At 41.5% G+C, this 72,089-nt stretch overlaps 2 protein-coding genes and 1 pseudogene across 5 annotated transcripts; 2 read left to right on the top strand and 1 right to left on the bottom strand.

Annotated features, from left to right (window-relative positions):
* The first annotated feature begins 16,380 nt into the window (after positions 1 to 16,380).
* On the top strand, positions 16,381 to 17,315 carry LOC140600505 (olfactory receptor 6C4-like; annotated as a pseudogene).
* A 21,025-nt stretch (positions 17,316 to 38,340) lies between these two features.
* KRR1 (KRR1 small subunit processome component homolog) lies at positions 38,341 to 53,491 on the top strand. The gene is given in 9 exon segments (XM_072843322.1): positions 38,341 to 38,599; positions 42,039 to 42,208; positions 43,854 to 43,985; positions 44,845 to 44,923; positions 46,158 to 46,214; positions 50,489 to 50,539; positions 50,542 to 50,568; positions 50,661 to 50,754; positions 52,897 to 53,491. Coding segments are annotated over 6 exon segments (423 nt in total). The 5' UTR covers positions 38,341 to 38,599; positions 42,039 to 42,208; positions 43,854 to 43,985; positions 44,845 to 44,869; the 3' UTR covers positions 53,037 to 53,491.
* A 356-nt stretch (positions 53,492 to 53,847) lies between these two features.
* GLIPR1 (GLI pathogenesis related 1) lies at positions 53,848 to 71,650 on the bottom strand. 4 transcript variants are annotated; one of them, XM_072843319.1, is made up of 6 exons: positions 71,473 to 71,650; positions 70,013 to 70,255; positions 63,240 to 63,349; positions 56,764 to 56,846; positions 54,299 to 54,325; positions 53,848 to 54,196 (listed from the first exon to the last, which is right to left on the bottom strand). In XM_072843319.1, exons 1-6 carry the CDS (start codon positions 71,644 to 71,646, stop codon positions 54,042 to 54,044), a joined length of 792 nt encoding a protein of 263 aa, XP_072699420.1. In that variant the 5' UTR covers positions 71,647 to 71,650; the 3' UTR covers positions 53,848 to 54,041. The 4 variants fall into 4 exon arrangements, 3 of the variants coding, with proteins under 3 accessions (XP_072699420.1, XP_072699421.1, XP_072699422.1); XM_072843320.1 differs by having other exon boundaries at positions 71,506 to 71,650; XR_012039007.1 differs by having other exon boundaries at positions 54,071 to 54,196; positions 56,764 to 60,159.
* Between the last annotated feature and the right edge of the window lie 439 nt (positions 71,651 to 72,089).

Genomic DNA, 72,089 nt, shown 5'->3' with positions numbered 1-72,089 from the left:
AGCAGGGTCCCGGGAGCAGCTCCGACAGTGGTTCCAGCAAAGGCTCCATGCCGAGGGGGCAACGCGGCCCCAGGAGCGCGATTCCTGGGGCACAGGGCCCGGACCCCATGGCGCTGGGGGACAAAGCTCAAGATCCAGCGCTTCCTGGGACAGGTAGAGGCCGGGAGGGCACAGGACAGGGAGGATGTTCCTGCTGCCGGGTGGCCCCGAGCTGTGCAGGTAGGCGCCCCCCGCCCATGGAGCATCCAGGCCCAGCACTCTGAGAGCTGCAGAAGGTACTGTGGGAGCTGACTCAAGGACTAGACAGCTGGCCACCGCAACTGTTGTTGTTCCTCCTGATCTCACCTTGTACCTGAGACTGAGGAGGGGCCTCACAGAATAAACAACTCCCACTGAGCAGTGCACCTGGCAGGGGGCTGGGCAGCTCCCCCAGGTGCGCACACCTGAGAACCAGTACAGCAGACCCCTCACCCAGAAGACCAGCTAGAAGGACAGGGGAAAAGCAAGTTATTGACCAAGCAGTGCTGGAGAGCTCCAGGGGAAGTCGATGGATTTATAGTATGTAGAATAAGAGGATACGCTCCCTAGCTTTTTGTTTTCTGTTTGTTCCCCCCCTTTTTTTTCTTTTTTTCTTCTTTTTGTTTCTCTCTTTATCTCTGTTTAACAGTACAAATTGTTTTGGGCCACTGCACTGAGCAAAATGGCTAGAAGGAAAAACTCACCTCAAAAGAAAGAATCAGAAACATCCTCTCTCCCACAGAGTTACAAAATTTTGATTACATTTCATTGTCAGAAAGCCAATTCAGAAGAACAATTATAAATCTACTGGTAGCTCTAGAAAAAAAAGCATAAAGATTCAAGAGAATTCAAGACTGCAGAATTTAGATATAATCAGACAGAAATAAACTAGGGGTGGTGGAAGGGGAGGAGGGCGGGGGGTGGGGGTGAATGGGTGATGGGCACTGAGGGGGACACTTGACAGGATGAGCACTGGGTGTTATTCTGTATGTTGGTAAATTGAACACCAATAAAAAATTAATATTAAAAAATATTAAATAAAATATTTCTCTGGGAAAAAAGAAAAAAGAAAAATCAATTAAATGAGATGAAATGTAAACTGGAGGTCCTAACGACGAGGGTTTACAAGGGAGAAGAATGAGGGAGTGACATAGAAGACAAGTTGATGGCAAGGAGGGAAACTGAGGAAAAAAGAGAAAAACAATTAAAAGATCATGAATATAGGCTAAGGAAAATAAATGACAGCCTCAGAAGAAAAAATCTACCTACCTATAATTGGGGTTCCAGAGGGCGCCAAAAATGACAGAGGACAATAAAGTGTATTTTAACAACTCATAGCTGAGAACTCCCCCAACCTGGGAAGGGAAACAGGCTTTCAGATCCAGGAAATAGAGAGATCCCACCCTAAAATCAATAAATACCGCTCAACACCTCCACATTTAATAGTGAAACTTGTAAATACCAAAGATAAAGAGAAGATCCTAAAAGCATAAAGAGACAAGAAATCTCTAACTTTAATGGGAGAGGTATTAGAATAACAGCAGGCCACTCCAAAGAGACATGGCAGGCCAAAAAGGGCTGGCAGGATATATTCAGGGTCCTATATGAGAAGCACATGCAACCAAGAATACTTTATCCAGCAAGGCTCTCATTCAGAATAGAAGGAGAGATAGGCAGAAAATGAAAGAATATGTGACCATCAACCTGGCTCTCTAGAAATACTAAGGAGGCTCTGTAAAAGAAAGAGGAAGTCCAAGGAAACAATCGAGGGACTGATTAGGTATCATGATGACACTAAATTCATATTTTCAATAGTAATATTTTTTATGAATTTATTTTTTATTGCTGTTCAACTTGCCAACATACAGAATAACATCCAGCACTCATCCCATTAAGTGCCCACCTCAGTGCCCATCACCCAGTCACCCCCAACACCCACCCATGTCCCCTTCCACCACCCCTAGTTCGTTTCCCAGAGTTAGGAGTCTTCCATGTTCTGTCTCCCTTTCTGATATTTCCTACCCATTTCTTCTCCCTTCCCCTCTACTCCCTTTCACTATTATTTATATTCCCCAAATGAATGAGAACATATAATGTTTGTCCTTCTCCGATTGACTGATTTCATTCAGCATAATACCCTCCAGTTCCATCCATGTTGAAGCAAATGGTGGGTATTTCTCATTTCTAATGGCTGAGTAATATTCCATTGTATACATAGACCACATCTTCTTTATCCATTCATCTTTCGATGCACACCCAGGCTCCTTCCACAGTTTGGCTATTGTGGACATTGCTGCTAGAAACATCGGGAGCAGGTGTCCTGGCGTTTCACTCCATCTGTATCTTTGGGGTAATTCACCAGCAGTGCAATTGCTGGATCAGGGCAGATCACTTCTTAACTCCACACAATTTTCCAGAGTGGCTGCACCAGTTCATATTTCCACCAACAGTGCAAGAGGGTTACTCTTTCTCCACATTCTCTCCAACATTTGTGGTTTCCTGCCTTGTTAATTTTCCCCATTCTCACTGGTGTGAGGTGGTATCTCATTGTGGTTTTGATTTGTATTTCCCTGATGGCAAGTGATGCAGAGCATTTTCTCATATGCATGTTGGCCATGTCTATGTCTTCCTCTGTGAGATTTCTGTTCATGTCTTTTGCCCATTTCATGATTGGATTGTTTGTTTCTTTGCTGTTGAGTTTAATAAGTTCTTTATAGATCTTGGAAACTAGCCCTTTATCAGATACATCATTTGCAAAAATCTTCTCCCATTCTGTAGGTTGTCTTTGAGTTTTGTTGACTGTATCCTTTGCTGTGCAAAAGCTTCTTATTTTGATGAAGTCCCAATAGTTCATTTTTGCTTTTGTTTCCTTTGCCATCCTGGATGTATCTTGCAAGAAGTTACTGTGGCCGAGTTCAAAAAGGGTGTTGCCTCTGTTCTCCTCTAGGATTTTGATGGAATCTTATCTCACATTTAGATCTTTCATCCATTTTGAGTTTATCTCTGTGCATGGTGTAAGAGAGTGGTCTAGTTTCATTCTTCTGCATGTGGATGTCCAATTTTCCCAGAACCATTTATTGAGGAGACTGTCTTTCTTCCAGTGGATAGTCTTTCCTCCTTTGTCGATTATTAGTTGACCATAAAGTTGAGGGTCCACTTCTGGATTCTCTATTCTGTTCCATTGATCTATGTGTCTGTTTTTGTGCCAGTACCACACTGTCTTGATGAGCACAGCTTTGTAGTACAACCTAAAATCTGGCATTGTGATGCCCCCAGATATGGTTTTCTTTTTTAAAATTCCCCTGGCTATTCGGGGTCTTTTCTGATTCCACACAAATCTTAAATTAAAATAATTTGTTCCAACTCTCTGAGGAAAGTCCATGGTATTTTGATAGGGATTGCAATAAACGTGTAAATTGCCCTGGGTAACATTGACATTATCACAATATTAATTCCTCCAATTCATGAGCATGGAATATTTTTCAATCTCTTTGTGTCTTCCTCAATTGCTTTCAGAAGTGTTCAAGAGTTTCTAGAGTAGAGATCCTTTACCTCTTTGGTTAGGTTTATTCCTAGGTATCTTATGCTTTTGGGTGCAATTGTAAATGGGGTTGACACCTTAATTTCTCTTTCTTGTAGGAGGGGCAAGATGGAGGAAGAGTAGGGTGCCCAAATCACCTGTCCCCACCAAATTACCTAGATAACCTTCAAATCATCCTGAAAATCTACGAATTCGGCCTGAGGTTTAAAGAAAGAACAGTTGAAAGGCTACAGTGAGAAGAGTTTGGGCTTCTATCAAGGTAGGAAGACGGGGAAAAAGAAATAAGGAAACAAAAGGCATCCAAGGGGAAGGGACCCTGCAAGGAGCCGGGCTGAGGCCGGGGCAAGTGTCCCCAGGACAGGAGAGCACTGTCCCGGAGAAGCAGGAGCTGCACCAACCTTCCCGGGCAGAAAGGCGCCCGCAGGGAGTTAGAGCAGGACCCCAGGAGGGGAGGATGTCCTCAGGCTCCCTGGGACACTAACAGACACCTGCGGCGCATGCAGGAGAGTGCGCCGAGCTCCCTAAGGGCTGCAGCGCGCACACATTGACCCGGGAACAGCTCAGAGGGGCTCGGCTGGCGGCACTGTGTGGAGGGGGCTGTGCGGCCCAGGAGCAGCTCGGCGGCGGTGGCTCCCGCAGAGGGAAGAGGCTCCGTGCGGAGCGGGCTGCGCAACCAGGAGTGCGAAACCAACAACGCAGGCCCGGGAGCACAGGGCACTGGGACACAGCCCAGGATCCGGCCTATCCCCGGGAAAGGCAGAGGTTGGGAGGGCCCAGGACAGCAAGGATGCTCCTGCCCCGAGCTGAGCAGATCAGTGGCCCCGCCCCGGAGCCTCCAGGCCCTGCAGGTGGAGAGCCCCGGAGTTCCTGCTGGAGCTGAATCCAGGGCTCCAGAGCTGGCCGCCACCACTGTGGTTTTCCTCCTGGGGCCTCAAGGGGTAAACAACCCCCACTGAGCCCTGGACCAGGCAGGGGGCAGAGCAGCTCCCCCAAGTGCTAACACCTGAGAATCAGCACAGCAGACCCCTCCCCCGAAGACCAGCTAGACAGACAAGTTCCAGCGGAAGTCAAGGGACTTAAAGTATACAGAATCAGAAGATACTCCCCCGTGTTTTTTGGTTTTTTTTGTTTGTTTGTTTGTTTGTTTTTTGATTTCTGATTGCTTCCCCCACCACTTTTTTTCCCTTTCTTTCTTTTCTTTCTCTTTTTCTTCTCTTTTTTCCTTTCTTTCTTCCTTTTCTCTTTTTTCTTTTTCTCTTTTCTTTCCTTCTTTCTCTCCTCTCTTTTGCTCCTTTTCCCAATACAACTTGTTTTTGGCCACGCTGCACTAAGCAAAATGACTAGAAGGAAAACCTCACCTCAAAAGAAAGAATCAGAAATAGTCCTCTCTCCCACAGAGTTACAAAATCTGGATTACAATTCAATGTCAGAAAGCCAATTCAGAAGCACTATTATACAGCTACTGGTGGCTCTAGAAAAAAAGCATAAAGGACTCAAGAGACTTCATGACTGCAGAATTTAGATCCAATCAGGTGGAAATTAAAAATCAATTGAATGAGATGTAATCCATACTAGAAGTCCTAACGACGAGGGTTAACAAGGTGAATGAATGAGTGAGTGACATAGAAGACAAGCTGATCTCAAAGAGGGACACTGAGGAAAAAAAGAGAAGGACAATTAAAAGACCATGAAGACAGATTAAGAGAAATAAACAACGGCCTGAGGAAGAAAAACTGACATTTAATTGGGGTTCCTGAGGGCGCCAAAAGGGACAGAGGGCCAGAATATGTATTTGAACAACTCATAGCTGAAAACTTTCCTAATCTGGGAATGGAAACAGGCATTCAGATCCAGGAAATAGAGAGATCCCCCGCTAAAATCTATAAAAACCATTCAACACCTCGACATTTAATAGTGAAGCTTGCAAATTCCAAAGATAAAGAGAAGATCCTTAAAGCAGCAAGAGACAAGAAATCCCTGATTTTTATGGGGAGGAATATTAGGGTAACAGCAGACCTCTCCACAGAGACCTGGCAGGCCAGAAAGGGCTGGCAGGATATATTCAGGGTCTTAAATGAGGAGAACATGCAACCAAGAATACGTTATCCAGCAAGGTTCTCATTCAGAATGGAAGGAGAGATAAAGAGCTTCCAAGACAGGCAGGAACTGAAAGAATCTGTGACCTCCAAACCAGCTCTGCAAGAAATTTTAAGGGGGACTCTTAAAATTCCCCTTTAAGAAGAAGTTCAATGGAACAATCCACAAAAATAAGGAGTGAATAGATATCATGATGACACTAGACTCATATCTGTCAATAGTAACTCTGAACATGAATGGGCTTAATGACTTCATCAAAAGGCACAGGGTTTCAGACTGGATAAGAAAGCAGGACCCATCTATTTGCTATCTACAAGAGACTCATTTTAGACAGAAGGACACCTATAGCCTGAAAATAAAAGGTTGGAGAACCATTTACCATTCAAATGGTCCTCAAAAGAAAGCAGGGGTAGCCATACTTATATTAGATAAACTAAAATTTACCCCGAAGACTGTAGTAAGAAATGAAGAGGGACACTATTTCATACTTAAAGGATCTATCCAACAAGAGGACTTAACAATCCTCAATATATATGGCCCGAATGTGGGAGCTGCCAAATATTTAAACCAATTAATAACCAAAGTGAAGAAATACTTAGATAATAATACACTTATACTTGGTGACTTCAATCTAGCTCTTTCTACCCTCGATGGGTCTTCTAAGCACAACATCTCCAAAGAAACAAGAGCTTTAAATGATACACTGGACCAGATGGATTTCACAGATATCTACAGACCTTTACATCCAAACTCAACTGAATACACATTCTTCTCAAGTGCACATGGAATTTTCTCCAGAAGAGACCACATACTGGTCACAAATCGGGTCTGAACCGATACCAAAAGATTGGGATCGTCCCCTGCATATTCTCAGACCATAATGCCTTGAGATTAGAACTAAATCACAACAAGAACTTTGGAAGGACCTCAAACACGTGCAGGTTAAGGACCATACTGCTAAAAGATGCAAGGGTCAACCAGGAAATTAAGGAAGAATTAAAAAGATTCATGGAAACTAATGAGAATGAAGATACAACCATTCAAAATCTTTGCAATGCAGCAAAAGCAGTCCTAAGGGGGAAATACATGCAATACAAGCATCCATTCAAAAACTGGAAAGAGCTCAAATACAAAACCTAACCTTACACATAAAGGAGCTAGAGAAAAAAAGGCAGATGGACCCTACGCCTAGCAGAAGAAGAGAGTTAATTAAAATTCGAGCAGAACTCAACGAAATCGAGACCAGAAGAACTGTGGAACAGATCAACAAAACCAGGAGTTGGTTCTTTGAAAGAATCAATAAGATAGATAAACCATTAGCCAACCTTATTAAAAAGAAGAGAGAGAAGACTCAAATTAATAAAATCATGAATGAGAAAGGAGAGATCACTACAAACACCAAGGAAATACAAACGATTTTAAAAACATATTATAAACAGCTATACGCCAATAAATTAGGCAATCTAGAAGAAATGGACGCATTCTTGGAAAGCCACAAACTACCAAAACTGGAACAGGAAGAAATAGAAAACCTGAACAGGCCAATAACCAGGGAGGAAATTGAAGCAGTCATCAAAAACCTCCCAAGACACAAGAGTCCAGGGCCAGATGGCTTCCCAGGGGAATTCCATCAAACATTTAAAGAAGAAATCATACCTATTCTACAAAAGCTGTTTGGAAAGATAGAAAGAGATGGAGTACTTCCAAATTCGTTCTATGAGGCCAGCATCACCTTAATTCCAAAACCAGACAAAGACCCCAGCAAAAAGGAGAATTACAGACCAATATCCCTGATGAACATGGATGCAAAAATTCTCAACAAGATACTAGCCAATAGGATCCAACAACACATTAAGAAAATTATTCACCATGACCAAGTAGGATTTATCCCCGGGACACAAGGCTGGTTCAACCCTTGTAAAACAATCAATATGATTCATCATATCAGCAAGAGAAAAACCAAGAACCATATGACCCTCTCATTAGATGTAGAGAAAGCATTTGACAAAATACAGCATCCTTTCCTGATCAAAACTCTTCAGAGTGTAGGGATAGAGGGAACTTTCCTCGACATCTTAAAAGCCATCTCGAGAAGCCCACAGCAAATATTATTCTCAATGGGGAAGCACTGGGAGCCTTTCCCCTAAGATCAGGAACAAGATAAGGATGTCCACTCTCACCACTGCTATTCAACATAGTACTGGAAGTTCTAGCCTCAGCAATCAGACAACAAAAAGACATTAAAGGCATTCAAATTGGCAAAGAAGAAGTCAAACTCTCCCTCTTTGCCGATGACATGATACTCTACATAGAAAACCCAAAAGCCTCCACCCCAAGATTGCTAGAACTCATACAGCAATTTGGCAGCGTGGCAGGATACAAAATCAATGCCCAGAAGTCATTAGCCTTTCTATACACTAACAATGAGACTGAAGAAAGAGAAATGAAGGAGTCAATTCCATTTACAATTGCACCCAAAAGCATAAGATACCTAGGAATAAACCTAACCAAAGAGGTAAAGAATCTATACCCTAAAAACTACAGAACACTTTTGAAAGAAATAGAGGAAGACACAAAGAGATGGAAGAATACTCCATGCTCATGGATTGGCAGAATTAATATTGTGAAAACGTCAATGTTGCCCACGGCATTTTACACATTTAATGCAATCCCTATCAAAATACCATGGACTTTCTTCAGAGAGTTAGGACAAATTATTTTAAAATTTGTGTGGAATCAGAAAAGACCCGAATAGTCAGGGGAATTTTTTTTTTAATAAAATAATTTTTATTGGTGTTCAATTTACCAACATACAGAATAAGCCAGGGGAATTTTAAAGAAGAAAACCATAGCTGGGGATCCCTGGGTGGCATAGCAGTTTAGCGCCTGCCTTTTTGCCCAGGGCACGATCCTGGAGACCCGGGATCGAATCCCACGTCGGGCTCCCAGTGCATGGAGCCTGCTTCTCCCTCTTCCTGTGTCTCTGCCTCTCTCTCTCTCACTGTGTGCCTATCATAAATAAAAAAATAAAATAAAATAAAATAAAATAAAATAAAATAAAATAAAATAAAATAAAATAAAATGAATAAAATAAAATAAATTAAAATAAAATAAAAAAGAAAACCATAGCTGGGGGCATCACAATGCCAGATTTCAGATTGTACTACAAAGCTGTGCTCATCAAGACAGTGTGGTACTGGCACAAAAACAGGCACATAATAGACAAACTGTGGAAGGAGCCTCGGTGTCCATCGAAAGATGAATGGATAAAGAAGATGTGGTTTATGTATACAATGGAATATTCCTCAGCCATTAGAAACGACAAATACCCACCATTTTCTTCAACATGGATGGAACTGGAGGGTATTATGCTGAGTGAAATAAGTCAATTGGAGAAGGACAAACATATGTTCTCGTTCATTTGGGGAATATAAAAAATAGTGAAAAGGAATAAAGTGGAAAGGAGAAAAAATAAGTGGGAAATATCAGAAAGGGAGACAGAACATGAAAGACTCCTATCTGGGAATGAACTAACGGTGTTGGAAGGGGAGGAGGGCGGGGGGTGCAGGTGACTGGGTGGCGGGCACCTAGGTGGGCTCTTGACGGGATGAGCACTGGGTGTTATTCTATATGTTGGCAAATTGAACACCAATAAAAATAATTTTATAAAAAATAAAGAAAGTGTTGCTATTAACCCAAGAAATTCAAACAAACAGACAAACAAATCCTTTGGGATACAGCAAAAGCAGTCCTGAGGGGGAAATACATCGCAATACAAGCAGCCATCCAAAAAATGGAAAGAACTCAAATACAAAAGCTAACCTTACACCTAAAGGTGCTAGAGAAAAGAGAGTTAATAAAGATTCGAGCAGAACTCATTGAAATCGAGACCAGAAGAACTGTGGAACAGATCAACAATGTCAGGAGTTGGTTCTTTGAAAGAATTAATAAGATAGATAAACCATTAGACAGCCTTATTGAAAAGAAGAGAGAGAAGACTCAATAAAATCATGAATGAGAAAGGAGAGATCACCACCAATACCAAGGCAATACAAACGATTTTAAAAACTTATTATGAACAGCTATACGCCAATAAATTAGTCATTCTAGAAGAAATGGACGCATTTCTGGAAAACCACAAACTACCAAAACTGGAATTGGAAGAAATAGAAAACCCGAACAGGCCAATAACCAGGGAGGAAATTGAAGCAGTCATCATTAAATATAACAAAGGCATCTTTAGCATTATGCCCAGCATATAGTAAACTTCTCAAAAAACATGCTGTTTTTTTTTTAAAAGAAAGGTTGTTTTCTATTTCCTGTTATTAATCATTATCATTACTTGGTTCCCACATGGCTTTTGTACTACACTGACAGTCTCCTGTTATCTTCCTCAGAGTCTCTTTGGATTTCTTCCCCAACTCCTTATTAGAAGTTCAATTCCAGAGTTCCCAACAAAAGAGGGTTCATTAGTGTGCTCTGAAGGTTGGCCTTCCTGGATCTTTGATTTCCTTCTTTAACTGATCATGCTGAGGCCTCTTCTGAATAGAACATTTAAAATACACTTCACTATGTTATAAAATCACAAGCCACACATACTCATCCTCAAACAAGTCAGAAGAGAAGAAATAAGACTTTGAATGAGGATGCTCTGAATATCACTACTTAAGTATGCTTAATATAAATAAATCACATCTCAAGGATGTGAGGCCAGGGTGTATTTTAAATTATGGTGGAATGAAGAAGTGGCAAATGACAGCTAAGCTGATATAAAGCAGGATGAGTAGGATTTTTCCTATTAAATTTTCATAAGTTTGGGAACTTTTGTGAATAATTAGGTCAATAAGTAGTGGTGAGAAAACCAACAATTTCAGTTTTATGCCACCATTCACTCACATCAGACTTCTAATTGTGATTCATCCCATGGACATATATGAGTAATACCCTGCAGAACTTGCCCTGAAAGTTAAGTGTAAGTATATTCTCAGTTTATAATTATACCAATGTTAACTCTTTGTGCTTATGGAGCATGAAATCATGTAACTGTTTTTTTTAAATTAAAATGTAACTTTTCCCATTCAGTAGGTTGCCTATTCATTTTGTTGATGGCTTTTGACCTACAGAATATCACGCTAAGTAAAATAAGTCAGGGAGACAAAAACAAATATCTCATGATTCACTTACATGTAAAAACAAGCAAACAGTAACAGACTCATAAATAGAGAAAAAACTGGTGGTTGCCAGAGGGGAGGGGTGATAGGATGGGTAAAATAGGTGAAGTGGATTAAAAGGTTCAAACTTCCACTTAAAAAATAAATAAATCAGGGACACCTGGGTGGCTCAGCAGTTAAGCACCTGCCAGGATCAGGGATCGAGTCCCACATTGGGCTCCCTGCATGGAGCCTGCTTCTCCCTCTGCCTATGTCTCTGCCTCTTTCTCTGTGTTTCTCTCATGAATAAATAAATAAAATATTTTTAAAAATTAAATTAAAAAGTCATGGGGTTGAAAAGCATAGCATAGGAAATATAGTCAGTAATGTTGAAATAATATTTATGGTGACAGATCGTTAACTATATTTACTGTGGTGAGCACTGGGTAATGTATAGTATTGTCAATTCAGTATTTTATATATGAAACTAATATCAAATTGTATGTCAACTATACTTCAGTTTTCAAAAGTAACTTATAGCATTTATACAATATAGACAAGTATAAAGGAAAAGAAGATAGCTCCCCATATGTCCCTCACTTCCCCCATCTAACTTCGTAAAGGCAATACTGTTCAAATTTATTGTCCCAGATCTATGTGACTATGCACATAAAAATAGTTTTATATAAGATATAAGATACGTATATATAAAAATGTCCTTTTTTACCCAGTGGGATCATAAAATATACTACAGTTCAGCAGCTTTCTTTGTTCACATAGCACCATACCAAATATATCTTCCCGAGTGAGTTCACATAAATAAATAAATAAATAAATAAATAAATAAATAAATAAATAAATAAATAAATAGATTCCAGTTAGTTGATATACAATATTTCCCACTTGCTTTTATTGGTTTGTCACATTTTGTAGTTTGGATGTGCCAAAATTATTCTGTCCTTTCCTTACTGGTGGAAATTTAGATTATTTCCAACTTTTTACAACAACAAACAATGCTACAATGATTTGTAATATTATTGAAGTAGATTTATTACAGAACTTAAGTGGAACATAAATGTGATGTCTTGTAATGATAACTAAGCTATTCATCAAAGACCAGAAACTAATAGTTAGGAAGTACAAGAGCCTAGACATTCACATCATTGGATGGCATGACCTTTTTCACACATCCTTGAGATTATGATATTCTCGGAGACAACAGCAAAAATGGCTCTCTGGTGTTCCAGATAGGCACACAGCTCAGCAGTACAGGGTTTAGGATCCCAGGGGCTTAGGATTTCTTTATTTCAGGAAACTTAGAATAGCAGAATATTAAGACACCCACAGGATTCTAGACATTCAAGGCTTTTCTTGGGAAAATCGCTGACCTTTCTGGAAAAGATTATGACCAAGTAATCTGATAGCCCTTTTCCTGGTTCTGCATTGGGGCTATACTTGTATGCCAAGAAAAGTGACTCAGCTTATCCAGGATGCTTAGAGAGATAGGATGGAGGAGTCCAGGTGCACATGAACACTTCTCTCTGAGAGTCAGTGGTAAGCATTTTAAGTAGTTCCTGAAAGCTCTCCCTTGAAATCATTTGATGTCTGAAGTTTCTCTTTCTTTCAGTGACAGACAGCTCAGTATCCTGAAAACTAAGCACTGGGAGTTCTGTGCCCAAACAAACCTTAACTCATTAAGTCATTTCAAATTTCAATTACAAATAGAAGAAATACATATTTTTATTATTTGGTGATGGAAGAGCACCAACTATGAAAAAGGAAAATCTCAAAATACAACCTTGCTGATAGAGGCCTGTGTCTCCACTCAAAATCCCAGCAGAACCAGGTAATATTCATGACTTAGTGACCATTCATCAGTGGAAAAAAGAAGGAAATGGTAACAATTTATGTATTCAAGCGACTTTACCCTAAACTGGCTCTGGAAAGTTCCTATCAGTTACTAGACCAAAACAAGGCAAGAAAAAGTATACAATATATGTGGAAAATTGCCAAAGATAAAAGGGTAAATGGAGAATAAACTAAGGGAGATAAAGAGAAAAAAAGATCAGGATCTTTTTTTCATTTTTTGTAACAACAACCTATTTTGATCATACTGTATGCTTTTGCCACTGTTGTTGGGAAATAAAAGAATACCAAAATAAATACCAAACATATACCATAAATATATTTATGATGAGCCTAGCATAAACCAATACTAGAGTCATTCAGGAAGTGTTGGTTCTTCTGTCCTTCCCCTGATCTTAAGGAATTTATAGTCTATTTTTGCAAAGGTGATATATACATGTAAAAGAGAAAATAGATAATGCCTGAATAAAAAGCATTTATTTAATTTTTATCTTAGAATTAGGCATCTCTCTACATTTATGTTGTGTCACAGATATTTATTCATTTTGTTTTTTGTTTTTTTAAGTTAATTTTCTTTTTTTAAGATTTTATTTATTTATTCATGAGAGACAAGAGAGAGAGAAAGAGAGAGAGAGAGGCAGAGACACAGGCAGAGGGAGAATCAGGCTCCATACAGGGAGTCCGACATGGGACTCGATCCCAAGTCTCCAGGATCATGCCCTGGGCTGAAGGTGACACTAAACTGCTGAGCCACCTGGGCTGCCCCAGATATTCATTTTGATGTAAAAATTCCAAATAGAATACAGCCACTATGGAAAGCAGTACATTGGTTCCTCAAAAAACTAAAAATAGAGTTACCATATGATTCAGCAAGATAGGCTGCTGGCTATATAGTCAAAAGTACTGAAAGCAAGAATTTTTTTAAAAGCAGGATCTTGAATATTTGCACACTCATTTTCATAGAAGCATTATTCACAATAACCAAAACAGAAGCAACAAAAACATTCATCGACAGATGAATGGGTAAACAAAATGTGATATGTATATGCAATGGAATATTATTCGGCCTTTAAAAAGAAGGAAATGCCTTGAGAATATTATACCAAGTCACAAAGAGACAAATATTGTATGATTTTACTTATATGAGCTAACTAAAATAGTGAGATTCATAAAAATTGAACATAGAATGGTGCTTACCAGGGGTAGGAGGGGGGGGAAGGGGAGTAGTTTAACGAGTACAGAGTTTGTTTTATGAGATAAAAAATTCTGGAGATCTGTTGCAAATCAAAGTGAATATAATTAACATTACTGAACTTAGAAATGGCTAAGATAGTAAGTTTTATGTTCCATGTTTTTTACCACAATTTTTTATAATTCCATAAAGCATCTCACGGGTACTAATTACACTCTGTCTATTCAGGTTGTGTTACTCAGATAATAGTGCTTAGCAATTGGACTCAATTTACTAATTTTCCCTCTCCTCTTGCATAAGATCTGCTGGAAGTAGAAGAAGAGATGAAGTTTCATTTCTATAGTGTCCTGACTACAGAAACAGAGAAAGACTCTGGTAGCTTGAGCCACATGTCTTTCAAGATCAATGTATGAAGTATCTTTCAATTAAAAGTTTGCCTGACAATACTAAAAATTTCCTTTGGGATGTGTATGGTTAAATATACAGGAAATTAAATATAGATCAATACTCTAGAAAGAGAACTTGTTCAACTAGCTTCTGACAGAAAACTTGGGGGTGACAAAACTAAGTTTTTATAAAATAATATTTTAAAAATAATAATTAACATAATGATGCATTCTATTCAGGAATTAACCATTTTCTACTTTATGTGTATATGACATCTTTCCAAAAATAGACTGCTTTTTAAGTACCTTAAAAGCAGGGGAAAAGCAAGAGAACCAACACTTATTAAATGACTTTTAAGAGTCAGTTTTTCAAAAGTAAATTTCTTGACATTTACCAAAAAGCCTATCAAGGAGTCTGGAATTTTAAATAGGTTTCATCATAGTGAAAAATTATGCTGAGATATATTTTATTTTCTTTTTTTTTCTTTTTTTTTCTGAGATATATTTTAAAATATTAAGTTTAATTTGAGCGGAATATGCCCAAAAGATAATGTATTATAGAGAGTTAAAAATATGGGTCTGAAAATGAAATAAGAATTCAGGCCTAGGAAAGCCATTTAAGAGGCACCATGAGATAGATGTTAGACAGGATTACTTCACTCATTTAGAAACTAAAGCTGGCAAACAACTTCTGAAAAATGTATTTAGGAGAAAGTGCAGCCAGAGACAGAGACATTAGAGCCTGGAGAAAGGAGGGGAAAACTAGTTAAGAGCCATTGCTTAAAGGCAGAAATTAAGAAAATACAAGAAAAAATCAAAGACAATGTAGAGACAAAATATAAATATACAGAAGTTTTCTAAAGAATACACAATCACTGTTTAATAAATATGTTAAAAAATAAAGGTGCAGGGATCCCTGGGTGGCGCAGCAGTTTAGCGCCTGCCTTTGGCCCAGGACGCGATCCTAGGGACCTGGGATCGAATCCCACATCGGGCTCTCGGTGCATGGAGCCTGCTTCTCCCTCTGTCTATGTCTCTGCCTCTCTCTCTCTGTGTGACTATCATAAATAAATAAATAAAAATAAAAAAATAAAGGTGCAGATCTGATCCATGTGTATTTTAGAATAGAAGAATTTGTTGGCTGTATGTATTTGGCCAAATCACTAAAACTTTCCCAACCTCAGTTTCATCATAATCACCACTATTATCCTCATAGGATCACTAATGCGCATTGTCTGATCTGTAAGATTCAGATAATAGTTGTAATTGTTCTGCCCCTGGATGAGGATGGGAAATCAGCACAACCTGGCAGTTGAGTATGCAGACTATGGATCAGGCAACAGTGGGCTAGAATTCTGCTCTACAATACACTAGCCGTGGGATTCAGAACAATTTATCAACTACTCCAAACCTCAATTTTCTCATCTGCAAGATGGAGATAGTAATAGCACCTGTCTTAAATGGGTTGTTGTGAGAATCAAATAAAATAACGATAAGGTTGGGCACCTATTAAGTCCTCAATTGATAACAGTTATTTTTTTTAGAGGAGGGAGGGGCAGAGCGAGAAGGAAAGAGACTCTTAAGCAGGCTCCATGCCCAGTGGAGAGCCCAAGGTGGAGTTCAATCTCACAACCCTGAGATCATGACCTGAGTCAAAGTCAAGAGTTGCACACCTAATGGACTAAACCACCCAGGTGCCCCACAACAGTTATTATTCATTATTATCATAGTTATAACCAAGTAAAACAATATACTAAATGTTTTTTATTGTAAAGGATAGTAAAATCAAAATGTTTGTGACTTGTTTGTATTTTCAAGAGTAAGAAAGAAATTGACCTGGAGACCCATGTGCAACTCAATCCCACGACCCTGAGATCATGACCTGAGCCAAAATCAAAGTCAGAAACTTAGCTGCCCACGCACCCTCTGCATGAGAACTTTTTAAAAATAATTCTTGTGAAAAGACACTCTCTGTGCAATAGAAACTCTCACTTGAGTCAAGTGGACAGAAAGTAGATATTTGAACCAATTCAATGAAAAGGCTTAGCTACTCCTAAATGTTCCTGATCCTCTTCCATTCTCATCACTGACTTCTTTCCTTTGTACTTTTATAGGCAGCAAATGTTAGCGATGAAAAACCAAACCCTTCTGACAGAATTCATTCTGCTGGGACTAACAGAAATCCCAGAGATCCAACTTGTAGTCTTTCTATTTCTCTTCCTCACCTACATATTCAGCATCATTGGAAACCTCACAATCATCACACTTACACTACTGGACTCACACCTCCAGACTCCCATGTATTTCTTCCTCCGGAATTTCTCCTTCCTAGAAATTTCCTTTACAACCACCTTTACTCCTAGGCTGCTGTTCAGCATCACAACTGGCAACAAGAGCATTAGCTTTGCTGGCTGCTTCACTCAGTATTTCTTTGCCACCTTCTTTGGAGCCACAGAGTTTTACCTTCTGGCTGCCATGTCCTATGACCGCTATGTGGCTATATGCAAACCCCTGCATTACATGACCATTATGAGCAACAGTCTGCATTCAGCTGGTTCTCTGCTCTTGGTTGGCTGGATTTCTAATCATCATATCCCCAATCATCCTGACCAGTCAGCTGGATTTCTGTGCCTCCAACATACTGAATCATTATTATTGTGACTACGGACCCCTGCTAGAAATATCTTGCTCAGACACAAGACTCTTAGAACTGGTTGACTTTATCTTAGCAGCTGTGACCTTGGTGGTCACCCTGGTGCTGGTGGTTCTCTCCTACACAAACATCATCTGGACCATCCTCAAGATCCCCTCGCTCAGCAAAGGAAAAAGGCCTTTTCCACATGTTCTTCCCACATGATTGTCATTGCCCTCTCTTATGGCAGTTGCATCTTCATGTATATAAAACCCTCAGCCAAAGAAGGAGTTGCCTTCAATAAGGGGGTAGCTGTGCTCAATACCTCATTGCCCCTTTATTGAACCCATTCATTTACACTTTAAGGAATAAACAAGTAAAACAGGCCTTCAAGGATGTCATCAAAAAGGTTATGAGCATTTGGCGAATGTAAAAATTTCAAACTCAATGAAAAATCTGAACAATATGAATTCCTCCCCATGAAACATAAGGAGAGCTTCTCTAACCCTCTCATTAAAGCAACACTTCAGATGAATTTATCATAAAGAGGTGTCAAATTATGTTTCAAAGTTGTGAATGAGGGGTAACTTTTCCCAAAAAACAGTTCACATATTTGTTTCTAGTTAACAGACTTTTTAGCTCTAGCTAAAGTTTGTCTACAAACTCTTCACATTATTTTGAGATTATAGTTATTTAAAATAAAAATACATTATTTGTGCTAAGAAGAAATGTGTTTATTATACTTATTTTTAAATAATATATATATTTTAAGTTATATTTTAATTTCTAATATAATTTTAAAGGACAAACATTATATGTTCTCATTCATGTGGGGAATATAAATAATAGTGAAAGGGAATATAAGGGAGGGGAGAAGAAATGTGTGGGAAATATCAGAAAGGGAGACATAACGTAAAGACTGCTAACTCTGGGAAACAAACTAGGAGTGGTAGAAGGGGAGGAGGGCGGGGGGTGGGAGTGATTGGGTGACGGGCACTGGGGGGGTTATTCTGTATGTTGGTAAATTGAACACCAATAAAAAAACTGGGAAAAAAGATATAAATATAGCCCCTTAGTAAATAAACTTTATAGGAAAGATTTGCCACTGGATAACACTGTTAGTCTGAGTATAAGAAGGGAGTATCTGAATAAAATTACTAGGATACCACAAGCCCATGTTCCTGGGCTTCTAGTAAAGTTTAGCTTTTATATGTGATGCTCTTAATTTAATCAAAGTCTTTCAGAAAATAGTCCAAAAAATCAGATATATTAGACACTTTCCCAAAGATGCCAATAATTACATCTTGCAATAAAGCTCTACTCTTGCAATAAGACCATCTTTTCTCAAGTTTCAGACAATTTTCTCACTCATTTTTATTGTTCTGACAATTCTAAAACTATCTCCTTTACACACTTAATTCAAAAAGGATTTCCAGTTGTAGGGATGATATTTCTGACTCTATCTGTCCTTCCAGTTAGGAAATTAAAGTGAAAACTATTACCAAGGATATCCCTAACAGAGTGAATATCCAATTTCCTCTTAAGGGAAGATTCAGAAGAGTAGGAATCTTGAGCCATGTTAGCTATGGTCAAAATTTTTAGGGTCCTATAGTGTGCCTTGGCTTTCGCATCATTTTGTAGATGAACCAAAGGAGGCTGAGAGTAAAAGGGATGCCTAAAAATATCTTAGAAAATAGCACCCAAAGTTTTTAAGGATTGATGTTTTAAAGGGTAAAGTGGAGAGGGAAAAGAAATATATGATGTAAAGATTTCTATATTCTATTTAAAGTGGTACATTCTTTCTTTAAATTCAGTTAGCTAACATATAGTACATCACTAGTTTCAGATGTAGTATTCAATAATTTATCAGTTGTATATAACATCCAGTGCTCATTACATCACATGTCCTCCTTAATGCCCATCACCCAATTACCCCAGCCCTCACTCCCCTCCCCTCCAGCACTTCAGTTTGTTTCCTATAGTTAAAAGTCTCTCATGGTTTTTCTCCCTCTCTGGTGACTTCCACATATAAGTAAAATCATACAATTATTGTCTTTCTGATTTACTGGGTATTGAGCTGAGTGAAATAAAGGTAAATTAAGGTAAATTAATAAAGGTAAATTCTTGACTCTAAGTAGCCTGGGAAAAGTTAAATATGTGTATTGTAATTTCTCAGAAATTGTTTTATACATTAAAGAGATACTGTCAAAATCATAATAAATAAATGAATTTAAATGGAATACCAAAAAATTTTTCAAATAACCCAAATGTAAGCATGAAAGGAGAAATGAAGGAACTAAAACAGGGGAAAGAATGAGGGAAAAATAACCAAAAGATAGATTTAAATCCAAACACATCAGTAACTACATTAAATGTAAATGATCCAAACGTGCTATTTAGGAATTTTTTTAAGATTTTATTTATTTATCCATGAGAGACACACAGAGAGAGAGAGGCAGAGACACAGGCAGAGGGAGAAGCAGGCTCCATGTAGGGAGCCTGATGTGGGACTCGATCCCAGGACTCCAAGATCATGCCCTGGGCCAAAGGCAGCATCAAACTGCTGAGCCACCCGGGCTAACCTAGAATGGATTTTTTCTAAATGACCTAATAACATGCTGCCTACAACAAACTCTTCAAATATAATGATTTAAGTAAGTTAAAAGTAAATAATAGAAAAAGACATAAACACTAATCAAAGGAAAGATGTGGGCACCTGGGTGACTTGGTTAAACATCTGACTCTTGATTTTGGCTCAGGTTATAATCTCAGGGTCCTGAGATCAAGCCCTGCACTGGGCTCCATGTTCAGTGGGAAGTCTGCTTGAGATTCTCTCTCCCTCTTCCTCTGCCCTTCCCCCACCTCCCTGTCTCTCTAAAATAAACAAATGAATATTTTCTTAAAAGAAAGAAGAATAAGGAAGGAAGGAAGGAAGGAAGGAAGGAAGGAAGGAAGGAAGGAAGGAAGGAAGGAAAGAGAAAGAAAGAAAGAAAGAAAGAAAGAAAGAAAGAAAGAAAGAAAGAAAGAAAGAAAGAAAAAAGAAAGAAAGAAAGAAAGAGTACATATTAATATCAGACAAAGTAGACTCCAGAGCAAAGAAAATCCAAGAGATAAAGAGAAATGCTTCATAATCATAATGAGGTCAATTCACTAAGAAGATATGCACTTCACATAGTTACGAGATATATAAGTAAAAACTTGTAAAATTAAAAGAAGAAAGAGAAAATCTACAATTATAATTGATAGCCTCCCATACTCATCTCAGTACTAATTAGTAGATAGAAAATAATCAAGGATATAGAAGAACTGAAAAATGTAATCAACTGGATATAATTGACATTTACAGAACACTCCACATTGTTATAGATAGAGTTGTTTTGTTTTTAATACTATTATCTTCTAACATTTATGCGAGAGATAAAAGTGACTTATCCATCATCATTATAGCATTAGGTTATTCTGAATTGGGACATATATTTGGGCTTGCCAGTGATTTTATACTTTTATATGTTTTCATATTATTACTTAGAGTCCTTTCATTTCAGCTTGAATATCTCCCTCTAACATTTCTTGTAAAAGAGATTCAGTGATGATTAATTCCCTTAGCTTCTGTAGTCAGGAAATGTCTCTCTCTTCTTCATTCTAAAGAACAATTTTACCAGTTATATTACTCTTTGTTGGTAGTCTTTTTCTTTCAACACTTTGAATATATCATCCCACTCCTTCCTGCCCTGCAAGGTTTCTGCAAAGAAACCCACTGGTAACCTTATGAGGGGGGTCTGGATATGTAATGAGTTGTATTTATCTTGTTGCCTTCAAGACCTTCTTTGTCTTTGACTTTTAATGCATTTATAATGTGCCTTGAGGTATTCTTTGAGTTGATCGTACTTGGGGTCTTTTTGTACTTCCTGTATCTGGTGTCCATGTCTCTCTAAAGATCCAAGATTTGAGAAGTTTTCAGCTATAATTTTTTTAAGATTTCATTTTAAAGTAATCTCTACACCCAACACAGGACTCAAACTCATAATCCCGATATTAAGAGTTGCAAGCTCTAGCAACTGAGCAAACCAGGCTTCACAGCTATAATTTTTTAATAAGTTTTCTTTTCCTTTCTCTCTCCTCATAGATACGCATGATAGGAATGTTATTTTGCTTGTTTGTGTCCCATAATTAGCATAAGCTTACTTCACTAATTTTCATTCTTCTTGTTTCTTTTTCTTCTCTAAATGTCCAATTTCAAATAACCTGTCTGAATTCACTGATTCTGTCTTTTGCATAAATGAGTCTTCTGATAAAGATTTCTATTGAATTTTTCAGTTCTCTCGTGTATTTTTAGCATCAATATTTCTGTGTGGTTCTATTTTTGGTGTCTATTTTTTATAATTATATGGAGAAATAGTTGATATATATCACTGTGTAAGTTTAACGTGTACATCATGATGATTTAATTATTCACATATTGTGAAATGTATGTCCCAATAGATTCAACTAAAATCCTTCGACTTATATAGATACAATATAAAGAAAAGAAACAACAAACGAAAATCACATTTTTTATATATTTATTTTTTTAGTTGATTTACATTATTTTTTTAATTATAAATTTATATTTTATTGGTGTTCAATTTGCCAACATATAAACTAACACCCAGTGCTCACCCCGTCAAGACCCGACTTCAGTGCCTGCCACCCAGGCACCCCCACCCACCGCCCACCTCCCCTTCACCACCCATAGTTCGTTTCCCAGAGTTAGGAGTCTTTATGTTCTGTCTCCCTTTCTGATATTTCCCACTCATTTTCTCTCCTTTCCCCTTTATTCCTTATCATTATTTTTTATATGCCCCCAAACAATGAGACCATATAATGTTTGTCCCTCTCCGATTGACTTATTTCACTCAGCATCATACCCTCCAGTTCTATCCATATAGAAGCAAATGGTACGTATTTGTCATTTCTAAAGCCTCAGTAATATTCCATTGTATACATAGACCACAGCTTCTCTACCCATTCATATTTCGATGAACACTGAGGCTCCTTCTACAGTTTGGCTATTGTGGACATTGCTGCTAGAAACATCGGGGAGCAGGTATCCCAGCGTTTCATTGCACCTGTATTATTGGGGTAACTCACCAGCAGTGCAATGGCTGGGTCAGGGCAGATCTATTTTTAACTCTTTGAGGAACCTCCACACACTACTCCAGAGTGGCTGCACCAGTTCACATTCACACCAACACTGCAGGAAGGTTCCCCTTTCTCCACATCCTCTCCAATATTTGTGGTTTCCTGCCTTGTTAATTTTCCCCATTCTCACTGGTGTGAGTGGTATCTCATTGTGGTTTTGATTTGTATTTCCCTGATGGCAAGTGATGCAGAGCATTTTCTCATGTGCATGTTGGCCATGTCTATGTCTTCCTCTGTGAGATTTCTGTTCATGTCTTTTGCCAATTTCATGATTGGATTGTTTGTTTCTTTGCAGTTGAGTTTAATAAATTCCTTGTAGATCTTGGAAACTAGCACTTTATCTGATCCGTCATTTGAAAATATCTTCTCCCATTCTGTAGGTTGTCTTTTAGTTTTTTTGTTTAGTTTTGTTGTATCCTTTGCTGTGCAAAAGTTTCTTATCTTGATGAAGTCCCAATAGTTCATTTTTGCTTTTGTTTCTTTTGCTTCGTGAATGTATCTTGCAAGAAGTTACTGTGGCTGAGTTCAAAAAGGGTGTTGCCTGTGTTCTCCTCTAGAATTTTGATGGAATCTTGTCTCACATTTAGATCTTTCATCCATTTTGAGTTTATCTTTGTGTATGGTGAAAGAGAGTGGTCTAGTTTCATTCTTCTGCATGTGGATGTCCAATTTTCCTAGCACCATTTATTGAAGAGACTGTCTTTCTTCCAATGGATAGTCTTTCCTCCTTTATCGAATATTAGTTGACCATAAAGTTCAGGGTCCACTACTGGATTCTCTATTCTGTTCCATTGATCTATGTGTCTGTTTTTGTGCCAGTACCACACTGTCTTGATGACCACAGCTTTGTAGTACAGCCTGAAATCTGGCATTGTGATGCCCCAGGTATGGTTTTCTTTTTTAAAATTCCCCTGGCTATTCGGGATCTTTTCTGATTCCACACAAACCTTAAAATAATTTGTCCTAACTCTCTGAAGAAAGTCCATGGTATTTTGATAGGGTTTGCATTAAACGTGTAAATTGCCCTAGGTAACATTGACATTTTCACAATATTAATTCTGCCAATCCATGAGCATGGAATATTTTTCCATTCTTTGTGTCTTCCTCCATTTCCTTCAGAAGTGTTCTATAGTTTTTAGGGTATAGATCCTTTACCTCTTTGGTTAGGTTTATTGCTAGGTATCTTATGCTTTTGGGTGCACTTGTAAATGGGATTGACTCCTTAATTTCTCTTTCTTCAGTCTCATTGTTAGTGTATAGAAATGTCACTGACTTCTGGGCATTGATTTTATGTCCTGCCACACTGCCAAATTGCCATATGAGTTCTAGCAATCTTGGGGTGGAAGCTTTTGGGTTTTCTATGTAGAGTATCATGTCATCGGCGAAGAGGGAGAGTTTGACTTCCTCTTTGCCAACTCGGATTCCCTTAATGTCCTTTTCTTGTCTGATTGCTGAGGCAAGGACTTCCAGTACTATGTTGAATAGCAGTGGTGAGAGTGGACGTCCCTGTCTTGTTTCTGATCTTAGGGGAAAGGCTCCCAGTGCTTCCCCCATTGAGAATGATATTTGCTGTGGGCTTTTCATAGATGGCTTTCAAGATGTTGAGGAATGTTCCCTCTCTCCCTATGCTCTGAAGAGTTTTGATCAGGAATGGATGCTGTATGTTGTCAAATGCTTTCTCTGCATCTAATCAGAGGATCATATGGTTCTTGGTTTTTCTCTTGCTGATATGATGAATGACATTGATTGTTTTACGAGTGTTGAACCAGCCTGTATCCCGGGAATAAATCCTACTTGGTCATGGTGAATAATTTTCTTAATGTACTGTTGGATCCTATTGGCTAGTATCTCGTTGAGAATTATTGCAACCCTGTTTATCAGGGATATTGGTCTGTAATTCTCCTTTTTGGTGCGGTCTTAGTCTGGTTTTGGAATTAAGGAGATGCTGGCCTCATAGAACAGCATCTCAGACAGATGGAAGTACTCCATCTCTTTCTATCTTTCCAAACAGCTTTAGTAGAATAGGTATGGTTTCTTCTTTAAACGTTTGATAGAATTCCCCTGGGAAGCCATCTGGCCCTGGACTCTTGTGTCTTGGGAGGTTTTTGATGACTGCTTCAATTTTCTCCCTGGTTATTGGCCTGTTCACGTTTTCTATTTCTTCCTGTTCCAGTTTTGGTAGTTTGTGGCTTTCCAGAAATATGTCCATTTCTTCTAGATTGCCTAATTTATTGGCGTATAGCTGTTTATAATATGTTTTTAATATTGTATTTCCTTGGTGGTGGTAGTGATCTCTCCTTTCTCATTCATGATTTTATTAATTGGAGTCTTGTCTCTCTTCTTTTTAATAAGGCTGGCTAATGGTTTATCTATCTCATTAATTCTTTCAAATAACTAACTCCAGGTTCTGTTGATCTGTTCCACAGTTCTTGTCTCTACTTCGTTGAGTTCTGCTCGAATCTTTATTAACTCTCTTCTTCTGCTGGGTGTAGGGTCTATTTGCTGTTTTGTCTCCAGCTCCTTTAGGTGTAAGGTTTAACTTTTGTATTTGAGTTCTTTCCAGTTTTTGAATGGATGCTTGTATTGCGATGTATTTCCCCCTTAGGACTGCTTTTGCTGCATCCCAAAGATTTAGAATGGTTGTATCTTCATTCTCATTAGTTTCCATGAATCTTTTTAATTCTTCCTTAATTTCCTGGTTGACCCTTTCGTCTTTTAGCAGTATGGTCCTTAACCTCCACGTGTTTGAAGTCCTTCCAAACTTCTTGTTGTGATTTAATTCTAATTTCAAGGCATTTTGGTCTGAGAATATGCAGGGGATGATCCCAATCTTTTGGTATCGCTTCAGACTCGATTTGTGACCCAGTATATGGTCTGTTCTGGAGAAAGATCCATGTACACTTGAGAAGAATGTGTATTCAGTTGAGTTTGGATATAAATTTCTGCACATATCTGTGAAATCCATCTGGTTCAGTGTATCATTTGAAGCTCTCATTTCTTAGGAGATGTTGTGTTTAGAAGACCTATCGAGTGTAGAAAGTGCTAGACTGAAGTCTCCAAGTTAAGTGTATTATTATCTATGTATGTCTTAACTTTGGTTTTTTTTCATAACAAATTTATTTTTTACTGGTGTTCAATTTACCAACATACAGAATAACACCCAGTGCTCATCCCGTCAAGTGCCCCCCTCAGTGCCCGTCACACATTCACCCCCACCCCTCGCCCTCCTCCCCTTCCATCACCCCTAGTTCATTTCCCAGAGTTAGGAGTCTTTATGTTCTGTATTCCTTTCTGATATTTCCCACACATTTCTTCTCCCTTCTCTTATATTCCCTTTCACTATTATTTATATTCCCCAAATGAATGAGAACATACACTGTTTGTCCTTCTCCATTTGACTTACTTCACTCAGCATAATACCCTCCAGTTCCATCCACGTTGAAGCAAATGGTGGGTATTTGTCGTTTCTAAAGGCTGAGTAATATTCCATAATATACACAAACCACATCTTCTTTATCCATTCATCTTTCGATGGACACCGAGGCTCCTTCCACAGTATGGCTATTGTGGACATTGTTGCTATACACATTGGGGTGCAGGTGTCCCGGCGTTTCATTGCATCTGAATCTTTGGGTTAAATCCCCAACAGTGCAATTGCTGGGTTATAGGGCAGATATATTTTTAACTCTTTGAGGAACCTCCACAGTTTTCCAGAGTGGCTGCACCAGTTCACATTCCCAAAAACAGTGTAAGAGGGTCCCCTTTTCTCCGCATCCTCTCCAACATTTGTGGTTTCCTGCCTTGTTAATGTTCCCCATTCTCATTGGTGTGAGGTGGTATCTCATCATGGTTTTGATTTGTATTTCCCTGATGGCAAGTGATGCAGAGCATTTTCTCATGTGCATGTTGGCCATGTCTATGTCTTCTTCTGTGAGATTTCTGCTCATGTCTTTTGCCCATTTCATGATTGGATTGTTTGTTTCTTTGGTGTTGAGTTTAAGAAGTTCTTTATAGATCTTGGAAACTAGTCCTTTATCTGATATGTCATATGCAAATATCTTCTCACATTCTGTAGGTTGTCTTTTAGTTTTGTTGACTGTATCCTTTGCTGTGCAAAAGCTTCTTATCTTGATGAAGTCCCAATAGTTCATTTTTGCTTTTGTTTCTTTTGCCTTCATAGATGTATCTTGGAAGAAGTTAATGTGGCTGAGTTCAAAAAGGGTGTTGCCTGTGTTCTCCTCTAGGATTTTGATGGAATCTTGTCTCACATTTAGATCTTTCATCCATTTTGAGTTTACATTTGCGTATGGTGAAAGAGAGTGGTCTTGTTTCATTCTTCTGCATGTGGATGTCCAATTTTCCCAGCACCATTTATTGAAGAGACTTTCTTTCTTCCAGTGGATAGTCTTTCCTCCTTTATCGAATATTAGTTGACCATAAAGTTCAGAGTCTGCTTCTGGGTTCTCTATCCTGTTCCATTGATCTATCTGTATGTTTTTGTGCCAGTACCACACTGTCTTGATGACCACAGCTTTGTAGCACAACCTGAAATCTGGCATTGTGATGCCCCCAGATATGGTTGTCTTTTTTAAAATTCCCCTGGCTATTCGGGGTCTTTTCTGATTCCACACAAATCTTAAAATAATTTGTTCTAACTCTCTGAAGAAAGTCCATGGTATTTTGACAGGGATTGCATTAAAAGTGTAAATTGCCCTAGGTAACATTGACATTTTCACAATATTAATTCTGCCAATCCATGAGCATGGAATATTTTTCCATTCTTTGTGTCTTCCTCCATTTCCTTCAGAAGTGTTCTATAGTTTTTAGGGTATAGATCCTTTACCTCTTTGGTTAGGTTTATTGCTAGGTATCTTATGCTTTTGGGTGCAATTGTAAATGGGATTGACTCCTTAATTTCTCTTTCTTCAGTCTCATTGTTAGTGTATAGAAATGCCATTGATTTCTGGGCATTGATTTTGTATCCTGCCATGATGCCAAAATGCTGTATGAGTTCTAGCCATCCTGGGGTGGAGGCTTTTGGGTTTTCTATGTAGAGTATCATGTCATCGGCAAAGAGGGAGAGTTTGACTTCTTCTTTGCCAATTTGAATGCCTTTAATGTCTTTTTGTTGTCTTATTGCTGAGGCTAAGACTTCCAGTACTATGTTGAATAACAGTGGTGAGAGTGGACGTCCCTGTCTTGTTCCTGATCTTAGGGGAAAGGCTCCCAGTGCTTCCCCATTGAGAATGATATTTGCTGTGGGCTTTTCGTAGATGGCTTTGAAGATGTTGCGGAATGTTCCCTCTCTCCCTATGCTCTGAAGAGTTTAGATCAGGAATGGATGCTGTATTTTGTCAAATGCTTTCTCTGCATCTAATGAGAAGATCATATGGTTCTTGGTTTTTCTCTTGCTGATATGATGAATGACATTGATTCTTTTACGAGTGTTGAACCAGCCTGTGTCCCGGGAATAAATCCTACTTGGTCATGGTAAATAATTTTCTTAATGTACTCTTGGATCCTATTGGGAAGTATCTCGTTGAGAATTTTTGCATCCCTGTTCATCAGGGATATTGGTCTGTAATTCTCCCTTTTGCTGGGGTCTTTGTCTGGTTTTGGAATTAACGTGATGCTGGCCTCATAGAATGAATTTGGAAGTAGTTGATCTCTTTCTATCTTTCCAAACAGCTTTAGTAGAATAGGTATGGTTTCTTCTTAAACGTTTGATAGAATTCCCCTGGGAAGCCATCTGGCCCTGGACTTTTGTGTCTTGGGAGGTTTTTGATGACTGCTTCAATTTCCTCCCTGGTTATTGTCCTGTTCAGGTTTTCTATTTCTTCCTGTTCCAGTTTTGGTAGTTTGTGGCTTTCCAGAAATGTGTCCATTTCTTCTAGATTGCCTAATTTATTGGCATATAGCTGTTCATAATATGTTTTTAAAATCGTTTGTATTTCCTTGGTGTTGGTAGTGATCTCTCCTTTCTCATTCATGATTTTATTAATTTGAGTCTTCTCTCTCTTCCTTTTAATAAGGCTGGCTAATGGTTTATCTATCTTATTAATTCCTTCAAAGAACCAACTCCTGGTTTTGTTGATCTGTTCCACAGTTTTTCTCGTCTCGATTTCGTTGAGTTCTAACTCTCTTCTTCTGCTGGGTGTAGTATCTATTTGCTGTTCTTTCTCTAGCTCCTTTATGTGTAAGGTTAGCTTTTGTGTTTGAGCTCTTTCCAGTTTTTGAATGGATGCTTGTATTGCGATGTATTTCCCCCTTAGGACTGCTTTTGCTGCATCCCAAAGATTTTGAACGGTTGTATCTTCATTCTAATTAGTTTCCATGAATGTTTTAAATTCTTCCTTAATTTCTTGGGTGATCCTTTCATCTTTTAGCAGGATGGTCCTAACCTCCACGTGTTTGAAGTCCTTGAAACTTCTTGTTGTGATTTAATTCTAATTTCAAGGCATTTTTGTCTGAAAATACGCAGGGGACGATCCTAAAATTTGTTATCAGTTCAGACCCGATTTGTGACCCAGTATGTGGTCTATTCTGGAGAAAGTTCCATGTGCAGTTGAGAAGAATGTGTATTCAATTTAGTTTGGATGTAAAGTTCTACAGATATCTGTGAAATCCATCTCGTCCAGTGTCACATTTGAAGCTCTCGTTTCTTTGGAGATGCTGTGTTTAGAAGACCTATTGAGTGTAGAAAGTGCTAGATTGAAGTCACCCAGTATAAGTGTATTATTATCTAAGTATGTCTTAACTTTGGTTATTAATTGATTGATATATATGGCAGCTCCCATATTCAGGGCATATATATTGAGGATTGTTAAGTCCTCTTGTTGGATAGATCCTTTAAGTATCATATAGTGTCCCTCTTCATCTCTCACTACAGTCTTCGGGGTAAATTTTAGTTTATCTGATATATGTATGTCTACCCCTGCTTTCTTTTGAGGACCATTTGAATAGTAAATGTTTCCCCAACCTTTTATTTTCAGGCTGTAGGTGTCCTTCTGTCTAAAATGAGTCTCTTGTAGACAGCAAATAGATGGGTCCTGCATTTTATTCAGTCTGAAACCCTGCGCCTTTTGATGGGGTCATTAAGCCTGTTCACATTCAGAGTTACTGTTGAAAGATATGAGTTTAGTGGCATCATGATACCTATTCAGTCCTTGTTTTTGTGGATTGTTCCACTGAACTTCTTCTTAAAGGGGAATTTTAAGCGTCCCCTTTAAAATTTCTTGCAGAGCTGGTTTGGAGGTCACATATTCTTTCAGTTGCTGCCTGTCTTGGAAGCTCTTTATCTCTCCTTCCAGTTTGAATGAGAGCCTTGCTGGATAAAGTATTCTTGGTTGCATGTTCTTCTCATTTAGGACCCTGAATATATCCTGCCAGCCCTTTCTGGCCTGCCAGGTCTCTGTGGAGAGGTCCGCTGTTACCCTAATACTCCTCCCCATAAAAGTCAGGGATTTCTTGTCTCTTGCTGCTTTAAGGATCTTCTCTTTATCTTTGGAATTTGAAAGCTTCACTATTAAATGTGGAGGTGTTGAACGGTTTTTATTGATTTTAGGGGGGGATCTCTCTATTTTCTGGATCTGAATGCCTGTTTCCCTTCCCAGATTAGGAAAGTTTTCAGCTATGATTTGTTCAAATACATATTCTAGCCTTCTGTCCCTTTCAGCGCCCTAGGGAACCCCAATTAAACATAGGTTTTTCTTCCTCAGGCTGTCATTGATTTCCCTTAATCTATCCTCCTGGTCTTTTAATTGTTTGTCTCTTTTTTCTTCAGTTTCCCTCTTTGCCATCAACTTGTCTTCTATGTCACTCACTCATTCTTCCACCTCATTAACCCTCGTCGTTCAGACATAAAGTTTGGATTGCATTTCATTCAATTGATTTTTAATTTCTGCCTGATTAGATCCAAATTCTGCAGTCATGAAGTCTCTTGAGTCCTTTATGCTTTTTTCTAGAGCCACCAGTAGCTTTATAATAGTGCTTCTGAATTGGCTTTCTGACATTGAATTGTAATCCAGATTTTGTAACTCTGTGGGAGAGAGGACTGTTTCTGATTCTTTCTTTTGAGGTGAGGTTTTCCTTCTAGTCATTTTGCTAAGTGCAGAGTGGCCAAAAACAAGTTGTATTGGGAAAAGGAGCAAAAGAGAGGAGAGAAAGAAGGAAAGAAAAGAGAAAAAGGATAAAGAAAAAAGAAAAAAAGAGAAGAAAAAGAGAAGGAAAAAGAAAGAAAGGGAAAAATGGGGGAAACAAACAGAAATCAAAAAGCAAAAAAAAAAAAAAAAAAAACACGGGGGAGTATCTTCTGATTCTGTATACTTTAAGTCTTTGACTTCCGCTGGAACTTGTCCGTCTAGCTGGTCTTCTGGGGGAGGGGCCTGTTTTGCTGATTTTCAGGTGTTAGCACTTGGAGCTGCTCAGCCCCCTGCCTGGGGCAGGGCTCAGTGGGGGTTGTTGTTTACCCTGTGAGGCCCCAGGAGGACAACCACAGTGGGCGGAAGCCAGCTCTGGAGCCCTGGATTCAGCTCCTGAAGTAACTACGGAGCTCTCCATCTGCAGCAGTCTGGATACTCTGGGCAGGGCCGCTGATCCTCTCCGCTCGGGGCAGGAGCGTCCTTGCTATCCTGGGCCCTCCTGGCCTCTGCCTGTCCCGGGGTGAGATCGGATCCTGGGCTGTGTCCCCCCATGCCCAGGGCTCCTGGGCCTGTGCTTTTGGATTCGCGCTCCCGGCCGCCAGCCTCCGCTGTGGAGCCGCCTCCCGAGCCCCTCGGAGCTGCTCCGGGGTCCAGCTGCGTGCGTGCTGCAGCCCCTTAGGGAGCTCAGCCGCCGGGTGTGACACGCTCTCCCAGGGGCACAGATGTCGGTTAGTGTCCCAGGGAGCCTGAGGGCATCCCCACCCTCCTGGGGACCTGCACTAACTCCCTGGGAGCGCCTTTCCACCCGGGAAGGTTGATGAACCTCCTGCTTCTCTGGGACGGAGCTTTCCTGTCCTGGGGGCACTCGCCCCTGTCTTAGCCCGGCTCCTCGCGGGGCCCCGCACCCTTGGATGCCTTCTGTTTACTTATTTCTTTTCTTCCCGGTCTTCCTACCTTGATAAGCGCAAACTCTTCTCACTGTAGCATTCCAGCTGTTCTGTCTTTCAATCTCAAGACAAATTCATAGATTTTTCAGGATGATTTGAAGTTTATCTAGGTAATTTGGTGGGGACAGGTGATTTGGGGACCCTTCTCTTCCCCAATCTTGCCCCTCTTCTGCAGATGGAATTTTGAACATACTTATTAGAGATGTTTGTCAGAAGCTTGTGCGACGCAAGTGGAAAATGCAGGCTTCGTAGGTGTGTCTCCAGGTACAAGAAAGCAGTATTCATGGAACCTCCTCACTCTGAATGCTGCTACATTCTCACACCAATAAGTACGCAGCTAGTTGAAGGATGGCTTAACCCCTAACCCTAACCCTAATCCTAAACCCTAACCCTAACCCAAACCCCTACCCTAAGCCCTAACCCAAACCCTAATACTAACCCCTAAACCTAACCGTAACCCCTAACCCTAACCGTAACCCCTAACCCTAACCCTAACCCTATCCCTAACCACTAACCCTAGCCCTAACCCGTAACCCTAACCCTAAACCCTAGCCCTAACCCTAACCCTAACACCTAACCCTAAACCACCCCTAATCCTAAACCTAACCCAACCCTAACCCTAACCCTAACCCTCACCATTAACTCTCACCCTCACCCTAACCCTAACCTTAACCCCTAACCCTAACCCTAACACCTAACCCTAACCCTAACAACTAACCCTAACCCCTAACACTGACCCTAACAGCTAACCCGAACCCTAACCATAACCGTAACTAGCTAACCCTAACCCTAACCCTATCCCTAACCCTAACCGAAACACTAACCCTTAACACTAACACTCACCCTATCCCCTAATGCTAACCCTAACCCCTAACCCTAACTCTAAACCTCAAACACTAACACTAACCCTAAACATAATCCCTACCCTAACCCTAATGCTAACCCAAACCCTAACCCCTAACACTAAACCTAAATCTAACCCCTAACCCTAACCCTCTCCCTAACCCTAAACCTAACAACCCTAAGCATAACCTTAACAAACCTACCCTAACCCTAAACCTAACCCTAACCCCTAACCCTAAACACCTAACCCTAATACTACTCCCAATTCCTAACCCTAACCCTAACCCTAACCCCCTAACTCTAACCCTAACTCCTAACCCAAGCCCTAGTCCTAACCCCTAACACTAACCCAAACCCTAACCCCTAACACCCTAAATCTAACCCCTAACCCTAACACTAACCCTAAACTAACGCCGAACCATATCGGTAACGCCTAACCCTAACCCTAACCCTAATCCCTAACCTTAACCCTAACCCTTAAAAGTAACCCAAAACCCTAACCCTAACAACTAACCCTAACCATAACCCTAACAGTAACCCTAACAAACCTAACCCTAAGCCTAACCATAACCCTCTAACCCTAACACTAACCCTCTAACGCTAGTCCTAACCCTAACCCTAACCCTAACCCTAACATTAACCCAAATACCTAACCCTAACCCTAACCCCTAACCCTAACACTAACACCTAACCCTAACAACTAACCCTAAACCCTAACACTGACCCTAACACGTAACCCTAACACCTACCCCTAAACTTAACCCTAACCCCTAACCCCTAACCCTAACACCTAACCCTAACCATAAAAACTAACCCTAACCCCAAACCCTAACTCCGAACCTAACTCTATCTCTAACTCCTACCCCTAACCCTAATACCTAAACCGAACCCCCTACGCTAAACCTAACCCTAACGCTTTCCTTAACCACTAACCCTAGCCTTAACCCCTACCACTACCCCTAAACCAAACCCTTATCCCTAAACCTAACCCTAACCGTAAACCTAAACCTAACCACTAACCCTAACATCCAACTCTAACCCTAACCCTAACCCTAAACCTAACCCCTAAACCATAACCCTTACGCTAACCCCTAAACCTAACCCTAACCCTAACACAACCCTAACCCTAGCCTCCTCCTAACCCTAACCCTAACCCTAACCCTAACGCTCAACCCTAACCCTAACGCTAACACTAACCCCAAAACCTAACCCTAACCTCTAAACCTAACCACGTAACCCTAACCCCACCCAAAACTCCTAACCCTAAACCTAAACCAACCTTAACATTAAACCTAGCACTAACCCTAACCCCTAACCCTAACCCTAACAACCCAAACCCTAACCCTAACAAGCCTACCGCTAACCCTAAACCTAACAACCCTAAGCCTAACCAAAAAACCCTACCCTAATCCTAACCCTAACAACCCTAACCCTACTCCTAACAACCCTAACCCTAACAACCCTAACCCTAACACCCTAAACCTAACAATCCTAACCCCAACCCCAACCCTAACCCCAACCCTTACCCTAACCCTAACCCCCTAACCCTAACCCGCTAACCCTAACCCTAATCCTAACCCTAACCCCTAACCCTAACGCTAAACCCTACCCTAACCCTAACCCTAAACACTAACCAAACCCTAACCCCTAACCTCTAACCCCTAACCCTAACCCCTAAACACTAACCCTAACCCTAACTCTAACCCTAACCCCCAGCCCCTAACCCTAACCCCGAACCCCTAACCCCTAACCACTAACCCTAACCCTAACCACTAACCCCTAACCCCTAACACTAATCCTAACCCGTAACCCTAACCCCGAACATGAACCCTAACCCAGACCCCTAACCCTAACCTCTAACCTGAACCCAAACCCTAACCCAAACCCTAACCCTAACCCCTAACCCTAACCCTAAGCCTTACCCTAACCCTAACTTGGCATAGTGGTCACCTATGGTGGAAGAGGGGAGGTATGAGTTTATGAACGTGTAGACAGGGGCTTTAGCTGGAAATATTTATGTCTTAAATTTAACTATGACTACAAAAGCATTTGTCATATTAGTCTATCTGCTTTTAGTAAACCTAAAATAATTCTTAGAAACTAAAACATCTAATTATTGCTTCTAGAAGAGAGAAGATAGGAATGACTTCATTTTGCATTATTGTGAGATTTTATGATACAAATATTTATGTATATCTGGGACCAAAGTGATAAATGATAAGTTAAAATTTACTAAATTTAGGTAGATTCTTGGACAATGGTTGCATTGTTCCTTGCATTTTCCTTTTTTATTCTTTTCAAAATAAAAAGAAAAAATATACAGCCATTTCCTGTAGGGAAATATGCTACATGAGAGAAAAATTATTATAAAAATGGGCTACACCCAATCACCACAATTACAGCAGGTCACATTTTCAGTATCACCACATGTGCCTAGAGAAATATAAATCAACCTACTACACCAATTAATACATTTTTCTTCTCATAGCAAATATAGAGAGCTACTATACACACATACCCCCAATAAAATCTTAGTACATAATTCCTCCATGTATCTTGTGACTGGGGCTAAGTAATTCTTTAAGTATGTGGCTTGTTTTAATGAAATGGTGGCTTGGGAATGAGCAATGGTGATGGGTAAAACCTGAAAACCTATTAATCCCCTGCATAACTTGCTATACTTACTGTAGTACACATTGTGTGTTTTTGCCCCTCTTTCCCTTCTTTTGGCAGCAGCTCTCAATTTCTCCTTAGGAATCATTCATTCCCATTCTAAGCCCAGATGGTTTATGTGGGTGTAACCCACCTCTGACTTTAGAGTGTGATCCAGGACTGGCCACTAAGAGTCTTCCTGGGATTTGTTTGTTTGTTTTCTTCCTGGGATTTTGATGGAATTCTTAGGACGAAAGGATTTCTTCTGCTGAGAATTTAATTCTGCACTGCTGGCAGATATCTTTGCTTCAGAATAAAAACTACACAGAAAAAGCAGAGCCAGAATATGGAAGGACACGCACACACACACACACACACACACACACATACACACACACACACACACACACACACACACAGAGGTCTCAAGATTATGATAGAGAAAGAGCATGAATGTTTCTATGATATTGCTGAGGGCGTAGGTCCAATTCCCAGGTATGTAGGGCAATAAATCCTCTTTTGTACTTGTTACTTTGAATTTCTATGACTTGCAGTCAAAGGATTCTTGAGAAGTATACTTATACGCAAGTACGGAAGCATACTAAAATTTTAATCCTGTGTCTCCTGGAGAACTCTAAAAGCAAAGGACTTGAGTGCTCATAAGATCAGATCCAGGCTTCTGAGACATTCCTCCTGTGTTGCTTTAAGGCAAGAGTCCCTAACCTGATGGCTTGATCTCTTAGGAGTTTTATGAAAGAGTGTGACAGAAATGTGAGCATCTCGTCAAACTATGGGTAAAATGATATGTGTACCCAAATATATGTGCTTTTCTGGGTCCATTGATTTAATTTCATCAGTAAAGTGACTTGCAAACCAAAAGAGATTAAAATCACTGATAGATGATCAAAAGCAAAAAATGTAGTGTTAAAACTTAATTTTCAGTCTCTAGGTGTATCAGATAGCTAGACTTTTTGAGATTTTGAAACAATGGAGAAGCCATGTCACCATCTTGTTAACATCAAGAAATAGCTTGTTTAAATACAAACCCATTAAATGTTTGAAATATATAATCTAAAAAGTTTATTTCATTAAAAAAATTTATTTAATCAAGAACCATCTGTGGCTACCACTGTCTGAAGGGTGGGGAGGCATATAGACTTAACAAATGACTAGAAATTTGCTTCCTGGAGAAGTTCAAATATTCTCCCAATGTCACGTAAACAAATAAAAGACTGTAGTTTGCTTCTTTGATTTGCCTAAAATAATAAATCTTGGCAGTGCCAATACATTTCACATGCCACTAATTAAATCTTGAGTTTTCATGCATGCGTTAAAAAGCCTTCTGTTGCTTCAGTGAAACCTAATATCACGAAACGTATTCCAGCTTTCCTTTAAGGAGAAGAATATTATAACCAAAAATTAAATCAAAGCTGTTTCTTATCAATAAGTACAATCAAGAAGAGAAAGATGGAAGATTGCCTTGGAAATAGTAGGAGAGGCCCAATGAAATATTAATGTTCTGTGGGCCTGAGTCCCAGAGAGACTAATATTCAAGCAATAATGAGTGCCTTTAGACCTCAAGCATCCACTGAATATAGCAGTGTCATTGTTTGGGTAATGAGACAACAGAATCCCAGGAAATGGATTAAGATTGTCCACCAAGGAGCCCAGAAAAGTAATGAACAACCATCTGGAAACTTTGGCTTCTTGATGCCAGGTAAGTTCTGCCCTAGCAGTGGGAAATAATGGGAAAAGTAGGAAATAACTTTGCTTTCATTGCATGTCTGGTAAAAGTAAAAGTAAAGCCCTTACTAGCCCTTTGAAGTAGAATCACAGAAATTAAGAACATCTGTAGGCCCAAGTCTCTCAACCTTGGCATTATTTGCATTTTAGGGTTGGGTAATTCCTTGTTTTCCAGATTGCAAATTCTTGGGCCCTGTCCTAGACCTACTGAACTATAAACTGGGAATACGATCACCCTCCATGTGTGTCCGAGGTTGGCTAAGGTTTAAGAAGCAGTAATCTAACTCAACTTTCTCATTTTACAGCTGAAAAAACAGAGGTTGGTTAAGTGTTCACTGAAGTGACTTAGCAGCCAGAGCTGTATACCATGTGTCCATATCTACAGAATTTGCTAAATGGGGCCTTGCAAGAAGGGGTTGATACCGTGCAAGCCTATTTCAGCCCAACACCATGACACATGAAACATGTTGCACAGCAAACATTCCAAGACCGAATATGTTTCTCAAATTTGGTCTCTCTCCTGGACTCCCAGGTTTTCTAGGCTTTCATGCAGAGTCCTTTACTTGTTGACAATATTTTTCTAATGATTATTATTTTTTACCTATTTTTGTCCTTTTGCCTGCTTCCTTTTTCTTTTCTACCTTCATCCCTAAGATAGCCTGCCTTATAACCTTGAGGTGTAGCCTTCTAAATCTTTTTTTGTTGTATAATCACATACAAACATATATTCACAATATATACAGACACACATACATATAATTATCTAGCACAAAGAACACAAAATGTTATAGATGCTCAATAAATACTTATTGAATCGTTTGCTTTATAAAAATGGGATAATTTTTTTTTGAGAGAGAGAGAGAGCATGTGAGTGTGATGGGGAAGAGGAGGAGAGTAAAAATATTAAGCAGGCTCCACATCTACCACAGAGCCCCATGCTGTGCTCCATCTCATGACCCTGAGGTCACCACCTGAGCCAAAACCGGAGTCTGATGCTTAACTGACTGAACCACCCAGGTGTCCCAAGAAAAAAATATCTTAACATAACCACATGTCTTGGGACCTTGTCACTAATTACCCGTCTGTTTTATGTATGTACCGTATGTACAACAATCTTAAGTTTTTATAGAAGATATACAAGGGTGGATTCCAAATAGATGTTCCCAGTCTCACTAATGCCAGAAATTCAACCTAAGACTTCCCCAACTTGTGCTGCAGAGAATTTTAGAAATGGCAAGCAGTAAGACCAGTCACCAAGAGAAGTCTCATCATTAGTGAGTCTAAGAATTTTTAGATTTTTAGAAGTGCGAAAGTGTGCAAGTAGTGAAAAGCCTCACACTGAGGCCATATGCAGCGTTGAGGGAGCCGTTTTGGGAATACTTGAGAAGCGTCACTTAATTGCATGGTTCTGGCTCAGAAGAAGTACCAAGACCCTGGGAACGTAAGTACCATCAGAAACAAAGACTTTTAAGACTGTCTTACAAAAAAAAGATAATCGGTTTTAGTTTTGTTTTAAAAATTGGAAATGCAAATAAAGTGCATGGCACCAAGTAGTCTCAGTAAATGGTAGCGATTGTGCCAGTCTCTGCCATCAAGGACCAGGCATCTCCGTATTTGGCCTTCCCAGTTAGGCCCAGCGCATGCTTGACGGCCAAATACATATCATCAAACAAGTGGGTGGGTGGGTGACGTGAATGGCAGCCGGTTGCCGACGATTGCACGCTGCGACCGAACCCCGGAGTCCAAGACCCTGAGCTACACACAAGGACCCACAGGAGGCTGTAGGCAGCAGAGCTGGGCCTCCAGCCTCCCCATAGCGCTGGACTACAACTCCCAGCATGCAGCCGACCTCCGTGGTTGCCGTGCATCCTGGGAAGACAGTCCGCGGCTCTCCATTGGCCACGCAGGAGAAGCGCCGGTAGCTTGGGCACCGACGCAGGCCGCGGCGAACGCACGCACGGAGATTGCGCAGACCTCCTCGTCCGCGTTCTACGGAACTCATTTCGAGCCAACAGGTTTTTAGGCCTGAATAGCCGGTAGGATGTAAGAGCAGCCCCACTTCCGGGGAATAGCCGGTAGGATGTAAGAGCAGCCCCACTTCCGGTAGCGCCGGAAGCAGCTGGAACATGGCGGCCTCCTGCTTCCACGGGCTGGCGCCGGCGAACCGAGGACTGAGTTTCGTCCGCAGCTGCCGAAGCCGGAGAAGCGAGGTCAGTTCGAGTGAGAACCGAGGCTCGGGGCGTGACTGCTGCGTTGCCGCTGGCCGGGGACGTGGCGTCGGTTCTGTGCAGTCCGCCTGGGGGCCGGGGGATGGGGGGAGGCCGGGCCTGCGGACCGACGGCGCTGCGGGGCCGAGACGCCTGTGCAGGTGCGGACCGGCCCGAGGGTCGGGGGCGCGCCGGAGGCCTGTGCTGGTGGCCGAGGCTGGACGCCGTCGACGAAAGGGCGGGTGGGCGGCGGCTGCGGGGTGGCCCAGGTGAGCCGCCGACCTCAAGTGCTCTCGCCCTGGGCACTCAGGAGGTGTCCTGGGACCTCGAGCTCTCACTGTGCACCCTCAGGAGGGGTCCTCGGACCTCGAGCTCCATCTGGGCCCTCGGGAGGTATCCTGGGACCTCGAGCTCTCACTGTGCACCCTCAGGAGGTGTCCTGGGACCTCGAGCTCTCCCTCTGGGCCCTCAAGAGGTGTCCTGGGACCTCGAGCTCTCACTGTGCACCCTCAGGAGGTGTCCTGGGACCTCGAGCTCTCCCTCTGGGCCCTCAAGAGGTGTCCTGGGACCTCGAGCTCTCACTGTGCACCCTCAGGAGGTGTCCTGGGACCTCGAGCTCTCCCTCTGGGCTCTCGGGAGGTGTCCTGGGACCTCGAGCTCTCCCTCTGGGCCCTCAAGAGGTGTCCTGGGACCTCGAGCTCTCACTGTGCACCCTCAGGAGGTGTCCTGGGACCTCGAGCTCTCCCTCTGGGCCCTCGGGAGGTGTCCTGGGACCTCGAGCTCTCCCTCTGGGCCCTCGGGAGGTGTCCTGGGACCTCGAGCTCTCCCTCTGGGCCCTCAAGAGGTGTCCTGGGACCTCGAGCTCTCACTGTGCACCCTCAGGAGGTGTCCTGGGACCTCGAGCTCTCCCTCTGGGCCCTCGGGAGGTGTCCTGGGACCTCGAGCTCTCGCCCTGGGCCCTCGGGAGGTGTCCTGGGACCTCGAGCTCTCACTGTGCACCCTCAGGAGGTGTCCTGGGACCTGGAGCTCTCTCCCTCTGGGCCCTCAGGAGGTGTCCTGGGACCTCGAGCTCTCACTGTGCACCCTCAGGTGGTGTCCTGGGAGTAAGAACCTAGAGCTCTCCCTCTGGGCCCTCGGGAGGTGTCCTAGGACCTCGAGCTCTCACTGTGCACCCTCAGGAGGTGTCCTGGGACCTCAAGCTCTCCCTGTGCCCTTAGCGAGGTGTCCTAGAAGTCTGTAGTCACATAACAGATTCAGCGGAATGCAGGGTCTGAGGCGCCGAGAGTAAAGCCAGCAGCACATGGGAGATATGGCGGGACCGCACCCGAGTCCCGAGGAGCGCTCTCTACCTCTGCCCTTTCCTGTTCCCAGTCGTTCTGATCATTTTCTGTGCTCCACATAATCTTTACCCCGTGCCCGGAATGGTTTGATGTTGTCAGTGTTTGAATTTTTACGAATGCAAGAGGGTTCTGGATGTTCTGCTTGCTTCCGAGGCTTAACCTTATTTTTCTTACTGAGTCAAGGTGATCCGTGTAGCTGTCGTTTAATATTTTCCTTTGATACTGATGCTGTTTCCTTCCATGAATGTCCACTTATGTATATTTCCATTCTGCTGTTGGTGGACATTCGGGTTGTTCCCGCTGCCTGCCATTACCAGCAGCGCTCCTGTAAACGTCTCCGTGTGTATCTCCCGGTTTGCACGTTCCGGTTTCTCACATTATGCACATGGGACGGGCATCCCTGAATGAGGGTAGTGCAGGTAACGCTGGAGACGCTCCGGCGGCCGTGGGTGAGAGTTCTCCTTGCTCTGCAGCCGCGCCAGCGCCTGATGCTCTCTGCAGGTCGGATTTCTATCATTTTGGTAAGTGTGAAATGCTGTCTGGTTGGGGTTCTAATTTGAGCTTCCCTTATTACTAATGAGGCCACACCTTTTCACGTGTTTTGGAGGCTATTGGCACTTCTCTGTTGTGAAACTCCTGTGAAATTTTTTTTGCTAGGTTTTGGTTTTTTTAAAATTTGTAGCTATTTAAGTGTTTAAATTGAGTAGAGACTTGGTAAGATACATATTTTAAGTAATCACGGTGGTAGAACTTGAAGGTTTGGTGGGGTTTTTTTGTTGTTGTTGGTTTTTTTTTTTTTTTTTTTTTTTTTGGAAGTGATGTATGAAGCTTAGCTAATTCTCTGTGATTTGAACCAGAAATAATAAACTGGATGTGAGTGTGAGAAACAGAAGCAAGTTTACCATGGGGGATAACAAACCACAAAGGCCCTTTTCTCAGACTTGGTGTGCATAAGAATCTCCTAATGAGATTATAAGAACACAGATTCTTGGGGCTCATCCAAGAGATTCAAATTTGCTAGGTCTTAGTTGGAGCCCAAGAATTGTATTTGTGACTAACTCCTAATGTGTGCTGACACTGCAGGTCTATGGGTCATACCTTTGAGTAGTATTGAATTAAAGTATCGCTGTTAGATTTAAGAGATTCCTAAAATCCAGGACCAGGAGTGTTAATAAATGATGTTGGAGATCATTTATGCCCTTAAGAGACATTTCATTTTATTGAAAGGAGACTTAGGCTGAATTACCTTTGTGTCCCTTTAGACAGGTCACTAATCTTTTTGGACTGAATGTCTTTTATAAAATGGGAAAAATAATACCGATTCTTCCCACCTTTCACAGTTGTCATGAAGGTGTATACAGAAATAAGGCATATGAAAACTCTTTGGAAAGTCTAAAACCATATACCAGTGACGGTAACTGAAAGTTTACACCAGAATATCAGCTTTTAAGTTTGTGTTTGTGCAAACACACAAACACAAATATATATGCCTGTGCATATACACACCATGCTGCAGTTCAGGAAAATCTAAAAGGTTATTTATATTGAAAATAGTCATGGGGATCCCTGGGTGGCGCAGCGGTTTGGCGCCTGCCTTTGGCCCAGGGCGCGATCCTGGAGACCCGGGATTGAATCCCACATCAGGCTCCCGGTGCATGGAGCCTGCTTCTCCCTCTGCCTGTGTCTCTGCGCCTCTCTCTCTCTCTCTCTCTCTCTCTGTGACTATCATAAATAAATTAAAAAAAAAAAAAAGATAAAATAGTCATGTAAACAAAGCAGTATTTGGATCTTTAAGTTAGTGTAGTACAATATAAGTTTTTTTAGTATCCTACTATCAGGCATATGCGAATTACTGTAGACCCGAGGAGCATCCCTGCCCTTAAGGAACTTTGTCTCATGAGGCTGAAGTATAGACAGTTAATTTTAATACAGTATGTTGATAAATAATGATGGAGTCATGTTCTTTGTTGAATAATCTAAAGAGTATGAGAATAGGAACTACAAGGAGTATTGGGAAACATGTAAATATATGCATATAAGCATTTTTAAAAGTGTCCAAGAGAAGGGTAAAATCTTACGTGTAAGTTTCTTCTCCTCTTTAGATGAATCAGAACTCCTCACTGTACCTGATGGAAGGAACCGGCGTTTTCTAAAAAGGACAATCCCAGAGGCCTCTTGGAGGAGAGCAGTTTTGCAACTTTGTTCCCAAAATCTAGAGAGGCTTACTTGAAAGAGTGCTGGCCTTTGGTACAGAAGAGCCTTGAATGAACATGTATGCACATTTTATATATTTCTTTGAGGTTTTGCTCCTTACACCTTTACTTTTAAATAAGTATATATGCTGGTGGATTTTTTTTTAAAAGGTACTAGCATAAATGGTTAATGTGGTGCCTTTGTTTTTTGCCTTTTTTTTTTTTTAAGAAATACCGTTAGAGAGAGTAAGTGCGAGTGTGTGTGCCTATGTGCATGTGCGAGTAGAGGTTGGGGAGAGGGTAAGAGAATCCCACGTGGACTCTGATGAACACAGAGCTCGACATGACGTTCAGTCTCATGGTCCTGAAATCATGACCTGAGCAGAAATCAAGGGTCGGTCGGATGCTTAACTGACTGAGCCACCCAGGTGCCCCTGGTTCCTTTGGTATTTTAAACAGCCTAGGTATAAGCTTTATTCTTATAATCCACTTGTTTTTTATTTTGTGAGTAATAGATTACTTTGATAAATTCACTTACCTTTAGAACTTTAGGGATCTCATGGATTTTCTGTGAACTCCAAGTTTCAGGATGCCTGTTCTATACTGTGATATTTGCCATGTTTCTGTGTAGTTTGAGTTGAGGCCCGTTCCTGGATGGTTTCTTAACTTTCATTTTAAATGGAAGAGGGGGGTGTGGCCAACTTGCCCTATATGTAGCTGCTGCCGTTTCCCTAGAGCAGTATATTTGTTTTTGTTTTTCAAACTATGGATTGGAAAACCCATTAGTGGAGCAAGAAATCCCATTTAGTGGATATAATGTGCCTTTAAAAAAAGGAATGCATCCAAAAAAAGAAATTAAAAAAATAACGTATCACATATGGTAAGGATAAGTTTCATTTTATGAAGCTTTGGGTTCATTTATATATGTGTACATGAACACATGTGCACACACTAGGTTGTGATATAAAATGTATTTCTCATCTAGGTGACTGCTCTGGAGCTGTTTGTGCCCGTTAGGTATTAGGGTGGTTCAGCAAACTGCAAGCTATTTTACAGCTACCTCTGAGATTAGACTTGTGAACTTATAGAGACCAAACCTTATGTTGAACTGTTCATCACTCACTACACTGAAATATTATTCACAACATACTGTCAGTCAGAAAATGACATTTTAATTTGCTTTGTTGAAATCTGGTTCTCCTATTAAGAGTTAATGCATAATTTTCCATTTATTGCTTCTTTCTGAACCTGTGAGAATTTGTTTTCGCTTTGTATTTAGCTAATACAAACCAGCTAGAAAAAAGTTTGAAGGGAAAGTCTATTCATAACCCAAAGGAGCAGATGGCAGATCAGAGCCGAGTCCAGGATAGAGGAGCTATATGTAGCTTTAGATTTTCACCCTAGGTCTTAAGTATGACCTCATTTGCATTGATAACATATTTTTTAAACTAGAAATAATCTTTATCCCAATAAGTGCAAAGTTCTAAAGCCAAGTAAGTACAAATGGTTTCAGTTGCCTGAATTTTTTATTTTCTTTGAAATATGAAAGTAATCAAGTGTTCATTATTTATATCAACTACTCAGCTTCTTCAAGGGGGGAATTGATAGAATTAGAGAGAGCTTAATTTACAGTAATTAATAGTTTGATTAGGATAGGCTGTCTATAATTACCTAAAACTGAATTGATTTTTAGACAGTTGTGTATTTGCTCTTTGCTTTTTGCAGCACATTAATGCAATCCTGGACCTGATCGAGGGCAATATGACTGTACGACAAAGAAGACTTTTGATCCATATATCATCATTAGGGCCAGAGACCTAATTAAAACTTTTAGCAAGAAGTGTATCATTTGAACAGGTAAATTTAGAATTACAAAAACTTTGCTTTATTTGCATCAACATTAGAGATAACATATAACACTGCATCCCTCCATCTTAGAGTTTTCATTTTTCTGCTTAGATTTCATTAGCCTAGGCCTTGAAAACAAATGTGTTTGTAAAGAATATTTTCTTCATGTTTCCAAAGGCAGTACGAATTCTTTTTTTTTTTTTTAATTTTTTTAATTTTATTTATTTATGATAGTCACACAGAGAGAGAGAGAGAGAGGCAGAGATACAGGCAGAGGGAGAAGCAGGCTCCACGCACCGGGAGCCCGACGTGTGGGACTCGATCCGGGATCTCCAGGATCACGCCCTGGGCCAAAGGCAGGCGCCAAACCACTGCGCCACCCAGGGATCCCGGCAGTAAGAATTCTTGAGGATAATGTTGCGTTGTGACATAATTAAAATAGGTTGTTTAGTAAGAAATAAAGATTTGTGAAAAAGAGGGATCCCTGGGTGGCGCAGCGGTTTAGCGCCTGCCTTTGGCCCAGGGCGCGATCCTGGAGACCCGGGATCGAATCCCACGTCGGGCTCCTGGTGCATGGAGCCTGCTTCTCCCTCTGCCTGTGTCTCTGCCTCTCTCTCTCTCTCTCTCTCTGTGTGACTATCATAAATAAATAAAAATTAAAAAAAAAAAAAGCTAAAAAAAAAGAAAAAGATTTGTGAAAAGAAGACAATGTCTCATAGGTCCCAAAGGATCTATGTTAAAGGTACTTTTTTTATCAGTGGAAAACTTAAGAGTCTTCCTGTGTCATTAGTTTTTCATTGTACTGAATTTCTTTTTTTTTTTTTTTTTTTTTTCATTGTACTGAATTTCAACTTTTCTTTTGGTAAAGGCTTTGGAACTCAAACTGTTATATTATGGTTCAGGGAAACATGGTTTCAGTCAGTGGACCTTTTAGTGGCTTAAAAGAGATGAGAACTATTTGCTATCTTCAGTCAGTTTTTAGTATAGAACAAATTAAATAATTCAGTTATAATAGTTCTTTGGATAATACACTGTTTTTCAATTTCTTTCTTTCTTTCTTTTCTTTTCATTCTTTCTTCTTTCTTTCTTTCTTTCTTTCTTTCTTTCTTTCTTTCTTTCTTTCTTTCTTTCTTTCTTTTTAAAATAATGTACTTTGTTTGATTTCCCATTGGTGAATACTTTGTGCTTCATGTTATTTGAGGGAATCATCATCACTCCTAGATCCTAACATAATATGGTCAACCTTTGGGAACTAAGGAAGTATCCATTCCTGAATTAGAAGGTCTGGGCATCATTTCTCTTTCCACTGCAAGTTTTAAATGGGTATTTAAGATTTTAGTCTGTAGCATATACAGGAAAGATGTAGTTACATGTGCTCAAGTAATTAGAGAATTGAATGGTGATACTGTTATTTGCAGTAACCTATATAAACCAGTAGAGGTCAGATTCTGAAAACTTCTTTCCTTTAAAATACATTTTTTTGGTTTGAAGTTTAGTGTAATCTTTAATGGATTGACAATTTTTTTTTTAACTTGTGAAGTTTAATGTTATGAGAGAATCAGTGGAGCAGTTACTGTGTCTATTAACTCCTTTTGTTGTCTGGATCTGGCTGTGAGGTCTTGTTCCCTTTCCAGGACCTAGAATACAATAGTTCTGTTGGATCTTATAGTTATTGGTCCTTTTCTCATGTGGAAATAAAAACTCAAATATATTGAATACCCTATAGTTTGTGAAGTCTGCATATATCATCTTACTTAATTTTTGCAGCAGAGCCTTGAGGTAGTTTTTTTTTTTTTTTTTTTTTTTCCGTACTACAAACGAGAAAGCAGGAAAAGGACAGTTAGGTGATTTTCCCTTATGAAGTGGCATTCCCATTATTGAGCCTAAATTTTTCTGACTAAATCTAGCTACCTGATCCCTAAATTCCACAGTTCCAAAATGTTATTGTATTAGTTCTATATGTTACATTTTAGCAGTAACGTTGAGAAAATTCATTGCTTCCAAGAGAAGTTGACTACTAGGAAACATCTATGAGTCACTCAGAGCAGTTGAAGGCCTACTGTATTCAATTTGGAAGTCATTGCCCAGTTCATAGGATATGTTGCAGTGTATTAATCCCCTTCCACTTAGTTCATTAAAATCTTTCTAAGTATCTAATTAATTTTTCTTTGCAAATTTCAGGTTAAAAAAGTAGTCCTAGATACTATGAAGAATACTCATCCAATGTGTAACGTTAAAGTGAGTTAATTATATGTTACTATAACAGTGATTGTCAGACTTCTTTCAGGTGTAGAAACTTTTCTTGAAATTAAATCTTTTATGGAAGCCTAATGCACAAAACAGATAAAGCAGAATTATTCAGGGTAGAGGTAGAGTTCTGCACGCCCAACTACCTTAGTCCTGAGGAGTTATATCCGTAGAGGCTTAGGTCTCTGCTGTGCGGTAACGTATGGCATAGTTCTGATACAAAGGATATAAGCTTCATGGAATGGGTCATCGATGATCTCAATCAAGTTTTCTTGGATTATGGGCCCATTACTATATTTAAAGATGTGACTGTTTGGAATTCTGCTTTTTTCTATTAGTGGAGTTTGGAATATGTCAGATTATATTAAGACTTTTTGTTTTAAGTTCTCAAATTATAAACTCTGAGAGATCTGTTATATCCCTGTGTGCACAGCATTCGTGATTATACCTGGGAATGTAACCATGCTGTAATGAACTATTTTATGAGGAGTATTTTTGAAGCAATCCACTTAAATTTGATGAAGTTATGAAGTCACTGTTAGATTGGGGTGAAAGAACAAATTAAAGATAAAGAGAGCTAGTCTTGTATCTGATGCCTGATTGGCATCCTTTGATGTTCCAATGTGTGCAGAATTCAAATGGAGTGGGAGAAATGTGAGAATATTGCTTTTGTCTGATCAAGAGAAAGTTTACTTTTTTCTTTCCCTGTGATAATTAAAGTGCTACCCAAAACTTCCAGTTTTTAGGGAACATTGCTAATTAAGAACTCTCCCTGCTCCAAATAATTTGTATTTTAAAGATTTTTTGTTTTTTAGAGATTTTATTTATTTATTTGAGAGAGCAAGAACAAGTGATGCGTAGGGGCAGAGGGAGAGAGTGAAAAAGAAGCAGACTCCCTGGAAGCCTGATGCGGGGCTGCATCCCAGACTTGGAGATTATGACCCTGAGACACCAAGGCTCCCCAAATTTTAAGAGTTTTAATGAACTAATGATTGAAAAGCTTAGTCTCATCTCAATTCTGATCTCTATTTTAATAGTTCTGCATTTTTATTATTTATTTATTTATTTATTTATTTATTTATTTATTTATTGAGAGAGAGAGAGAGAGATCAGGGGGAGGCGGAAAGGGAAAAGCAGACTTCCTGGTCCTGGTGAACGGGCAGCCTGATGCAGGGCTCAATCCCAGAACTTTGAGATTATGACCTGAGCCGAAGGCAGACGCTTAACCAACTGAGCCACCAGGCGCCCCAATAATTCTGCATTTCTTAATCTAAATTTCTAATTGTTTTCTGATGCTTGATTTGATACTACTTTTTTTTTTATGGAATCTTTTGCTCCTACTGAGGAGATTAAGAACTACTCATTTTAATTGTATTATTTAATATTTATAATGTCTTAGTTTGACAGATGTGTTGCTTATTAAAATTAAAAATTCCAGGGGATGCCTGGGTGGCTCAGCAGTTTAGTGCCAGCCATCAGTCCAGGGCGTGATCCTGGAGACCCGGAATCAAGTCCCACATTCGGCTCCCTGCATGGAGCCTACTTCCCCCTCTGCCTATATCTCTGCCTTCCTCTCTCTGTGTCTCTCATGAATAAATAAATGAATAAAATCTTTTTTAAAAAATTAATTTTTTAAAAGATTAATTTTTTAAAAAAATATTAATTCCTACTTTGTTTATGTATCGCCACGACTAAAGACCTTAATGATTAAACAAGAGTTGGCAAAAGATTCTGAATTAAGATCACAAAGTTGGGAAGGATTCTTGCCACAGTTCGAGCACAAAATGTGAATAAACACAAGGAACCAAAGAAAAAAACTTAAGAAAAAATACACACCATTCTCACCACCTAGATACTATGAAGAATACTCATCCAATGTGTAATGTTAAAGTGAGTTAATTATATGTTACTGTAACAGTGATTGTCAGACTTCTTTCAGGTGCAGAAACTTTTCTTTAGAAAGTCAGGTCAGTATTAAGTGTTGAATTTCTTTACATGAGGGGGATACTATTTTAACCTATTTCGTTAGAAAGTTTATGGAGAGTTAGGTAGACTGTGTATTTGTGTGTGTGTGTGTGTGTGTGTACACGTAGGGGGCAGGGTATAAGAAACTAAAGGTAAGTGTAAATCGGCTAAGTATGTGAATGTGGGGAGTAGAGGCTTCACAGTAAGAATGTAAACTATATCTAGGTGGTTGCTGTCCGTTGTGCCCCTGTGGCCACGATAAAGATTCCATGGATTAAAAGAAAAACACACAATTTAACCCTTAATGCTCTCACTTTGCTTTAGCATCAGTCCTAAGACCATGTGCTATATGACTGCTCCAGTTTTTTGGGGGGTTTTGGGTTTTCTTTTTTTAAAGATTTTATTTATTCATGAGACACACAGAGAGAAAGAGAGGCAGAGACACAGGCAGAGGGAGAAGCAGGCTCCATGCAGGGAGCCCGATGCGGGACTTGATCCCAGGTCTCCAGGATCAGGCCCCCGGCTGAAGGCGGCACTAAACCGCTGAGCCACCCGGGCTGCCCAGACTGCTCCAGTTTTGAAATCCTAAATTCTAACATCTGTACCCTTTTGTTAAAATAGAAGTTATGAATGCCTCTCATTTTATTACTTGTTTTCTGGCTTCACTTTTTGCCCCAAATTTCCTTTTCTCTCTTGCTTATCACTCTTCTTTTATGCTGCTTTTTCCTTCTATCACATCTGTCCAGCAAAACTCTCAAACTTGGTCAGTCCTAAAATTTGACTTCTTTCCCAAAATGTGGCTGCTAAACATAGCTGGAGAAAGTCTTATTTTTGGACTATATCCACTATAATTTTGCGTTTCCAGGCTCAGATCCTCACTGTTGTCTGGTAGTTCTCTGTCCTCTTAATTCTTGAAGCACCTTCCCACCTTTAGCAGATGACATTACATTTTATTTTATGGCAATATTTAAGACCCTCAAGTGAGAACTCTTTCAACTTCCCTTTTCTCTCACCTATAATTTTTTTCCATCTGCACCAAACCTTTCTTCACCTGTTCTTTGAATTCTGTCTTCATCTGTCTCCTGAAGGATCTTACTTCATGATTCCCTACCTTGGCTGTATCTTAAAGTCTTTCCTTTCTACTAGATCATGGTGATAAAACAACAGAAATGTTGGATCAAGAGGTCTATTCTGGAAAGGGAAGCAAAGAAAGGAACTGTTAGTTGGGGGAAGGTACAGTGATCTTACTACTCAACTGTGCTTCCATAACACTTGCCATACTTCTTATGGGCCTGTCCTGTGGTTAGTAATTGTCTTATCTTTCTCTCCTATGACTAAGCTTCTAAAAACAGTAATGTCCCAGTTGACTTCTTCTGCCACTTACTTGCTTCATGACTGGCAATTTATTTAACCTGCCTCAATTTCCCTGTACATAAAATGAGGATAATAAAAATATCTAGTTCAAAGGATTGTAAATAAGGATTAAATGATTAGTAATTGTGTAAAGAGGTTAGTAATTATTAAGAGTTTAAAATGTTGCCTTAAGATTTAATCTGTGTAAATTTGAGATAAATCAATTATATATTGAATGAATAAGCTGTGCTTTCTCTAATTAGTATTGAATTAGTCCCCAAACCCTAACAATTCTAGCTCTTCATTTTGCATGCCATTACTTTATTCCAAGTGTTTTTCTCTTCTTTCTTCTGTACCTTTTTTTTTTTTTTTTTTTTTTTTGATTTTATTTGTTCATGAGAGAGACAGAGAAAAAGACACAGGCAGAGGGAGAAGCAGGCCCCATGCAGGGAACCCGATGTGGGACTCAATCCCGGGACTCCAGGATCATGCCCTGGGCCGAAGGCAGGTGCTAAACTGCTGAGCCACGCAGGGATCCCATCTTCTGTACCTTCTATAGGCTGCTTTGGTCTCTTTATTTCTCTCAGAAGCCTGCAGTCATTTCTAAATCATAGCCCACCCTCTCCACCTGGCATTCATGTTTCTTCAAGCGTACCTCATATTATCTTTCCAGTTTCCTCACATCTTCCTGAATCACTGATGTTCCATCCCATCTAAAACAGCCTGCTGTATATTTCATGAACACATCACCTCTTTCCTACCTCTGTGCTTTTTGTGTGTATTCCCTTCAGCTTAGAGAGCACATCTTTTTTTCTGTCACTGCCTTTATAAACTAATCATAGATTTTTGACCTTACTATCTCTATCCCAAGGGCATTATGCCTTTTTTAGGAAATGACTTCCCATCTACCTTATTTCTGATATAATTGTAAATACTGATTTCAACAGATTGATAAAGAATTGGCTAGTGGTGAATATTTTCTGAAGGCAAGTCAAAATAGAAGTGTCAGAAAATGGAAGCCACAAAGGTAAGACTCTTATCTAGTTCACAACATTGATAGTATAGTTCATAGAAACTTGAATTCCTACCTAACGGTAAATCGTTCTTATAATAATGCAGGCTAAACAAGCAGAAGCTCTCAGTAAGAGACAAGAGGAAAGAAACAAAGCTTTTATTCCACCTAAAGAGAAACCAGTGGTGAAACCAAAGGAAGGTAAATGCTTATTTTCCGATTATTGGCATGATGTTGAAGTCTGTAATCTAAAAAGTAAACCAGTAGTGAATTTGTCCAAATCTCTTTATGAGTGTTAACTAAAGAAATAACCATTATCTTTCATCAGTTCTCTTGACATTTCATTAATCACTAATCCTAGAGATGAGATCACTGAGGTGTTTTATTAGCAGTTAATGCCTATTTAAGAGTATCCTGGGTTGACAGTCCTCTCCTGACCTCTGATTGTGCTGGACAAGGACTCGTTGTGAATCTATAAATTAGAGCAGTGAATCCTCTGTAGACGTAAAAATAACTAACGCATCAAGCTCCCCAAGCTCTGTTATCATGCCTCTTAGAGCTTATCAGAAGTTACGCTTTTCTTCTCTTTATTTACGTGATTTGTGGCTTAAAGTTCCATTCCTATATTGTTACGGATTTCTGATGACCTTGGGCTAAAGGACACCATCAAAATAGCAGGAAGGTCTTAGGGGCTATTATTAAAAAGACACCCAGAGTGGGCGCCTGAATGGCTCAGTCAGTTAAGCATCAGACTCTTGGTTGTGACTCCGGTCATGAGCTCAGGGTCCTGGGATGGAGCCCCGGGCCTCAGGCTCTGTGCTCAGTGGGGAGTCTGCTGAAGGATTTTCTCTATCTGCCCCTCCCTCAAGACTCAAAACAATTTTGTGTCTTTTCTTCTCCATTCCTAGCTGTTTTTGATCCATCCTTTCCTCTTCTACATTTTCCTTCCCACTAGTAACACTTGTACTCTTTCTGAAGTAATTTTCCAGAGTAGCCAGTGCACAGTGAGGGGAGAAAAGTCACTGGCATCATTGTAGCTGACCCATTGGTCAAAACCGGACCTACCAGTACTATTTTAGTATGTATATTAATTATATCAGCAATTTAATACTGTATTCTATGTAGATCATTGGTTATGTAAAGTTACAAGTGTCATAAACATTATAATTTACAGTTTGTTCAGCCTGTGAGTTTTACCCTAAAGATTGTTCAGTAGCCATTTTAATCTGTGTTTATAATGATTAGAGATGTAGCTATTTCATGATAGTGAAGGTTTCAAGTCTGATAATGTTTTATTTTGTGATTCTTCTGTGTTCTGAATACTGTTCTTTAAATGGTGAGAAAAAGCTACTTTTTTTTCGTCTCTCTGTTGTTCAGGTTTTTGGCATTGAGTCCATGGTTTGGGTTCTGTTAGGAGGATCTCCAGATATTCTCAGATTATTTTTTAAAGATTTATTCCTGGGCAGCCCTGGTGGCACAGCGGTTTAGCGCTGCCTGCACCCCGGGGTGTGATCCTGGAGACCCAGGATCGAGTCCCACATCGGGCTTCCTGCATGGAGCCTGCTTCTCCCTCTGCCTGTGTCTCTGCCTCTCTCTCGCTCTCTCTGAATGAATAAATAAATAAATCTTAAAAAAAAAAAAAAAAAGATTTATTCCTTAGAGAGCATGAACAGGGGGAGGGGCATAGGGACAACGACAAGCAGACTCCCTGCAAGGCAGGGACCCAGACTGGAGGCTCAATCCCAAGACCCTGAAATCATGACCCAAGCTGAAGGCAGATGCCTAACTGACTGAGCCACCCAGGCACCCCTATTTTTAAGTTTTTATGTGTGGTAATAGATGAAGTAGATTTTGATGTAAATCTTCATTATTAATAAAAATCATGGAAGCTAGAAGGGCTAAATATTAATATTCTTCATGAAGTGTAAGTCTATGTTATTTTAATGTGCAGAATGGAAAATTGGTATATTAATGAGTACTCTCTAAAGTTCTAAAAATGTGGGAAAGAATATAAGTAAAAATAATCTTAGTGCACTTTAAGGAAAATAAGTGCAGCTTTGATATTGTTGAATTCAGTAATTGAAAAGGTAATCTATAATGCCATTTGCATGAGTACTTTTATTAATGTGCCATTTGGATGTGTATTTCTATTAATGTATTTTTAAAGTACTTTATAATTTGTTTTGTCTAAAATGTCTAACTTTCCTTTAGGCAGGTGTTTTATATTTAACAACATGACCTTTCACCTATTACAGTACTTTGAAATTATTGTACCAAATATATATTCTTTGTTTTATTTGGTAAAATCTAAAGGATTACATGTATCATTTTTATTTTGTCTAGCTTCTACTGAAAATAAAATTGATGTGGCTGCCATCAAGGAAAAGGTTAAGAAAGCAAAGAATAAGAAACTGGGAGCTCTTTCAGGTGAAGAAGTTAAGCTTAAAATGGAAGCAGATGAAAAAAGAAAGAAGAAAAAGTAGCATTAAAAAAAGTCCCTAAATGAGAACTCATGAAGCTATATCCTTTTGTAAAGTATTTTGAAATACTGGGGCGTCAACAGCCTATGTGATAAGGAATACTCTGATTACATTTTCTGAGTTTGTGTCATTCTTCAAAATAGTGTTTATATAAACAACTGTTCTTTATAAATAAGAATTATTGTATTCCCTGTGTGTTTTTTGAAAAATGTAAGGCTAAGTGGTGTATACATCTTTGTATACATTGCACCTTATCTGTTTTGGCATGTTTTGCCTAAGCATGATTTTAGGTGTAATTTTTAGGTAGTTTATGTAAAGATTTTTGGAATGTGGTTATTGTAATTGTCCATCAGTTCCAGTGTTTGATGCCACTGGTTAGTCTTTAAATAAAATCATGTCCCATCATTTGGATTTCAGCAAAATAAATACAGATTTTACAGTGTTCTCTTTAATTAAAATGAGTAAACATTTAGGCTTCTTTTTATGATCTTATTTTATGTTTAAGATTAAACAACCCACAAGCAAAAAAAGCACCTCTTAAATCCATTAATTACTATTATGAGTCTACGAAAGTGGTAAACCAAAGACCTCAGATTGCAAGAGAGCAGGGAAAACCAGATGTTTAGAATTGAAGCAGCATGCAACAAGTTATGTAGAAATGCTTTTAGTAACGAGGGCCAGTGGAGTCATTTATTTAGAATCACCTAAATCTAGCACATTCATTTTGTAGTTTTAGAAGCTGAGACAGAGGCTGGGCTACTTACTGAAAGTCACAGCTGTAGCAGCCTGAAAACAATGCTTATTCATAGAAAAGTGGAAGGTAAAAAATGAGTTTATTCTAGAGTGAGGAAATTGAACAGATTTTTCTTTTGATTAAAGGTTTACTGCAACATATTTTTTTCTGAAATGTTTTAAAATTAGAAATAAGAAATATACCCAACCATTATTTTAAAGAAAAAAACAAAATAAAAACCACATATGAATGAATTGTGTTTTTTCTGGATTTTATCAGTTCAGATTAACTAAATGAGGATATCTATGTTTGACCCAAATGGTTATTATAGCAATCAGTATTAGGATTGGTGGACTAACAATGAGAAAGAGAGATAAGTATCTGTTGCGTGAAAATATTGGCCAGTCAGGATACACAGTAGAGTAGTAACCTGTGAAACAAACATAAATATCCTCTTAAATATTATTTCTCAGAATGCAGTAATATAATTCACATAAATTTTAAAGGCACAATTAAAGATTTATATACATACGTGTGACTTTGTCTCGCTGTGGGTTAGCTGTAAAGGCAGACAAATAGGTACTGGTGAGGCTCTTATTTTATTTCATTTTACCACTATTGTAAGTGGAAAATCATTTTATGTACCATAACCAACAAATAAATACAATTAAAAATTAAACCATTAGAATTTAAAACTAAAAATAATTATTAGTAACAGTCAATGTGAGCAATTCATTAAAATATTTTCCTGGAAAGAAGTTCCTCCCTGAAAAGAATATACTATTAATGATCAGTCAGTAATAAAGAGACTGTGACCTCTTACAGGGATTTGGTTCTCGTCACATCATAATTATTCCTCTCCTTTCATTGAGCTTTATTCAGATTTTGACATTCACAGGAGTAGGTAGAAAATTCTACATCTGCCTGAGCCTTCTTGATACTTTTTTTTATTAAATAGATACCTTTTCTACATCAGTTCTGTGCCAGCTGCTGTTGAATTCTGTGGTGGAATCCAGCAAGGAGCTGGCTGGGTGTCTGTGAGCATCCCCAAGCATCATACCTGTGTTTGGGCTTTGTCTGTGGTGGATTGCCTGGGAGCTGCTGCTGCTTTAACTTTTTTTGGGCATTTAATACCATGAAATCAAGGATTTGCTGTGCTAGTTATATTCTTTCTCCAATGTTAAATATTCAGCTCCTGAATATTGAAACTAACGTGCATTCATGTACTTGATAGAATCATCCCAAGTATCATTGGCATACCCGGCATATTATGCAGAACCATCCTGATTGGGCCTCCACGGGTATTTATTAAACTTGGCCAATGGTACCTACAGGACCAGAAAGGAACTTTTTTCTCTAGTATTTATCATAATTTGTCAGATATGGAATATGTTAAATAAAAGCTTTTATCCTCTAACCCTTACCCTCATGCACGGTAGCTTATTTGCCCTTACTTTTCTTAAGGGCCCAGGGCTTTTTCATTACTGAACCACAGCCGTAATTTTCTGAATATCCCACAAGATTAGAAGCTATTTCAAGCTAGTTCCAAAATCAAAAGCTAAAAGTCCAGGAACTTTCTTCTTGTCATACAGAGTTGTTACTAATTACTAGATTTTTAAAGAGAAGGAATATTTTTTAAGAAAATATGCCTTCAAATTAGTGCTTATTTGCCAGCCAGAGTAGAGTATAAGTGAATTAGCATAGTTCCTACCTTTTTGAAATTTAGACTCTAGAGGGGAAGAAAGCTAACCAGTAGCAATAATTAAATTACTCTTTATTTTATTTTTTTTTTTTTTAAATTTTTTTTTTTTTATTTATTTATGATAGTCACACACACAGAGAGAGAGGCAGAGACATAGGCAGAGGGAGAAGCAGGCTCCATGCACCGGGAGACTGACGTGGGATTCGATCCTGGGTCTCCAGGATCGCGCCCTGGGCCAAAGGCAGGCGCTAAACCGCTGCGCCACCCAGGGATCCCTAAATTACTCTTTAAATAATTTAAAATAATTCTTAGTTTTCATCCCGATTTTAAAGAAGCAGCATTTAAAAAATAAATAAATAAAATTAAAAAAAAAAAAGAAGCAGCATTTAAGCATTTTTATGCCACGACAATTGTTCGTGGCATAAAAATGTCACAAAATTTGGACATAAAGAAAATACCAAGTAAACTCAACATTTGGGTGTACAGGAAGGATGACTTTGTGGTTAATAGGTAATATTTATTGAGTGCTACTGTATGCACGACTCTTGTTCTAGATATAAATATTTTTTCTTTTTTCCTTAATCTATTTCATCAAACAGATGATACTGCCATCTACATATTATTATTGAGGAAACCCGTTCCTGTGGTTGCCCAAGGTCACAGTGGTGGAACTGGAAATTGAACTTGGGCATATTATTTCAAGAATGTGTGGTTTTAATTCCTGTGTTATACTGCCTAACTGGAGGAAAAAAATACTATGCTTTGTAGTGCTGAAACAACATGAAAGGAAATATTCAGTTAATATGTTGATACTCTGAGAAGAGATTGCAAAGCTGCTACACGTTACCCCGAGTTCTTTTAGCAAAACTGCTGTTAAGTGAAATGAATGGTTAAACCAGGAAAGCAATGACTTGCTCAGAAAGCTGATTGAAAAAGGGTGGCTGTCTGTACCTGGAGTGAAGATGAGAATTCAGAGTTTACAAAGCAGTTTTTTTTGCTTTGTTTTGTTTTGTTTTTGTAATCTTGCTGAAATTAGCAAATCTTGCATCTACAGTTTTTATTCTCATAGTCATTCTCTGTTTACTGATTACAGCTAAGAAGTCTATTATCGGCTTCCTTAAATTTATCTTAAATAAATGTTCATTATTAGGACAGTAAGCCATCAGTTTGATTGCTACCTGATGCCAACTTCCCTGAAAATTGCTATTAGGATAAAGCCAATATTTGCATTCTTAATTCCAGTTATAATCGTTTCAGACACATTGTATTATTGGTAGATTTTTCATTTTACTCACTGCAGAGATTATCCAAACACTTGTCATTATTGGGACAGGCACTGCAAGTAGATCCTCTTTTGTATGGCGTTCGGTAGCTTTGTCTATAAAATAGAAAAAAGCTGTACGTTTGGAGGGATTTTTTTTTTTTTTTTTTTTTTTTGCAACGAAATTTAGTATGAATCTTTGACTAAATCCATAGAATGGAAGTCCACGGATTCAGAGGGTTGGTGAGGGAAATGGAAGTAGAAGCCTGTTAACATTTACAGAGTTTATGGTGTCTGTCTGTGTCTGTGAACCTATATTTTCACCTATATAGTCTCATTTAATTCTTAAGACTACTCGGGAAATTTATTTTTATTTTACAGATAAGGAAATTAAAGCTCTTAAGAAATTACCTTGTCAAAAATCACAATGTATACATGTTAGAGTCCCAAGGGAACCTGAATTTGTCTGACTCCAGGGCAACACTCCGCCTACTTAACTATCTGGCTTGTGCCATTACTACTATCCGAAAAACTGCCCATCCCAAGGTATCATGACCCATACTTACTCTTCTCAGTTTAGCAAGCCTCCTTAGTTTTTATTGGACAGGACTCATTTGCCTGAGTTGAGTGCCTTCCAAAAGAAAATAACAAGAGATTGGGGGAATTTCTAAAGGGCAGTTTGTTTTCATGTAAAAGATGTGAGGTGAATAATATATAGTAACTACTGTACTAAGCTAAGAATCCTTGAATGAATTAATTTTCACAGTAACCTATGTGTAAGACACTGTTATTTATATATCCGCAATATAGCTAGAGGCTGAGGCACAAAGTATAAGTAATTGACCAAGGTCACACACTAGAAAGTGAAACATTCAGACTTTTAAATCCCCATGAACATCTTCAGAGTAGTAATAATGAGACTTGCAGGTGCATTTCAGTAAATCTGCCATTGTACTCATCTGTCTCTCCTTTTTTTTTTTTTTTTTTAAAGATTTTATTTACTCATTCATGAGAGACACACAGAAAGAAAGAGAGAGAGCCAGAGACACAGGCAGAGGGAGAAGCAGGCTCCATGCAGGGAGCCCGACTTGGGACTCGATCCTGGGTCTCCAGGATCACGCCCTGGGCCGAAGGTGGCACTAAACTGCTGAGCCACCGGGGCTGCCCTACTCATCTCTTGTGGAAAGGAGTTCTTAACTTTTTTTGTGTCATGGTGGAGCCGATGGACTCTGAAAATAGTTTAATTTTACTTTTTTTTGTTGTTGTTGTTAAGTAAGCTCCATGTCCAGTGTGGAGCTCAACACAGGGTTTGAGCTCACAGCCCCGAGATAGAGACCTTAGCCAAGATCAAAAGCTGGACACTTAACCGACTGAGCCACCCAGGTGCCCTGAATGTTTGTTTTTAGGTGCGTAAAATCAAGTTTGTAAGATTATAAAGGAAACTAAGTTTAAATAGTGATCAAAATGTTAGAAATATTTGTGATACAGCAATATGTGCTTCTCTGTTTAAGTATTAAATAAGACCTAGCAAGAAGTCTAATGATTCTTATCCCTTTCATGATAAATTAAAACTGTATTTTAAGATATCTGCAGCAAGTAGAATGTGATACGAAAATATCTGGTATTTACAAAGATAGACGTAGTACCAACACCAGGTCACATACTGCTGATGTGACTGAAGTGTTGTCTTCGTACATAATGAAATGTAGTTTTAAGTAGAGGTGAATGACAATAAACATGTAACTTTTTTCTAATCCAAGTTTATGGCCTGGACTCCCCTCCCCTAACACTATACCTTTACCTCCAAAGTTAAGGAAGTTTGGTTAAGAACCAAAGTTAAGGAGACATTACTTTTTAATATATTAGCGCCTCATTTCCAACACCAAATACATGTTCTAATCTTGTTTGGCTCCAAATTAATTTAGGTTGATTCAGAAACTAAGTTTATCTTCATGTTTACTTTACACTGTGGAAAATAGTCAAAGGAATATTCTGGTAACAATTATAAAAGACATCCGAGGTGCGCGTTAATCACAGTGACATCTTTCATTGTTAGAAAGCACAGTACTCGTTGAGCGGTCAAGTTCTAGAATGTTTTTAATAAAATCATTCATACGATTTCATTCTTTGTTGAATTGTGATTTCCACACTATAGGGAAGATGGAGAACTTACTACCAAAAAACAGGCTAAAGACAAGGCAGTTGTGAATATTAGGGAAATGGCAGATTCATCCCGGGAGAAACATGCTCCTGGGAAGGCCTACGTTTATGTGGATGGGAACAATGGAGACCCAGGGCCTTGAAGGATTCTCATAAAGAAGCAAGACATTTTAGTGTTTCCCTGGTAGCCTGAGCAAGAAGAGAGAGGGCCCCAGGACACGGGAAGAGAAAAGTCAGGTTTTCTTGTTTCTTTGTTTTTTACCGTATTCTCTGTGCCCAGCATAGGGCTCAAACTCACAACCTCAAGATCAAGAGTCACAGGCTTTCCTGACTATCCAGCCAGGCACCCCCCAGAAAATTTTTTTTTTTTTTTTGAGATTTTATCTATTCATGAGAAACACAGAAACGCAGAGACAGGCAGAGGGAGAAGCAGGCTCCCTGCAGGGAGCCCAATACAGGACTCAATCCCGGGACTCCAGGGTCACGACCTGAGCTGAAGGGAGACGCTCAACCACAGCCACCTAGGCGTCCCCAAGATAAGATTTTTAATGAAAAAGGTAAATATAAGTAAGGGTCGTTACGGCAGGGTACAGGAGGTGGTATCTGCAGTCAAGGTTGTCATTTCCTCTTCCACACGGAATCCTCTTTTCCGCTCGTCACAAGGTCACCTTGCTCAGGGAGGCCCAAGGGAAGGAAGGGATAGTTGTGTCCACGTTTGAAACATGCGGATCAGAATGACCGGAAGCAGCCAGGACGAGTCGTCGAAACTCCCCAGCAGTTAGGGGTTCTGGAGCAGGAGTTCCAGGTGACAGGAGAACCAGACGCCCTGCACCCCACCCTTTGGAAATCTCAGACATACGGGGGGCGGGGGTGGTACTGGACTTCTTACAATTCTGTGGTATGGGGGCCTAGGACCGTTTGTACCAGAAGGCGTAGAAACTGAGGACATCCCGACCTAGTGCCCGTGCCCCCCGTCACCCGCACTGTGCTCTCCAGTCCGTGTTCCGCATCTACAGAACGATTTCCCATTTAAAGCAGGTCCTGTCACTCACTTGCTTAAAAGACCTGGGTGATTCCTCTTGCGAGGTGGCTACAGTTAACACAGCCCCGGCCCCCGAGGCCTGAGCTGACTGGCCAGGGGCAGGCCACCCGGTGGCCCTTGCACTCTGCTCTTCCGTCCTCTCCAGAATCCTCGCCGCAGAAGCTTTGCAGGTGTTTTCTGCAGGACGTCTGTGAAGTTCCCCACGCGCCCGGATTATCTTCTTCACGCCTACATTCAAATACATCACTTTATCCAAGTAAGGCCCCTGCCCGTTGATAGCGTTGACTACAGTAGTAGTGCTAGTTCCTTCGTGACTCCTTTCATCATGCAGTTATTTTATTTGTATTTTTATTATCTCTGTGCCCCATGCGAGCGGGGACTCCGGCTGGCTGGTTCTCCTTCGGAGCTCAGTAAACAAATACTTGTTGAATATTTGAAGGTATGAACCCATTGATTTGTATGTGTAAGTGAATGTCACCCTACAGAAGCATTATAACTGGTTATTAGTGTTACGACTTACTGTTTAGAACTCTGAAGTGAACCAAAGGGAGTCTAAACCAGGAGACTTCACCTCCATGTCTCCTTGTTGTAACCACAATATCTGAATACTTTTCAAATAATCACCTTTGCCAGCTGTTGCACATAACCTGGTGCTTCACATCGCTTTCTCACATAATTTTCATAGCTGCTTGGTGAGTAGTTGGTGCTTTCATTATCCTGATCTTTTACAGAGGAAACTGAGGTTCAGAGAGGTTAAGTAACTTGTCCAGGGCCCCACAGTAAGGGAGTCTCAAGACCCTGCATCTTAACCATTAAACTATATAGATGTTGCGAAAAGTCACCACTGATTGACTTAATGGCTTTGGCTGGTTTTTCCTGATTTTTCCCTATTTTCTGACGTTGGGGTTTTCAGTCAAAGCTGACACCTGATTTTGGTCCCTCCACTCCCACCTACACTCAGACTATCAAACATTTCTTCTGAATTTTACTTCAGGGGAAGAGAGCCGCCTTCTAGCATATCTTTTGGAATCCCAAAGATTGGTAAAATTCAAACAAAATTCAAGGTCAACCAATTAAAGAAAAGATTGTTGTATATATGACAGTTAAAAGCTTTAAAGTATAAACAACTTCCATAAATCATTAAGAGAATCACTCCAGTGGAAAAATGAGCAGACAATAGGATTCATAAAAGAAGGAATGTGAGTAGGCAGTCAGATGAAAATCTGTTAATCACTAGTAGTCAAAAGAGATGCAAAAGAAAACACGAGGTAACACTTTGAATCAAATTAGAAAATACTAAAAAAATATAACATCCAGTACTAATGAAGGAGTATACGTCGGTATAATAGCGGAGGATAAGTTGGCCGTATGCATCTTTAAAAACTTAAAGATGATCATACCTTTTACTTGGTATAGTATTTCTAGGAATTGTGGGGAAATCCACAAAGTTAGGACCAAAGTTCTATACAAGGTTTTTCATCAGATAGTAAAAGAAAATCCAGACAATCTAAACTCTTGAGTAGGAGAAGCTGCTGTGTGACCACGTAGAGCACAGACCCAGAAGCCAGACAGCCCAGGTCACCATCCAGCTGTGACACGGTGACATGTGAAATAGTCACCAGCTCTGGAGCCCTGGGCAGACTACTCACCCGGTCAGCACTTCCGTTCTCTTATCTGCCAAACAGGGATGGTAAGAGGACCTGTCTCAAGACGTTTCGTGAAGATTAAGTAAATATGTGCTAAGCCCTTGGAAGAGTGTGGAGTGGGGCCTGGGTGGCTCCATCAGTTAAGCGTCCTTGGTTTCCATTCAGGTCTTGATCTCGTGGGTCGTGGCCTGGAGCCTCGGATGGGGCTCCATGCTCAGCGTGGAGTCCGCTTGAGATTTTCTCCCTGAGCCCTCCACCTGCACACCCACCATGTAAGCCTCTCTCTCTAATAAATGAATAAAATCTTTTTTTAAAAGTGCTTAGCATATAGTAAGCATTGTGTATTACTTTATTTTTTATAGTGGAAATATATATGTTTAATCAGCTGGACTCAGGTTACATGATCCCAATTTTTTTTTTAAGATTTTATTTATTTATTAGAGAGAGAGGGCATAAGCAGGGTTAGGAAGGGCAGAGGGCGAGGGAGAAGCAGGCTCCCCACTGAGCAGGGAGCCCTCTGGGGGCTCGATCCCTGGACCCCAGGATCAGGACCTGAGCTGAAGGCAGAACCTTAACTAACTGAGCCTCCAGGTGCCCCAGATGTACTCAGTTCCGTGGGCAACAACCGAAGCACCGTAGTAAAGAGCCAGGAGAACACATGCTTCTGTCCATCGGGCCTGATGGGGCGGCGGCCGGGCCACGAGGTCGCGGAGCTGCTTCTCAGCCTGGCCTGGCGCACGTCCACGGTGACTCCATGGTTGTGTTGTGCTTCCTTCATGACTGACTCAGCAGCGGGGGAACTTGAAGGCACCATCATCAAGCCGGTCTCGTGGGGGCGCCCTTTCAAAGGTATTCGGGCTGCCTTTGGAGCCAAGTCGGTGTGGCGAGAGCAGACCTTTCAGCACCACCTTCTTGGCCTTGACAGCCTTGGCTTTGGCTCTGGGAGGTACAGGGGCTCCCTCCCCCACCTTCAACGCCACCTTTGTGAAGCACTGCTCTCATTATTTTTCTGATTACCGACACTATGTTTAAAAGTTTAATGATGTGGAGAATGCTCACAGTATAATTTTAAGTAAGTATAAAACGTGCGTTTCCAGTATGATCTCCATTTTCTCAATAATGACATGTAGGATTCATAAACACACATATATGTTTAAAGAGAGCTAGGGGAGGGAGTACATCATGGGTCTACCCTGATTTCCAAAGGAAGAAAAACTGTACCCATTTCAAAACCAAAACTTGCAAAATTAAATGAAATTATGTAAGTTGAGAAATTCAGATTTTTTTGTTTTGAAAATTGTTTAAAACATGCCAAGTTTTTAATAAACCCACACATACGAAGCAACATCAGTCCTCCCATTTTGGGGTGTTATTACTGTTTCCCATTGATCTACATCCCTAAGAACATTTTAGTCTTACCACTCTTGAAAATACCACTCTTTGTGTTTATGTAGTGCTTGTAAAGGGTGCACACAGACACGCATATATATTACAAAAAAAGCACCAGGTATTAATGGAGTAGATCCCTGCATAGAGGAATTAATGAGGATATTAATTTCCTTTTTTACACTTTCCTTATACCAAATTTCTATAATGAAGATAAGACTTCTAAAGTAGATTCAAAAATAATTTTTTTAGAAAGAGGTTGATTTGGATACTTACCCTGGTCCATAGTTGCATATGAAATGCGCTGCGTCGGAAAATTGCAGGCCGGCAACTGTGGGACAGTACTGTACTGCGCAGCCAACCTTGTAACTGTCTGCCCAGACAACCTGAGAGAAAGTCAGGAGAGACAGGAAGGTGAACGCATGAGGCTGATGAGGGCTTCATCCACACAGCAGGGCGCTCACTGTCGTCAGGAAGAGCCATTGCTGCCAGGGGCGCTCCGGCGCTCAGAATTCATTTGGAAACGGGACTTGCGATGGTTATTACTGGGCTGTGAGCGTGTGAGATAAACGTACACGACACGAGACCATTTCTGGCACAGAAATAAAGTAGTGGGTGCTGGGGAGGAGGGGCTGAGGCAGGTGTCCGGGAAGGCCGAGGAGCGGGGACGACCGACCACACACAAGGCTTGAATGTGGGAGCAAAGCCTGCGGGCGGGCGGGTGGCACACAGGCCTGAGCTGGGAGCTGGGAGCTGGGAGCTGGGAGCTGGGCTGGGACCAGGGAATGGGGATGGTGACGCGGTGCACAGGCCCAAGCTAGGAAGCTGGACTGGGACCAAATAGAATCTGTTCTCCAGGAAAATGTATTACATATATAGGAATATTATTCAGTCATAAAAAAAATAAAATCTATATTTTAAGTTCCTCGGGTGATTACTATGCACGCTAACTGGGTGCAATGTCTCCCGTGTGTTCCTTTTACTATCACCTTAGTACATCATTTTATATTTTTTATCCTTTGATCTTTGAGCACTTTCTTCAGGTGTTTGTTACCTCGAGTATTCTCCATCTTTGGGCTTCCCACACACAGCTCTTGAATGCTTTTACACTGTGGCTTTTGTTTTCTGTTCTGTTTCCAAGGATATGAAATGTTACCATTCACTGCGTTTTATTTACTTATTTATTAAGATTTTTATTTATTTGCTCATGAGAGATGCAGAGAGAGAGGCAGAGGCAAAAGGCAGAGGGAGAAGCAATATCACACTGCGAGCCAAAGGCAAATGCTCAACCACTGAGCCACCAACGTGCCCTGCATTCATTTTGTTTTAATCGGTCTCTTTTTAAGTCAGTTTGTGATTAACACACAGTAAATGACATCCTTTTTAGGTGTACAGTTCCATGAATTTTGACAAAAACATAGCTGTGTAGCCACAACCTAGAACATTTCCATCACCCCCAAAAGTTCCCTTGTGCTCCTTTGTGATGAGTTCTTGCCCCCAGCCCTGGCCCCTGGGAATCACCAATCTGTTTTCTGTCCCCATTATTTTGTGTTTTCCAAAATGTTATATAAATGGAATCAAATGTTATATACATGTAGCTTTTCCACCCTGGCTTCTTGCACAAAGCATAAGCATTTGAGATCCATTTGTGCTGTTGGGTTCACTACTTTACTGCACAGATGTCCCACGGTTTACTTTTCATTCCAGTTGGTCTTTTTTCAAAAGCTTGAAAAGGGTATGGGCATTCAGGTTCTGGGTTCAACCTGTGGGCTCTGGGGTTACAATGACTGAGTTCCTATTCCGGCTCAGCCACTCACCGTGTGACCTTGGCCTTGGCTTCCTTGACTGTTTAGTGAGGATAACACTACCGACTCCACGGGCCTATTTTGACATTCTCAACGGGCTAGTAAGAAAGCGCTCAGAACAGCTGCTGCAACCTAGCAAGCCCTCAGCACATGTTCATGTTTTATTCTCTAATTTTTTTCTGTTTCAAAATTTTTGAAGACTATCTTTTATCAGACAGATTCCTGTTATATGTTTTCATTTCCTTTAGTATGGTGAAGAAAAATAAGTAATTATAAAAAATAGAACCACTGATTACTGGGAATTTACTTGAGGCCAAGGTAGTGTTGAGCGCTTTACATGCAGCCTCAGGTGTAACTTCATGACACATCACTAAAGAGACATGGCCCTGCTTTTGCAGATGAGTGTTGAAACCTACTTCTGCTTCACCACAACGTACTGTGGGCACAGTCCACGCCCTGAGCACGCCGCCATCCAAGTGCTTTCCCTTTTCATGGAACTAGGAACCACTCTCTGTACCTTTCTAACAAAAACATTCCGTCCGGGAGCCTACTGGGGGCAGGCATGTCTGCCCTTTGGAGCTAACATCCCCTTCCCAACATCCTTCAAGGCTCAGTATGAGTTCTCCTGGCTCGATATCGGGCACCATCTCACGAGTGTAGTAACACTGCAACATACGTTAAACCAGGTAGAGAAACTGAAACGTGTCCCACCTCCTTTGGTTGAGTAACTGTAAAAATAATGATCTCAAGAGGGTGGCCGTGCGGCCTGGACTGAACAAAAATGAGATCTGTGGTGCCATTTAGGGCTCATTCTCAGCACTACCTAACCTAAGCAGCTGCCCCTATCTTGAAGTCAGGCAACTCCCAAGTTTTATAAGGGTGGACTGCCCGCGACAAAATAATCTCCCATATTAATGTACCAGAACTCTTCCAGAGTGCAAACCTATCATCTCCAGTGAAGACCGAGCTGGAGTGTTGAAGCGTTGTGTCAAGAAATCCCAAACCTGTATGAGTTAGTAATTGGATCTACGTCTATTGTCTTTACTCCGTACAACGAACCCCCACCAGCCGAAATCTGAAAATAGCTTGCTTTTTATTAATAGAAGATGAGGCTAAGTGAGAGGTCATACTGCCACCTGAGGTCATCTCCAGCAAGAGTTTAAAATGGCAGCTGAGTAGTCTTGACTCTCCAGTATAAGATTTCTTGCAAGGATGAAACCATTACATTGTAACACAAAGTCATCTTTAACCAGGCTGTTGATGTGTTCCTCCAGTGTAGCTGCTAAAAAAACAAGAGATCTAACCTTTGTTAACGCCCACAAAGTACCCGCCCTGACCAGATGATTCATATGCATCCTACTATTACTCCTCACCCATTCCTGATGCCTGACCCAGCTCCTTCCTCTTGCGAGCTATGTCACCGAGAAAACAACTTCTCCTTCTTTCTTCCTCTTCTCCTTCTTCCTCTTCCTCCTCCTCCTCCTCTTCTTCTTCCTCTTCCTCTTCTTCCTCTTTTTTTGTACTAGGCAAAGAGCTTTATTAACCATGTTTCAAACATTATTCTCAGGCTTCTTCAGCTTAATCAGCTGCAAAGAATGAATGGCATCTAAACCAAAACTGAAAAGAACTGCAGTGTCCAAGAAGCTGGGGCTTAAAAATGTCAGAGATCCAGATTTTATCAGATCCACGAACATTTTATCTTACTATTTTGTAAAGATTTATTTTTTATTTTATGTGAGAGAGAATGTGAGCAGGAGGGAGGGGTAGAGGGAGAATCAGACTCCCTGCGGAGCAGGGAGCCCAGACTGGGGTGGGGGGACGACCCAGTGCTCCATCCCGGACCCCAGCATCATGACCTCAGGCAGACACTCAACCAACTGAGCCAGCCAGGCGTCCAGGAACAAAATTTTTAAAAGCAGTCATAATATAAAATAGCAGCTCCCAGTAACTTCTTCAAGTTCTGTCTCCTTCAGCATTGGGCTCCATTCAGTTTGCTGCGTTCTTGGAAGCTGCATCAACTCCCCAGGATCCAGACCGTCACCTGCATCCTCCTCTCCGGGTCTCCCGTCCACACAGCTGTGGTCCGAGCTTCGGCAGCCTCCCTGGACCCGGCCCGGCCACCCGTGGGCACCAGGGCACCTCCCCTCGGTTTGTGAACAGCCACCCCCCAACCCAGAGACATTGTTCACTCCTCACTTCTGCAAGGAGAGTAGCAGTGGATGGGCCCCGCATGATGGGCCCCCCGTGGGCGGCCAGGTCCTCTCTCACGGAGCGCACGGGCCCATGCGGCTCGCAGTTTCCAGGCTCAGGAGCGTCTCTTTCCTCTGCTTGGAGCAGAAATCAGCCCTGCAGGGGTGCTAGGCTCTCAGGGTCTCCTGCGGACCAGCTGAGACTGGGTGCGCGCGGGATGCAAGAGCTGCGCAACAGCATCCGGACCCCTCTGCGCCTGTGGGTGCACCCGGGGGTGACTGCGGCGCCCTCCCAGGTCTGCGGTGACCTGCGAGTGACATCTTAAGCCGCGGGGAGCCGAGTACCAAGCTCCCTTCAGAGTGCTTGCTGCGGCTGCCTTGCCCCAGCCCGGGCGTCCCTGGGCCTGGTCCCCAGGGGCAGAAGGTGCTGGTCTCAGAGAGAGAACAGGGAAGGATCCGCAGCTTGGGCCCTGACACCTGCGTGCCAGGAGTGGATTCTCTCAGGCCCCAATGCTACCCTTTCTCCGCTCATCCCAGATGTAAGGGACACCCTACAAGTGCGCTCGGCTATTTGGGGAGGGCCAGCTCTGAAATCTCAAGTCTACTTGATGTCACATGAAGTTCCTGCCTTTGGTCCTTAGTCCCTGGATGACGGACATGGAGCGTGACGTGACCACCTAGGGGTCTGCGCTCAGCTTACCAGCCCTTTGATCTTCGTGTATTCGGGGTGCTGGGCCACTAGCCATTCTTCTGGGGTTCAAGGCTTATTGGTACCCACCATACACCCTGTTCATTTTGCCTGGAATCCTCTTCCTTTTCATTTGACAAACTCTCACTTCGTTTTCTAGAACCAAGGGCTCCGGCTCCGGCTGCGTAAGCAACTGCCGCCGCCTGTTCCCCCCTCTGCCTGGATAGCTTGCCGTGTCCTCTGCTCACAGGGCACCTTGCCCACTTCTCCACGTCGCCCCAGGCATGTCCCCTCTGACATCCACTAACACACGTCTCTCCTGGAACAAGTCACCTCCCAAGGGCCAGGCGCCGCCTGTGTCCTCCACTCCCTGCCCCACCCCGGATTCCTGCTCACGTTCTCGGCTTGGCAGCTGTAGTCTTTGCACAATGTTAGGACGTAAGCTGCTCTCCCGGGCTCTGTTTTGCAGGGGTCTGCAGAGACCTGTCATCGGTGGCCGCCTTACATGGCGCCTGGCGCAGCTTAGACGCTTAAACAGGGAATGAATGACAGTCGGTACCCTCAAAATGACAGTTTTCGGAGATTTCACCAGCGCCGTGTTTAACGGCACCAGGTACCACTTGTACCACGTGGATTTGGCTTTCTGGCCCACTAGGATGTATGGAATTCTGATGGAATCAATTTTCTGATTAAAATGTTTTGTAAACATAAGCCAAGATAAATGGTTATGGGATACGTGTAGGAGAAACCTTATAGTTTCAAGAAAGGGGTCAGTGCTACTGGTGGTTTGATGGCTCCTCCTTGCTTAGGATGATCTTGAGATGAAAATGTCACCGAAATCTGCCCTTCCTTTCACATCATAATAATACGGAGCCATGCCAAACCTGTTTACCTGTAACAGCACAGGTGACAGCAGAGGCTCTATAGGCTGAATTACGTTGAAAGTCTTTCCAACAACATTTTGCTCTTTAAAAACCCCTATTATTTCAAGGTAACTACCTTGTTTGTGAGTAAGGAACAGCAGGGCTAGGTAGGGAGAGATAGAAGGCTACAGAATCAGGCTCACAGAAATCCCAAAAATGCGGAGATGTAAGGAAGCCAGAGATAAGGGAGCAAGCAGGCCACCCTGCCCTGGGTGTGGGCGGGGAGGGTGTCATTTTTATGACAGTCACCTGTGAAGCAAAGAAAACCAGGCCCCAAAGGGAGCCATTAAAGGCGGTATCATGAGTCCTCACTCAAACCAGGATGGCACAAGGATCTCAAGGCCACAAGCTTCCCAGTCAGTTCTCATTAAGGGACACACCGGTTGGGACCCCCCACTGCTGAGAGCTCTCTCCGCGTCCTCACCCGCTACAACGCTGTCGCTCTGGCTCACTGTCCTGCATCCCAAGACTCATTCTTTGACTCTGTGAGACAAGAACCCTGCTCTCACGCTTCATGACGATGTTTCCCCCTCATTCCTCATTTCAACACATTCTTGTCCATTAGAATCAGTCAGACATGACTCAGCACCTTAGTCACTGGCATGACAGGGATGGCCAGGAAGTGAAAGGGAATGAATTAGCCACCTTGAGTTAAAGCAAAACAGTCTCAATCGGGAGCCTCTGAATGTGGCCACTGGGACGGAATACGGGAGATCTGGGGGCGGAATAGGTGCAGGAGGGTTATACGCGTTTACACGCTGGCCTGTCCATGGTTGTCTTCCTACTCGTGTGACGCGTCTTGGCTCTCCGCCGTGCTTGACAGGACAGGGAGACATGGAATCGCTGTTCCTTCAGGGGAGCTTATTTCCCTCAATTTTATGGTCCCAAGTCAGGGGCCTCCAATTCCATGGGAGATGCACACCCGAAAACCCATTCACTCCTAAAGTCCTCTGGTGGCTCTCAAATGGCATTAAGTGCCCCAGGGAGGTACTGCTACCAGAATATTCAGTCTGTCCAAGTTGGTGAGCCTCACATTTTATGTTTATGCACATAACGGAACCCTTCGTGCACCACCTCTTCTGTGTCTGCAATTTGCTCCAGTTTATTTATTTATTTGAGAAAGACAGAGATAGGGGCAGAAAGAGCACGAGTGGGGAGAGGGGCAGACAGAGAAGGAGAAGCAGGCCCCCGCTGAGCAGAGAAATGGGGTGCGGGGCTCCATCCAGGCCCCGGAATCATGACCTGAGCCAGAGGCAGACGCCTAACCCACTGAGCCACCCAGGCGCTTCTGCCCATGCATTTATTTTTAAGATAAGCTTGCACCCCCAGCTCTTTCATATTTGCAGGTGCAGCAGCTTACTATAGATTTTCTGAACGCCAGATTCCAGTTTTCTCCTTACTGTTAGAAAGATTGATTTCAAGAGAATCCGGGGCAGACACTTACCTGAGTGTAATGGCCACAGACCTTGTTGCATTTCTGCGTCTGGAAATCATAGTCGTGAACTTCATCGTACCAGCTTGTGATGGCTGAAGACACAGAAAATATGGACACAGACCCAGTCCAGATGTTCTCTCCCACCGAAGTGAAGTTTGGGTGCAGCGTCTTTGAGTGCAGCTGTCCATTGTGTTCAAACCTACATTTTCTGGCCCAGGCTTTGGCAATTCGGGCGAGTGCCGGGTCCCAAGTCTGCAAAAAGAAACATTAAACAGTAGGAGGATCAAGAACGAAAACCAGATTTCGTAAAGATCTTTCAACTACAGAGAGGAGGAAAAGTTGAGAGGGATCGGCGTCCACCCTGGGAGGTGAGAAAGCTGGTCAGAGGCCCCCCAGCCTCATGCGGCTGGTGGGGCAGGCAGGGCCCCTTGCACCCCTCAGGCTGCACGCTGCAGGCCGCACCACCAGGGAGCCCGGGAACGTCGCCCGCCGCTACCCCGGCCCTGAGCAGCCCCCGCCCCGGGCCCTGAATAGCCCCCCGCCCCGGCCCTGAGCAGCCCCCTGCCCTGGCCCTGAGCAGCTGCCACCCAGGCCCTGAGCAGCCCCCCACCCAGGCCCTGAGCAGCTGCCGCCCGCCCCAGCCCTGAGCAGTGCCCCCCATCCCGGCCCTGAGCAGCTGCCACCCAGGCCCTGAGCAGGCCCCCGCCCCGGCCCTGAGCAGCCCCCACCCTTTACCACCCTCTGGGGCACAGAGCCCCGATTTGCTCAGCCTTCGCCCGGGGGCCCAGCCTCCCAGGAAAGCTCAGGTTCCTCCCAAAGGAGAATGAGAGCCGATGCCGAGGAGTGGGCGCGGGGGGGCAAGGTGAGCACGTGAGGGAGGAGGTCCCCCACGGTGGCCTGCCAGGTGGGGGACACAGGGCCCCCCGCGGCTCGGGTGCATGTGGCCGTCCAGCCCAGACAGGCCAGCACGAAGCCTGGTGACCACAGGGTGTGGACTCGCGGCTGCGTGAGCGACACCGGCCACTGTGGGCCTGTCCTGGGTAGGACACGGATGCTGTGGGGCCTGGTCTGTAGTTCCAGCAGTGACGCCCCCCACCCCCACCCCAGGTGCTCAGAACCAGAAGCCTTAGGCTGGGCTGCGGGCGGCGCAGCTGGGACTCGAACCCCAGCCCGGCTGCTCCTTTCCCGAGAGCCTGTGCCACTTCCTGAGAAAGTCAATCCTCTGCCATCAGCAAAAAAAAGTAAATTCAGAGACCAGACAAACACCCTTAAAACGCTGACAGGGAAGAGAGCGAGGGACACAGTGTGGAGTGTGTGAGCTGCCGGGAAGCACTGGCCGGGGGGGGGGACACGGGGGGGCTCCCTGATCCCTTCCATCACGGTGGCCAGTCTGCTGCCCCCCTAGTCCCAGTGGAAAGGAGCTTCTGGAGCAGCAAGGATCCCCGGGTGAGGCGGTAGGCACCCCTTACCATGTACAGCATGTCGCTGGCCCTGGGGCTCACCTCCGATCGGAACTTGTTGTGAGCCCGGACGCAAGCTTGGCTGAAGGCTTCATCTTCGATGCCCGGCAGAGTGCGGGCGGGGACCCCGTCCCGGGGCAGCAGGGCGACGATCCACGCAGCCATGGCCAGCGCCACTCGCATGCTCGGGGTGGCGGGGCGGCCACCGGGCCGGGGACTGGGACGGCAGCCAGAGAGGCAGGACGGGAGCTCCTCGCAGGCTCAAAGGGCCGGGTTTCCCATATATGGTCGCTGCCCCTTGCAAGGTTAACCCTCCGTGTGCAGGGTGCTCAGGGCACACCTGCTGCAGAGCCTGGGCTGCAGGGCCCCGAGGTGGGGCTGCGGAGGGAAGAGCTGGAGGCTCGGGGACCAGGGCTCGGCAGCTGCGGAACTTCTGCTGCTGAGGGACAGCCTCTCACCGCCAGGAGCCTCTTGCAGACGCTCCTCCAGGCCTTTTAAGAGTCGCGTCAGCCAGTCGGGGTGTGTGGCCAACATGCTGACACATCCAGTCCCGCCGCGTGAGTCTGTGTGACCGGGGACAACGCAGGGCTGGCAGCGGCCTCTCCCCGCCTCAGAGCGTAGCCCCA

Source organism: Canis lupus, chromosome 11, assembly GCF_048164855.1.
Source record: "Canis lupus baileyi chromosome 11, mCanLup2.hap1, whole genome shotgun sequence".
Taxonomy (NCBI): Eukaryota; Metazoa; Chordata; class Mammalia; order Carnivora; family Canidae; genus Canis; species Canis lupus.
Note: the sequence above shows the minus strand (reverse complement) of the source record. Positions and strands in the feature narration are given on the sequence as shown.

What these genes read in the sequence shown, in the direction of transcription:
- GLIPR1 (XM_072843319.1), bottom strand. Translation starts at nt 71,646, where the DNA reads ATGCGAGTGGCGCTGGCCATGGCTGCGTGGATCGTCGCCCTGCTGCCC. An exon ending in TCTGTGGCCATTACACTCAG is followed by an intron (nt 63,350 to 70,012) that starts GTAAGTGTCTGC and finishes ACTTTCTCTCAG; the next exon opens with GTTGTCTGGGCAGACAGTTA. An exon ending in ATATGCAACTATGGACCAGG is followed by an intron (nt 56,847 to 63,239) that starts GTAAGTATCCAA and finishes TCTATTTTATAG; the next exon opens with ACAAAGCTACCGAACGCCAT.